This window comes from Henckelia pumila, chromosome 3, assembly GCF_033568475.1.
Source record: "Henckelia pumila isolate YLH828 chromosome 3, ASM3356847v2, whole genome shotgun sequence".
In the NCBI taxonomy this organism is placed as follows: Eukaryota; Viridiplantae; Streptophyta; class Magnoliopsida; order Lamiales; family Gesneriaceae; genus Henckelia; species Henckelia pumila.
In genome coordinates this window covers 186,913,001-186,985,089 of record NC_133122.1, presented here as the reverse complement: position 1 = coordinate 186,985,089, position 72,089 = coordinate 186,913,001, and the positions used below count along the sequence as shown (strand labels likewise).

Genomic DNA, 72,089 nt, shown 5'->3' with positions numbered 1-72,089 from the left:
AGGAAGACGAACCCTTGATTTTATTTACTTTGTGAGATTCAGATTTTCATTGTTTGATTTTTATCGAGTATCAAGAGTTGTTCTGGTTTATTTCATGCTTGTGTGTTTGATTATTAGATTGATCACCTGATAATTCTTTCGTACAATATACCGCTAAATTAGAATTCAAATCCGTAATTATTTGAATCATCTGATTTGTGAAGTAACTATGATTAATATTTTCTGCTGTTGAATTTGTTAAATCGTAGGAACAACAATTGACTAGGCTAAATATAACCGCTGGTGTTTGTGTTGTCTAGCTTCATTAGTTATACTCATTTGAATGCTACCGTGAGTTTAAATCTAGATTGTTGCTATCGGGTTAATTTATTGGTAAGGGTTAATTTAGAATGTTGTTTTCTGATTAGCTAAAATTAAGGTGAAACAGGAATTAAATTTTCAATGATGAATATTCGATGTGAATTAATTATTTTTAGGGAATCTATGATCGAGTGAATGATTTCAAGGGTGTAGTCGACCGATACCAAGTCTCATTATTTATTTAATCTTTCTTATTTTAATTCTTGAATAGTAGATTTTAAAGTTCAAAATTCCCTTTTATTTATTTTCAGTATTTTTAAGAACACAAATAAATTTCACTTTCCTCGTGGGAACGATCCCTACTCTCGCTACTACTTGTTTATTTAGTTAATCTGAGTTGGGTTAATTTGGGCGTGATACGACTAAGAGCTACCAAATTTTGGCGTCGTTTCCAGGGAAAGGCGTTTAATTTATTTGTGTTTTTTTTATTTTTATTATTCCTCCTAGTGCTACTCTGGTTTGTTCGTCCGTGCAGTTGAATCTTTGGAAGAAGAAGAATTTCCATACGACCCAGAGATAGAAAGAATTTTGCATAGGCGAAGGGGATCCTTGCGGTGTGATACTTCAAGATGTCAAATCGACAAGTATTAGCAAGTTTTATCCAACAACACGGAGAGCCATTCTACGCAGCATGGAAGAGATTCAAAGATTTGGAAACCATCTTCCGGTATCATGAGTTTTCTAACTATTCTCTCCTTACATATTTTTTTAATAGTTTGGATGCAGTGACAAGAAAATGGGTAATTGATGGAGCTTTCACAGCCGATATTTCAATAATTTGCCGAGATGATGATACCATGAGACACCTGTTGGATGATATGGCCGAGTTTGACTATTATCGGTATTCACACTCTCAATACCCGGATTTTACAGACCAACCATTTGAGCTACAAAAGGAGGAGGGAAGTTGTTCGAAGTTGATCTTACATCCGCTAGTGGATATCATGAGCAAGCTTGTGGCATCGACTGTAGAAACTTTAAAAGATCTAAAAAATTCTAGATGTCACCTTGTGGAGCACATAGAGAATATCAAGAGATCAGTCGTCCATGAATATCGAGAACATGAAAAGAAGCAAGATACTCAAGCAGTGACCAACCCGATTTGGTTTGATGATGATGACTCAGAGAACCAGGATTGGGAGTGTGAATCAAATCATGTTGAAGATTTAGAGGCGTTTGAGTCTTCCTTTCCATTAGTACTAGTTTCAAAGGATTTTGGCTTCCGAGAGCCCGCAGAGATGTTTTCTTCCTATGTTTACCAGCTATGGAGTGTTGTTGAGGTGACGAGCTTAAACTGTTTATATCTAGCCAAGCTTGAGGGCACATGGAACAAAGACCCATTTGTGGTGTCATATGACACTTATTTTGGGCGTCAGCCGCTATTTGAGGAGTGCTTCTGAGGGTCAAGCCGACGACTAAAAATCAAGTGTTGGCTGGGAGGCAACCCAGTATTCTTTCTTTTATTTATTTTTTGTCTTTCATTTAGTTCTTGTGTTTTATTTTCGTTGTTTTTAGGAACCTAGCCGCCCCATCTGCAGACCAATTATCAATATGAGTCTTCCATTATTCAGCCTTAGGCCAAAGAGGACAACAACGCCAACACTTGAACCAGGGGAGTTCTGTTTTAATTTTGCATCTCGTTATCATTTTGTTATTTGTGTTGTGTGTTGTGTTTTTAGTGCTAGAGCATTGAGGGCAATGCTTTAGATAAGCGTGGGGGGTGCATTCTGTATTTGGTATTTTGTCTTGCATTTGGTTTTGTTTCGTATTTGCATATAGTTCGTAAATTGTTTCATGTGTGTTTGTGTGCATAAGTAAAGGATGATTTCTAGCCTTTCTAGCCTATGATGAGATAGTTGAAAAATTATGAATTTTTGAAAAAATTTTACTCTTGATTGGATATGAGAAACCGGAGGTTGTTTGTTGAATATTTTAGCACGCATGTTTAACCCGTGAAGTGTAGCGATGTATTAGATATCGTGGATGTCCGTTGGACCATTGCACGACAATAGGTGTTTGTGAAACTTGATAGTGCTTGAATCTTGATGATTTTTTTTGATATGGCATACACTTTCTTGGGTGCACCTTAACTTCATCCAGGTTGTGAGCGAGATATTTGAAATCCTATTCATCTGGTTGGTGGCTAAGTATGCGGATTACATGGGGTTAATCTTTTGAAAAAAAAAGACTTTAATTCCATCCGGACTATAAGTAAGGAATTGAAATCCTAATGCCCTTGCTTATGGTTAAGTCTGCGGGTAAAATGAGATTAAATAATTTTTTAAAACGTTTTGAAATCACGATTCCATCCGGGCTTGGAATATGAATGAAATTCTATTAACTATTTCATAGCTAAGTTTGCGGACCTAATGAGATTGTAGTTCCATCCGGGCTATAGACGAGGAGATTGAAATTCGAATCCTATCTAGTTATAGCTAAGTATGCGGGTAATTATTGGGACTTTTAAAAAAAAATGTCGGGTGCAAAATCTGACGGTGCGTAATTATTCTCAAGGAAGTTGTGTTGTGTTGAAGGATTGTTGGGAGTAGAGTTCTTGATGGTGAGGCTTGCACTGAATTGTTATAGGTCGACGACCAGTCTTGAAGCTTTGTTCTTTTGAAGTTGCATGTAACTGGGATAACATGACACACACACATGTTCGCATTCAACTGCAGGTGTATCATTGACGATTGAGGGTAGCTATAAACTTGTTTTAGATGAAAGTGGTTTTTTATGAGGCTATGATATGCGTGATTTGACCTTGCTTATGTGTTTGTTCTGTTTCATTTTATTTTTGCATAACTTGCTCAAGGACGAGCAAGGATTAAGTGTGGGGGTATTTGATGGGCATGTTTGTGTTGCATATTTTATTATCATTTTATTGTTATTTGTGCGTGCATTCATTTGTTTTAATTAAGTTTTTGTTGGTTTTTCATACATCGTATCTACATTACACGCTCCCGTGTTTATTGTATAGGACGTAGCATTTTGTCGAGGAAAAGATGGAAAAGCTATTGCGCAAGAATGAATTACGGAGCAGCAATGATCAGAAAATCATATTTAATTTTATAAAGACCAAATCCAATCTGCACCATCCAAAATAAAGTTCAAGATGTTTTGAAGCAGCTGTCCAAATTTCAGCTCAATCCGAAGGCTAGATCTCGGGATATGAATTTTTCAAAATCGCTGCTCGCTGGAAAAAAAGTAGCTCGCTCGATCTGCAACATTTTACCGATCGAGCGGCCAAAAAATTATGAAAACAGCGGCTGAAAAAAATATGCTCGCTCGATCTGCAACATTTTACCGATAGAGCGAGTGGGTCTGTTCGGGAATAATTTTTATTTTTGGGAACTCTTTTATTTTAGACTCTAGACTTTTATTAGGTCTTGATTCCGATTTTTAGACATGAATCATCAGATTGGGAGGCTTAGAACGTGGAAGAACTCTCCTGGCGGCTAGGTTTTATCTCTCTTTTCTTAGATTTAATTCTTTCTTAGTTTAATACTTGGTTGAGGAAGACGAACCCTTGATTTTATTTATTTTGTGAGATTCAGATTTTCATTGTTTGATTTTTATCAAGTATCAAAAGTTGTTCTGGTTTATTTCATGCTTGTGTGTTTGATTATTAGATTGATCACCTTATAATTCTTTCGTACAATCTACCGCTAAATTAGAATTCAAATCCGTAATTATTTGAATCATCTGATTTGTGAAGCAACTATGATTAATATTTTCTGCTGTTGAATTTGTTAAATCGTAGGAACAACAATTGACTAGGCTAAATACAATGTTTGTGTTGTCTAGCTTCATTAGTTTTACTCATTTGAATGCTAGTTTAAATCTAGATTGTTGCTATCGGGTTAATTTATTGGTAAGGGTTAATTTAGAATGTTGTTTTCTGATTAGCTAAAATTAAGGTGAAACAGAAATTAAATTTCCAATGATGAATATTCGATGTGAATTAATTATTTTTAGGGAATCGATGATCGAGTGAATGATTTCAAGGGTGTATTCGACCGATACCAAGTCTCGTTATTTATTTGATCTTTCTCATTTTAATTCTTGCATAGTATATTTTAAAGTTCAAAATTCCCTTTTATTTATTTTCAGTATTTTTAAGAACACAAATAAATTTCATTTTTCTCGTGGGAACGATCCCTACTCTCGCTACTACATGTTTATTTAGTTAATCTGAGTTGGGTTAATTTTGGCGTGATACGACTAAGCGCTACCAGCTTCCTAAAAATATTTAGGAGTATGCAATAGCATAGTTAAGGCTTTAGAGCTTAATTATTTATGCATGGGTAATTGCATTGTAGTAGCAGTAGACTGAACTAATAGGCTTGGAGTCTAGACCAGCGGAGCTAAGTTTTGACCAGTAGTTCTTAGAGGTACGTAAGTACTGACCGAGATAGCCGGCATGATATATTTGCATGTATGTTGCATGAGTATGTGCTATATGTTTTATCAAGTTTTAGCATGTTTTACCGCCTTAGCATATGCATGATTTTACGTTTGACTGCATCCTGAGAGATGTGAGTCATTGATAGTCTCCATAGGGAACAGTGATCTCATGTTGGGCTCGAGTCAGGTATGACAGTTTCCAGATGGGACTTGTATCCTGTTTTGGATTCGGGTCAGGATGGACCTGGATCAGCTCTTATAAAGAATATACGAGTACCTGCGGAGTCGCTCTCTAGCCGGTACTGTATATTTCTGGCGCCATGAGCAAGTGTTTTACCTGGGATTTTAAATCATCTGTGTGCGCATATTTGTACATATATCATTGCTTATGTATTGAGCATTGTCGCTCACGCCCCTGTGTTTGGGTATTGTGGTGTACCTTGTGGCGGGGCAGATTTGAGGCTGAACGGTCCAGGCGGCTCTCAGCAGGATTGAAGATCCGGGAGTGTGAAGTTTTAGAGGGTAGGGATTTGTTTACCATGAACCTTCGATATGGTTGTATAATGGTATTTATAAACTTATGTTATCGTCGGTTGTATTATGCCGATTGGATTTGTTATATTTTAAATTATCTGCTCCTTACGCTTTAAGTATTATTGCATGCGCATTATTATAACTCTGATTAGATAGTGGATCCGGGTTGGGTCACTACAGTGGCTCTACAGATTCTTCAACCCGTATGTATTTCTCAGCTCTTTCCAAAAATTCCTCTAGGTTTTTGGGCGGCTTTCCCGCTATTGATTCCTTGAACTTCCGATGGCGCAAGTTTTGATGCATTATTCCAGCTAACAAATCGTGGTTCACGTGTAAAACCTCATGAACCGCGTGAGTAAACCGCCAAACATAGTCCCTCAAACTTTCTCCTTCTTTCTGAATGATTATGAATAGATATGCTACTATTTTTGGGTATTTCTTGTTAATTGAGAATTGTTGGATGAAGCAGTCAGTAAGTGCTCCAAATTGGCGATGGATCCAGAGGGTAGCTTATTGAACCATGTGAGTGCTCTTCCTGATAATGTTGTTCGTAATATTTTACAGTATGCAGCATCTGTGATGTCATAAAAATTCGCTTTTGTGTATACTTGTCAATATGATCTTGGGGGTCACTCGCTCCATCGAACTCAGTTAAGCCAGGGATTTTGACCTCCTTTGGTAACGCTTCAGATAGGATGTTGTCAGTGAAGGGGCTTCGACGTGTCGACAAGATTGCTGACAAATTATCTCCAGTTACATATGTGTGAGACCCATATTTTCGGGTTGGATTTGTGGTTTTGTTTTCATCAGAGATGTCGTGAACTGTGCGAGCACTTGTTTTACCGTCTTTATGGGTATTATTTTCTTGGTCCCCTCAGGATCTTTTTTATTCAATTTAGACTTAGTTTTCTTTGGGTTTTCTTTATCAAGGTCATGAGATGATGAGCCTTCACTCCGAGCCTTCTTCTTGCTGATTTTGCGCTTACGGGATTCCAAGAACTTAGCAACTGCTTCTGTTGCTGCGCGTGCAGCTGTGTTTTCCATTAATGCAATCAAGGCTTCCTAGGTGAGAGTAATGTTTGGCAGTACGTTTCCATTGTCATTATTTCCTTGAGACATTTTTGAAGTAGTATGCGCTCTCAATGACATAGAGAACAGTTTTTCACAGACGACGCCAAGCTGATGTAGCCAAAAAATGCTTGTACCCGACAATTTGCTCCCGCAAAATCCGGAGTATCAACAGTTCCTTGTATGTTCTCAGTCGAGATCTTCTATGGGTTGTTCCTACGTCACAAAACAAAGTCAAAGGAGCCGGGAGGGTTTTCGGCGAAGGCACTCCGATGCTCAAGTCAGTGATTACTCAAGGAATAATAATCGAGAGTAGAGCATTATAGTGCTAAAAAAAGTGTGTACATTAATAATGAGGTGACTTGAGCTATTTATAGATATTCGGAGAGTTTCACGGGCTTGAGCCTCTTATGGGCTTTTCTAGAATTCATGACTTGCTTAAATTAAATATAAATAATATTTAAATAATCTTGTGCCTCAAAATATTTGGAGTTGACCTTTATGGTTGGGTCCAGGCCTAGTGGAATTTTTATATATAACCCATCAAGTTGGGAGGGAGTTCTTGAATGCCTATGCTTTTCAGTTATTCAAAAATTATATTTTTGGTCCCATAATAAATATGTTTTTCATTTTTTTATTTTTTCGCCAATCAATTTATAGTCTTGCTACATTGTTTTTCATTTTTTCTCAATTTCAATACTTTTCCAATGGAGCATGAACTTGAAGTCGAAAAATGATAATATAACACTAGGAAATGATGACTTGTTCCAAAATTGCTAACGTCCCGTGACATCAATGATTAAAGAGGACTAAATTTTGGGTATAAAAAAAATTAGTACATAAGACTGTGAGTTGATTGATAAAAAAAATATAATTTATCTAAATGCATTGTTTATCTTTTAAAAAGTTGAATCAAAACGCAAAATAATATATGTGCATGTGCTGTTGAAAAATAAAACTATAGTTGGTGGTAATGGTGTAACTCAAATATTTTAAACTGCATAGCAGTGTTGGAACACGTTCTCGGATCTGTCAGATCTGATACCCATGGCAACGGAAGTTTTAAAATTTTTATTTTCAGATCTAGAACAATTCCAGATCATTGGGTACCAAATTCATACGATTAAAATTATTGCGTAAAATAAAACAAAGTTAAATTTTACCTCTCAAGCCTCGGCTTGAGGTTATGGACACAACCAGATAAATCTGCTCTTCTTGTATATCCCAGGAACCGATGCCTTGATCAACTCCTGAATTAGGTCCACGAACAGAATTCCAATTCCTCTGACAGACTGCACTAGAAAGTCTATCAGAAGTTTTACGAAGAGATTAACAGATTTGATCCGTTAAACCAGACTGTAATTTCGAAAATTGAGACTGGATTTTTCGAAAAAGGGAGAGTGAATTTTCGGCCAACCCTAGGGAAGAGCTCTCTAGGTTTTCAAAAATTATGATGTGTTTTGTATAATTTCTGTACGAAGAACTTATTTATAGCATGGGCTGCTAACAGCTTAATACCCGTTAGTCATAAGTTCAAGCTTGACAAGCAAAGCCCGTATGTTCAGAAATTAATATAAAATTCATCGTGACTCCAATTGATAAACCAATTTCACCAATGTGTACAGAAACCTTTTCTGCATACATTAAAGTGAAGATAAATTTTTTGAATCTGAATTCAGTGGTTTCCAAAAAAAATAGCATCTCCATGTCATTTTAGGAAACCTCACTCCCTCTCTATTCAACAATAAGAAGTCCTACTTCTCGTTCGCTAAATTCAACTTATTAAAATTAACTATCTCAACGGGGATTAGAAATTCATTACTTGTGTGACCCTCAATGGTTCAGGGATACTACTAGTCGTGGGCTCACAACTCCTTGTGACTCGGAATAACAATATGGTCCCTTCATTCATATATCTCGATCGAATCAACAACCATTGATATATCGAGAGTCATTTCGAGATTCGATAACTATGCAATACATCATGAAGATCAAATAGTGACATCGCATGTGCAACCAGGAAACCATGTATCCTAAAGTACATCATGTACTCTGGCCAGAGATTTGTCACACTAATATCTCCTCAAATCGCATAGGATATCCACGCTTGCACGCGTGTGGTGAATCCTTGATAACAAAACATTTACTTCTATATGTGTCGTAACTGCACCCAATCTCGACACATGATGACCCTCATGGAGCCGGTGAACGAGTCAAAGTACAGTACTAGCATATAGAGTCTCCATGATGTTTCAAGTAGTAAGGACTAATGGTGTACAACCAAAACCACGGACTCATCCACTCGACAAGTGAGAACCACTTGGAAAGTTCGAATAGGGTAGTTCGATCATCCATCCAATGAATATCCATTTGCATGCTTTTAACATTTCCATATTCCATACCAATGAAACGTGGTACTCGGCATCGCAAATTCTAGTCTCAATATCGAGCGATCCTTATCCTCATTACAGACTTCTCAATTGACTAGGAACGTGTTTTGAATATACAGTGATTATAAGATGTGTTTCATGATAGTCATCCATATCCACTATCACATCTTACATGCACTCTAGTATATTCAAGGTCTTTATCTAAACTTCGTATAGTACGTCACAACATAAAAATATGACAAAAGATAAAGTAAATTTCAATAAAGAGTGTAAATTACATTAAACAAAGATTGTTTACAATAAGAGTCATCAAAGCCCTCAGCCAAAAGTTGGCTAGCAGGGCACCCACTCTTTCAATCTCCCACTTGCCCTAAAGCCAACTAGTCATACTACGTAGTCTTCTTCTTGGGCCCAATTTTCTTGGGTGGGGCAAAACGCTTCTTACCCTTTGCATTTGGCCCCTTCTTAGCAGAAGAAGAGGAGCCCACCAAGAGAACCGGTTTATCCTTCTTAATTGTGGCCTCATAATTGACAAGCATATTGGCCATTTCTTTAAGGGTGGCTTTTAGCTTGTTGATATTGAAGTTCACCACAAAACCGTCAAACGATGCAGGAAGAGAAAGAAGCAGTAAGTCCACACACAGTTCGTGCTCCAACACCAACTCGAGGGTCACCAATTTTCAATGAGCCAAATCATGTGTACCCCATGATCACGGACCGAAGTCGCCTCTCGCATGCGGCACGTCATCAGCTCTTTGATAGTGGCGTACCTCTCAGCTCTCGATTGAGCCCCAAAAAGTTCCTTGAGGTCCATGTGTATGTCAGCAGCATTCACGGCATCCTCAAATCGCCTCTGGAGTTCATCAGACATTGAAGCCTGCATGTAGCATTTGGCCTTGATATCATGGTCCCACCATTTATCAAGTTTGGCCAACTCATCCGGAATCACATCAGTCGGTGCTTCCTTCGGAGGAGACTTTTCTAGCAGGTAGAAAATCTTCTCCAAGCACAGGACAATCTTCAACTGACGGAACCATTACATATAGTTTGCGCCAGTCAGTTAATTTTGTTCGAGAATAAAAAAGAGTGGATTACGCGAGCTCATCATAATGATATACTGAAATGGTAACAAACAATAATCAGTGATTGTTTAATTAATTTACTAAGACATAAAATAAAAATAGTTTAATTTTATGAATTACACTCCCACTATTTTAACGATTTCACCACCCTCTAGTGAAAACGAGAAAACCATTTTCTTTAGTGGGAACATGGAGCCCAATTTACAAATTATAGTCCCGAATAATATCAGCCAATTATAATTTTTAAAAGGTAGAGCCCAATTGCTGCCAGAGCAACCCCATGTTTTTACCTCATATCCAATAAGGACCCAATAATATGACGTCGTTTATTGTAACATGTCAAGTTGATCCATCAATATTAAGTTGTGATGGACGGTCGCCATGTAGATCCCCAATAATATGAGTTGATCACATGGGAGTTCCACCCAACTTACAACAATTTTCTATTCAATGCACAGCTTTTCGGCGAACGCCGCCCCCCCCCCCCCCCTAAATAATATGAGCCGAACCACGCCCGCGGGTATTATCCATCTTGCATTGATAGTTGATGGAAGGTAGGAAAATATAAAATATATTTAATTTTCCCTTTTGTTAAACTTGATATAAATTTTAAATCATATTTAAAATGAGAGATTTTAATTTTGGAAAAATGTCTCATTATTTAATTAGTTTGTATGCTTGCAGGATTTATGCAATTTAGTCTATACATGCATACAACAATAATATCAAATATTAAATAAAGGATGATCGATGCCTAGATCTAGTTGACATGTGGTTGCCAATCACGAGTCTAAGTCTAATCCTAGGTTATATGCAAGTATGCAATGCAATCCTATTACATTGAGCTTCCAATTTACATTTTTTCGGTTTTCGTCTGCTGGGCCCACCACCATCTTTAAATCTTTATCTCCCACTAAGTCTAATAAATTTACAATAAATTTCGATGACAAGTAGGTGATACATATTTTAAGGATGAGAACGGACCATAAACCAGACCCACTTTTATTACAAATGACAAATCAAATTTGGGTCATAATACAAGCTCAATAATAAAAACCCAACAGTAATAATAAAAAATCAAATGTAAACAACCTAACATACACCTAAAAATTGGTCATGGAAATCGATCATCTTTTTATCCAATCATTTAATTCAATTAAATAATAGGATAACATGCAACTCAAAATGGCAATATATGTAAACAGATAAAATCATATTTTATACATAAAATCTAATTTTATATATAAAATCATATTTTATCATCAATTGTACCAAAATAATTAATTTTTCATAAAATTTAATTTATTGGATTAAATTTATAAATTTTTCAAAAATTCAAATTTATCCAAAAATTAATTTTCTTAAAAATTCCGGGTTCAAACAATTTTGACCCAATGCCTCGTGGACTAACCTAAACAATTTTCGATCGGGCCAAAACCTGGGCCCAATAACCGTTACCCGGCTGAAATTCATAATTTCAAAAAAAAATGTAAAAAATATTTTTTGGGGCTGTCCAGGACGATCCCGGGCAGCCCCTCCCCCGGCCCTGTTGGGATGGGCCACTGCGCACGGCCCAGCAGCGCGCTGGGCTGGGCAACATTTGCCCCAGCCTAGCTGCTGGGCCGACGCATGCGGCCCAGCTGCGTCCTGGGCTAGGGCAAAGTTTGCCCTAGCCCAGCACGCTTGTCTTGGGCTGCGAGCAGGGCAACGCAGCGCTGCCCTGCCCTGGGCAGTGAGGAGTCCAAAAAATTTTTTTTTTTTTGTTTTCTGAAAACCGAGGCTTTGTACAATGGATTAAAATTTTAATCGTAATATCGGAGAACAACCTGGCTCTGATACCACTGTTGGAACACGTTCTCGGATCTGTCAGATCTGATACTCATGGCAGCGAAAGTTTTAAAATTTTTATTTTTAGATCTAGAACAATTCCAGATCATTGGGTACCAAATCCGTACGATTAAAATTATTGCGTAAAATAAAACAAAGTTAAATTTTACCTCTCAAGTCTCGGCTTGAGGTTATGGACACCAATAGATAAATCTGCTCTTCTTGTATATCCCAGGAATCGATGCCTCGATCAATTCCTGAATTAGGTCCACGAACAGAATTCCAATTCCTCTGACAGACTGCACTAGAAATTTTATCAGAAGTTTTACGAAGAGATTAACAGATTTGATCCGTTAAACCAGACCGCAATTTCGAAAATTGAGACTGGATTTTTCGAAAAAGGGATAGTGAATTTTCGGCCAACCCTAGGAAAGAGCTCTCTAGGTTTTCGAAAATTATGATGTGTTTTGTATAATTTCTGTACTGAAAAAACTTATTTATAGCATGGGCTGCTAACAGCTTAGGACCCGTTAGTCATAAGTTCAAGCCTGACAAGCAAAGCCCGTATGTTCAGAAATTAATATAAAATTCATCGTGACTCCAATTGATAAACCAATTTCACCAATGTGTACAGAAACCTTTTCTGCATATATTAAAGTCAAGATAAATTTTCTGAATCCGAATTCAGTGGTTTCCAAAAAAAAATAGCATCTCCATGTCATTTTAGGAAACCTCACTCCTTTTTTATTCAACAATAAAAAGTCCTACTTCTCGTTCGCGAAATTCAACTTATTAAATTTAACTATCTCAACGGGAATTAGAAATTCATTACTTGTGTGACCCTCAATGGTTCAGGGATACTACTAGCCGTGGGCTCACAACTCCTTGTGACTCGGAATAACAATTTTCGACTTGCCCATCGAATCATGGTAAGAGTGCCTAGCAACATCGCCCCATGATTCCCTAGGTATCACTGATAGTTCCTGCAAGAATCGATGGATTTTGGTTAGCGTACAGTACGGTCCCTTCATTCATATATCCCGATCGAATCAACAATCATTGGTATATCGAGAGTCGTTTCGAGATTCGATAACTATGCAATACATTTTGAAGATCAAATAGTGACATCGCATGTGCAACCAGGAAACCATGTATCCTAAAGCACATCATGTACTCTGGCCAGAGATTTGTCACACTAATATCTCCTCATATTGCATAGGATATCCACGCTTGCACGCGTGTGGTGAATCCTTGATAACAAAACATTTACGCCTATATGTGTCATAATTGCACCCAATCTCGACACATGATGACCCTCATGGAGCCAGTAAACGAGTCAAAGTACAGTACTAGTATATAGAGTCTCCATGATATTTCAAGTAGTAAGCACTAATGGTGTACAACCAAAACCACGGACTCATCCACTCGACAAGTGAGAACCACTTGAAAAGTTCGAATAGGGTAGTTCGATCATTCATCCAATGAATATCTATTTGCATGCTTTTAACATCTCCATGTTTCATACTAATGAAACATGGTACACGGCATCGCAAATGCTAGTCTCAATATCGAGCGATCCTTATCCTCATTATAGACGGCTCAATTGAATAGGAACGTATTTGCAATATACAGTGATTATAAGATGTGTTTCATGATAATCATCTATATCCACTATCACATCTTACATGCACTTTAGTATATTCAAGGTCTTTATCTAAACTTTTTATAGTACGTCACAACATAACAATATGACAAAAGATAAAGTAAATGTCAATAAAGAGTGTAAATTACATTAAACAAAGATTGTTTACAATAAGAGTCATCAAAGCCCTCAGCCATAAGTTGGCTAGCAGGGCACCCACTCTTTCAAGCAGGCCAAGCGCTATGGTTCGATCGCTCTACCCATCAGGCAGCAAATAATCACCCTCCTAATAATTGCATTCCTTGCAATCAATGAAAATCGAATTCATGACATTGACTCTGATACCAAATGTAGGACCGAGCGCTTATCGCTTTACCAAAAGCTATAGCTGGTGGTGATTGTCCAACTCAAATATTTTAAACCGCACAGCAGCCTAGCGTCATGGTTCGATCGTTCTATCCAGCAGAGATAATTTTTTCACCCCAACATATATCAAATCAAAAGGATAACTTGGGGGATCCGCTTACAAAAACATTGACTAGAGAACAAATGTATAGTATGTCAAGATAAATGCCCTTATAATCTACAAAACAAAGCTCTCATATTGACAACGAAATTTTGTAAATTAGAGATCACGAAATCTTGGTTCAACTGGACAACTGAATTATGACAACTCGAGTTAACACTCCGGATTTGTTTCCAACTCATTCTTATGATGAAGGGTGTTGTAGCCTACCAGAAATTTTAGTGGTTTTTTTCTCTTGGAAGAAGCGGAGTATGGTAGGGAACTTTAAAAAGAGATCACCTATGTGTGGCGTCGGGATGCCTCAATGAAACACTCATGAAGCCAATATATTTTTCATGGTCAAAACGGACAAAACCGAATGGAAATGAAAGGAATTTATTGTGTAGGTATTGTCGTTTGGTTTTATATAAACTGCATGAAGTTCAAGACATAATTTTCACATAAGGAAGACACGAAGTCAAAAGCTATATATGCAATAGCTTTTCATTTGAATTTTATTCTGCATTTATTTCATTCACTGGGCTAATGTTGAAAATTTTTAAGCTTAATGAAGAAAATTAAGCAAAGCAAACATGGGAAAAAACACAACAAAAACACCGGAGAAAAAATAGGCGCTCTAAAAGCTGTCTAGGATGTTCCCTTTTGGACGCCCCAACAACCAATTCCTAGCAGTAGAATGGGCACTGGCGTGCCGTAAAGGAGGCACCCCAATGTTAATTGAGGGGTGAGGGCACCATTTTCGCGGCCCCAGAGCTCCTACTTTGATCTAGGAAAACACACAGACATGTCCATGTAGAAAAACAACATTAAAATAGAGGATCAAAAAACTCGTTGGTTTATAACTCACTCATTATTAATTTTTATTATTCAATGTGTACAATTGTAACATTGTTGACCTTTGAGAAGCCGACGTCCATGACGGCCCGCCCACTCTAGACGGCTTTCACTCAACTTTTCTCCAATGCTACGTAGTTTTTTCTTAGGTTGTTCTTTCCGCTACGCCGGCTCTCAACGAGAACACCAATGCTAGGTTATAAACCCAAGAAGTGTCCATTCCAAAAAGGCTTCTCTATTAGATTGAGTTACCTTAAGAGTTTATAACTCACTATTTGTTAATTTTATTATTCAATGTAGAACAATTGTAAAAAAAAAATAAAAACATTCAACATTCATAATAAGTACTCTTCTTCTTACTTTACCACAGAGAATTTATATTATTTTTTGTTACAAAACTTTGTGATAATTTTGTCATTTTTACAAGTTAAAATTGTTGTATTTTGAAAAAAGATTATCAGTTTCCATCAACACCAAGAACATGTAAAAATATTGTTAGAAAAAAAATGTATCAACAGTACTAATTATCAACTTAATTGTTACTTTTTGTTGGTTATCTTCAAATCTCTCAAAACCAAAAACATGTGTGTCTGTGTGTGTTTGTGTCACGTGTATCCACGTTACGAGCACAATTTGACATGTATAGATAAGTACATGGTACCGGCCAACATTTTGAAGTGGGCAATACATACAACAGTGGCTCCATCCTTCAAATTCTTCTAATTTAATTAGAAAAAAAGAGGAAAGGTATTTAGTCAACAAAGTAACATGAAACCCATTTCGTACTAATTAAACCAAGCATGGCGTAAGAGACAGGTCATGTGGTCTGCTTAGATATAATACTCTCCACAATAATTAATCTCTTTGAAACAAACTTTTCAATTTAAACATTAAAATTTATCTGGGATTCATATCATGCATGTTTCAACATTATTTTACCTCAGAAAATTGGATCACACCCACCTATGACCGATCGTTGATATATAATAATTGACTAAATAATTAAACATAATACGTGTGAACATTTTTAAAAAAAATAAAATAAAATTCATGAGTGGTTATCGACTCATTGCTTCTTTAATCGGACCTTATACGATCATACTGTGCATGACTGGTATTTGCGCTTCAAATCATTATTAAATTAATTATGAATGAATAAAATGCGTGATAAAAACACCATTAATTGTTCATATATATATGTATTATTACTTGTCAAAATTTTATTTGTCAAAATCCCGTGACACATTCAATATATATAAAAGCTGATTATACAGTTATATATATAATTGTGGGTGGGGACTGGGGGAGCTAGTTAGGTACAGTACTAGAGGGGGCCGGGGAAAAGGAATGATTGTATTGGTGATGTTTTGTTCCCCATGGGCATGTGAATAAAATTAATGTTAGGCGCGAGTGGAAGCTGATCCTTGGCTTGTTTTCGTTTCCTCGCTCGTTGTTGGTCATCATAATGGGAGCAAGTGGGGTTCGTTTTAGTCAACCTTTGATGTAAAAGAAGATCATATTAATGTTGCTTCATCCATTCAAACTAATTAATGATTTAATCTTCTCTTAATCATTAATATTTTTATATGCCATCACAAATATATATCTAATTACAACCAAATATATATATGTGCGTGATTACAAATGGACTAGACAGGCTAATTTATATTACTCTCTAGTTAATTCCTGTCAAAAAAAATATTACTCTCTAGTTAGTAATATTCATTGTGTTTGTGATCATACAGTTAAATTAAATTTCAAGATATATATATAGAATTTGATATATATATTTATTTGAAGATTTTGTATACATGATGCTTATCAATAGATTACACTTTAAAGCTAACTTAACACAAAAATTATATTCAAATGATTGAGATATATATTAAATATGTGTTTGTGTTGATCATCATCATTCTTTCGCCTCAAATTCTATTCCACATGTACTTATTCCTTCCGTTGATTAATAATCATATATAGAGAAACCCACCCACCCATTTCCACCAATATTACATTCTCCCCATAACAAAAGTACCCTCTTATAAATTCCTCATATCTCAGACAACAAAAATAAATAAATAAGAGGATATATACTTGTTTTTTTTTTTCCAAATATATATATATATACCGTCAAACACCCTTGTTTGATTCCAAACAAAAACACAGGAAACAAATTAAAGTATCCCCTCCTCCGATCCGATCGTCTGATCTCTCCCAGGCCAAAAAGCTCCAATCTTTCCACAAAAAAAGATTAATGGGTTTTGATGATTCACACAACACGCCAGCGGCGGGGTTGGTTTTAGGGTTGGGTTTGATTTCATCGCCGGCACTAATGCAACACAAGTACTCCAACAAGTCTTCTGATCCAGCTGCTCAAATTAATTATCATGATGATCCTTCACTGAATCTGAGTCTTAATTGTGCTGAAAATTATCATGACGCTGCCAAAAGTGTACTGGTTTATGATCATCAATTGTACAGACAAGACAGCGCCGCTTCTAATTGTTTCTCCAACGTTAGTGTGAAGAGGGAGAGAGAATTAATTATTGGCAGCAGTACTGAAGAGGGACAATTAATCCAAAGGGTAATTACCGATTTTGATCAGGATGATGATGATGGATCCAATTACTCTAGGAAGAAACTCAGGCTTACTAAACTTCAGTCTGCTCTTTTGGAGGAAAGCTTCAACATCCACACCACTCTCAATCCTGTAATTAACTACTTTTATATATTATATATATATTCTCATAAAAATATATATATATATATTTAAAAGTTTTGGATTCTGCATGTGGGATTTGAATTGATAGATCTATATGTGTGTGTGTACGTATGTAGATTTTTTTGCTCATTAATTAATTTCATGATGTGCAGAAACAAAAGCATGATTTGGCGAGGGAACTGAAGCTTAGGCCACGGCAGGTTGAAGTATGGTTCCAGAATAGAAGAGCCAGGTTGGATTAATCGAAATATAATAATTCATATATCCTCGATCGGCAATTAAATTGAAAAAATAATAGATATATATTTTTGGCTTCCATGTGTGCACAGGACTAAGCTGAAACAAACAGAAGTAGACTGCGAATTCTTGAAGAAATGTTGCGAGTCTCTTACGGATGAGAACCGCCGGCTGCACAAAGAGCTACAGGAGTTGAAATTGGCGGCGCAGCCACTCTACATGCAGCTTCCGGCGACCACCCTCACCATGTGTCCGTCCTGTGAAAGGGTCGCCGCCGCCGACACCGCGGCTAAGGGCTCCTTTACGGTGGCTACGAAGCCACACTTCTATAAACACTTCAACACTCCATCGGCGGCTTGTTAGTTAATTAGCCTCCGTTTTGGGTTTTAAATAAATAAATTTTTATATATTCTATTTTTGTAGCGTGAATGTGGACCCACTCCCTCCTCCGACCCTCTTTTTTATTGGTCAAGGGCTTGTAAAAAATATATGAAAATTTTAGGTAATTTATAGTAGGAAAATGCTATGTGTACACGTTGATTTACATACTACACATGAAATTATAAAATTATCCTTCCACTTGATTTGAAAAAAATCTTTCCAAAATACATTAAAGATATTTAAGTAATTTCAAATGCAACGTGTAACCCTCCGTGTACACGTAGCATCACTCTTTATAGAAACTAATTTCGTTTTTGTTTTCCCTTTTAATTTCGACCCTTTAATTTTTTTTAAGATATATTGATATGTGAATCAATTAAAAATCATACATGTATTATTGAAGGGATTATTTTTGTTGTTTTAATTTCTCTCCATGTAAAGCCTTTTCTTCTTTGGGAAATATTCGATCATTAATTATTTGTGTAATGTTGAGTTATTTTTTTCGAGATAAATATTGTTGAGTTATTATCTATACTATTAATTAAGGGAAAGGGGTGAATAGTAGCTAATTTTTGGTGAGTTTTTTTTTAATATGTCAATAATACCCTTAATTAGTTTTTTTTTTCAAATTTTTATTTACCCTTTTTTTACAAATATTTTTATCTTATAATTTAATTACAAATATTTATAAAACAAAAATAAATTAAAAAATAAAATTATGATTGTACGAGCACGCAACGCGTGCTCCGAGATGCTAGTGAATATATAAGTTAGACGGGCAATAATTCTTGGTTATTATTTACAATTTTATAGATATAAAGAGTGGAAAAAAAGTAAATCATTCATTCAAGGGTATACATCTCAACACATATGTATAATTAATATAGTACTGACATGATAAATCATGAGTTGTTAGATTTTCTATTATGATAATACCCATAAAGTAGGTTAAACTAAACTAACCGTTAACATGATTTTTGCATGAATTTAAGGAGTTAATTAAGGATATTGGTAGATAAATGTGAAAAGTTAGCTACTACGATAAGGGTGTTAGGACTTAGGAGCAAGATAAAGTTTCTTGTAAAATATCTAACCTTATTTTATGTGTGAGACAGTCAATTTTACTTATATTTATAATAAAAAAAATATTTTTTATATTAAAAGCATCATAATTTTTCATGAGTGATTGAAATAAAATATCCATCTCATTGGAACTTTTGTATAGGAAGAAGACATCTCTCTTTTAATAGAATATATAATTATAGTAACTAGAAAAGGATACAATTTATTTACACCTATTGAATATTTTCATATTCAAAAATGTACTTTAGTTTGGCTTTATGTAATCATTTCCTGAAACATATTCATTTTTTGCCCGGAAAACTCATTTTTTTTTTCAGTGCGCTTTTTTCCTTCTATTCAATTTCTTGCCTGAAAAAAAAAAAAAAAAAAAAAGGGGGTCCTTGGTGCGCTTTGTTTCCAGCTATCCCTTTTTCTAAAATTAGATTAGACTTATTTCGTTTTAGTTATTTTGAAAAGAAACAATTATGTAATTATATGGAAAAAAAATGTTTAATCTTCCAATTAAAATCAAAGCCCATAATGGTGTGTTGGTGAAACTTACTATTTTTATTCTCTCTAAATTTCTCCATTCAACTCTTTTTTTTTCTTGTAATTTTTCAATCAACCGTCCAACAAAACAAAATTATTTAATATCATGTTTAACATAATTATAATTATAAATATTTATATTTTTATCATTTCATTCAAATTAATTTATATATGGTTAAAACACTACAATAAAAAAAATATTATATATATAAATATATGCTCAAGCAACGTATGTACATTAGAGATTATACATTATTATGATGGCTATAAACACTTTGATCATTGCCATTATTTGAGATAAAATATCGAATTCTTATTCGATATGAAATATAATTATTTTTCATGAATACAAAATAAAGAATGAAAAGGTGGTGGTGAGGCTGATGGCCTGATGAGGTGCCTTAAATGAAAGGGAACAAGTGGGGGATCAAGCTCCATGTCTTGTTTACATCTTTTTCTCAATTTCATTTTTCTAACTCAATCAATGATTATTTTGGTGGGCTGCGACTAAATTATGAGACGTCTGCCAACATTGATCAATGGAATTAACTTTGATGGCACTTTGGTTCTAATTCTGATTTATTTTTGGAACTCGATCGTATCAATGAAAATATATATCACTCCATATATTAATATATATATATATGATCGTTTCCTTCATCTTTCAATATGAGACTTTGGTTGAATATCCAACAAATTCATTAATGTTTTTTTCTTTTTATTGAGTCATAAATTAAAACGTATCCAAAATTTTATATATCATTAATATTATATTTTTTTAAACGGATTCATGAATTAATTTTGTGATATGAGTTTTTTTTTTATTTAGATCACTCATGAAAAAAATATTATTTTTTATAAAAAAAATATTAATTTTTATTATAAACACACTCTTAATATAATTATTCACTTAAGAATTATTTAGAGTAATTGGATTTTGATTTTTTTTATATGACTATTCTTTTCGTAACATATATAGATCTAATGATTATGCTAATCAGGGTATTAATTTCATAAATTTATTCAATATTTAACTTCTTCACATATCTTTCCAAACCATACATTAAAATATTTATTCTTGTTGAAAATATATTATTATTATATTAGAGTTGAATGTTGAAAATAAGAGAGTTGTAAAATTTTGAAAATGAGTGTGTGATGATGTAGATGATGATGTATTAATATTTGAACTAATCTTCAAATGAGATCTATAAGTAGGTCTCTTCATTTGTGTAGAAAAACACAATTGAATTGAGAGAGAAAAATTTGTGAAGTGTAGAGTTTGATATATTTTGAGTTTTGAAGTTTTTATTTTTTACCATAAATATTTACTTTTTCACAACACGTTATAAGCACGATCGCTCGAAGGTTTTCTACAAATTTCCAAAGATTCAAAGCACCAAAAAAAGGCAAAAATTTTCAACAAGTAAGAATATTTATTTTACTGTTTATATATTTTTACTATGTATATATATTAATATATAATTTCATGTTATTATATAAAAAGATGTCTATGACACCAACCTTATAATAACGTGAAATGATATATATTTATTATGTATATATACTAACTATATTAATATATAATTTTATGTTATTATATAAAAGGATTTCTATGACACCAACTTTATAATAATGATATATGATATATATTTTTATATATATACTAACTATATTAATATATAGTTTCATGTTATTATATAAAAGTATGTCTACGACACCGACCTTATAATAATATGATATGATATATATTTTTATTGTGTATTTATATACTAACTATATTTGTATAATTTCATGTTATTATATAAAAGTATGTCTATGACACCGGTCTTATAATAATATGATATGATATACATAATTATTTAATTATCATTATCATTATATGCATCACATGATTATCATAAATTTTTATTTAACACATAATAATAAAATTTTTACTCCCAACGGTAATAAATGGCTAGTTTTTGCTCTATAAATATGATCACTCAAACTCATTTTCAATCACACCAAAATTCATTCTTTCTCCCAAAATTATTTCTCCTCGATTTTTCGAAGAAGATGATGGCATTTCTAAGGCTATTTTTCATAACGATTATGATTATCATACTCACGAGTCTTGTACTCACGGGCGATTATCCACCGCGCTCTTTTTATCTATTTTTAAACATAGTTGTACTTGTCGTTTATCCATTATTTTGTATTGTCATATTAATGGAAATTAACTAATAAAATGCATTATTATTTTTCTAGTAGCACCATGTCAAATTTGGCAAAGTTTGAATTCGTTGCGTTCGATATTACCGGAAAAAATTATATCATGGACTCTCGATGTAGAAATGCATCTTGAATCATTGGGTCTAAATGATACCATCAAAAAAAATAATATATCAATTTCATAAGATAAAGCAAAGGCTATGATTTTCTTACGCCGACATCTTGATAAAGGATTGAAATGTGAGTATCTCACAGAAAAAGACCCAATGATTTTATGAAAAGGGTTGAAAGAAAGATTTGAGCATATAAGGGAAGTTATACTTCCGACCGCCAGTGATGAATGGAATACATTGAAATTTCAAGACATTAAAAAAGTCTGTGATTAAAATTCTGCGATGTATCGAATAGTCTCGCAATTGAAATTTTGTGGACATCATGTTGTTACTGAAATGGAAATGCTTGAAAAAAATTTCAATTTTCATTCATCAAATATAACTCTACAACTACAGTATAGAGTGCATGGATTTTCGAGATATTCTAAACTCATCGCATGTCTTATTGGGGCGAAAAAGAACAACGAATTATTAATGAGAAATCATCAATCCCAACCCACTGGATCAATGGCATTTCCAGAAGCAAATGTAATAATTAAAAATGAAAACCAAAATCAAAAGCATAGACAAGATTTTGGTCGTGAACGAGGTCGAGGACGTGGGCGTGGACGTGGATGTGGACGTGGACGTGGACGTAAAAATGATCGTCGTCGTGGTCGCGGCTGTGGATATGAAAACAATTGTGAGACCTCGGTTCTAAACAACTAATCTCAGATAAAACAACATTTAAGCATACAAGATCCAAGACTAAAAGTAATAGAGAAATTTTTTTTTCTTTTCAAAGTTGCCGCGCTCGATCACATGAACTCATGCGATCGATTGCGCCATCCAGCAAAACACACTGCCGGGAAAATTGGAGGAGCCGCGCTTGATCACATGAACTCGTGCGATCGAGCGCGCCCTCCTGCGCTTTCTTCTGTCCAAGAATAAAAGGGGATGTGCTCGATCGTGCCAACTCGTGTGATCGAGCGTACCCAGAGCCCAGAAAAACATTAGAAAACAGAACAGGTTTATCCAACTTTCAACAACAATTCAAATTAGAAATTACAACATGCAAACATCAATATTCGATAACCAAAGTTGACTTATTCAATACAACAAGATTCAACAACAATTCGAGTCTAAAAAGCTCTCAAAACATAACTAGATTGGCATGCAATTTCATTTCTAAACCGAAGTCCCACTACTAACTCTCCCTCTTGTTGCTAACCAGGTCTTCGCTGACTCGAACATGCCCTACCTGTTGCCAAGTACACATACAAAACAAGAAAACAGCCGGATAAATCCGGTGATAATACAATTCCCAGTAAAAGAGACAAAACATGCATATCAAATAATATATCGAACGCGATATATGAAATAACCAAACAAAAAATTCCAATAGAATGTCAATAACTCCAAATCAAATGCATAAAATGCATGCATGTCTTTAAAACTAGGATTATCAAGTCTGGATAATCACAAGGTAAAGGTTCTTCTTCTCTCATTTGGGATCCCGAGGACAAAATATCACCAACACACAGACTCTCCCGATCGAGGTGGACGATGCATATTTTACTCCTCTAGACTCTGGGCACCTATAGAGAGTGTTTCTCGACAATTGGTAAAAAATATGCTAATCAATGTCACTCAACTATAGTCCACAGAACATCTAACTCCTCTGGGCCTCTCTTACCCGAAAAACAAAGGTAATTGGCTCAATATGAATGCAATGCAAAATATTACTCATTCAACTGATTTCAAGTAAAAACAAATAACATGCAAGTATGTGATTTCTTCGGGACTCTCGAATATAACTCCGATTCGAGAATTCATCCCATTCCAAATAATGAAATCTCTTACCTCTTCTTGATCAACGAAGCTGAAATCCAGACAAGCTACAAGCACGAAAGGCTCAATCAAACATCATTCGATTCAAGCCAAAGAATAAAGTAACCTCGATATCAAACCCTGATCTCATAAGATTCGGTTCAGACAAAAGTGCATTCTCTGGAGATAGCTAAGAAATCTGCTCCACGACGATAAGAATCTCTCGAAGAATCTGTTATAGAACTCATAATCTTCAACTCTCCGGTACAGACATGAAAAGATTAATAAGAATTCTAAATTCATCTAATACCTCTGATAGATTAGGTTCAAAGGATCTATAACACTGAAGAAGAATTTACAATTCAAACAGTACTACAACAAAATCAAAGCGGCCATGCCTCATTCCAAATCCAGTCTTCCATGCTTCTTTCTTACTAACTCTCAGCTGATGATGTCTGATCTCAAGTCGTTGCTGAATCTAACCTCAAATCAGAGGAAATCCCGGAATCTCATTTGGAAATACCAGCAAACTCTCTAACCACTGGTTTATCAACCAATTCAGGCTAGATTCTAGGACATCAACTGCATACAAAGAGAATTCCTCCGCACAATTCTGTTGTGTCATCATCGGGTGTAGCCCAAGTCTGCGGATCCTCGTTGAGAGCAATATTCAACGTCTGTTGAATCGGAGGTTGATTCATGATTGAAGAGCCTCTAAGTCGATTCTGGTGCGGCTGCTGAAATGAGTGAACCACACGAGCTTGTCTCTCCTGTTGAACCATTGGTCTAAAAGAACTCCTCGACTGAGATCCAATGGTATAACGCTGAGGACATCTCCTAACAAAGTGTCCTGGCAGATGGCAGATATTGTAGCATCCAGAAATTCCAAGACAATGCTCACTGAGGTGTTGACCTCCACAATTATTGCAAGATACACCGGAAGATCCTGAACTATATCCGAAACCAGACTGTTTCGATCCGCTAGAGCTAGAAGAACTACTCCCATACTTCTTGAATGATCGTCCTCTCGGTTGCAAAAGACCCCTAGTGGTACTTCCTCTGTACACGGTTGATTTTTAGAACGGAATCTGCCTAAGAAATTCAGCTTTAAACAAACTCCACAAAACAACCAAACCTTGATTCTCTAATGCCTTCTTCCTAGAAATCCATCAACTTTTGGCAGTACCTTGCAGTTGGTACATAACGAACCGAATTCTACGGTCATCGTTGTATTCCAAAGTATCAAATAATTGGTCGATTTCTTCTAACCAATTTACACATTCCACCGCATTCTCTGTACTCCTCGGGGTTGGGGGTTGAAAGGTCTGGAACCTCATCAACAAGGCTTCCATCGGCGTCAGAGTAACGTCCATTCTTCAGTCGTAGAACAACCTCGTTCAATCGAATTCCGACGCGGAATGTTTCCTGTTCAAAATTCATCGAGGAACACATATCTCAAATTCGAGAGCATTAGGACACAAACATCTCAATCTCAATCTCAATCATCTCGTGTCCATAATCTCTATCCAAAAATTTTATTCTATCTCGGAAATATTCAATTGCAATTGAGAAACAATTACAGTTTATATTCCAGATAATTCGTGCTTTACAATTTAAATCACAAAATCATGCAATTCAAATAATCTTCACATAATAAAGCATGCTCGCATGGAATTTAAATAAGTCAATAAATAATTCAAACACATGCGAGAATTCATGTCATGCGGACTCGAACTACCCTGCTCACTCTAGTTCAACCAAGAACTTATTGCTCTGATATCACTTAATGTGAGACCTCGGTTTTAAACAACTAATCTCGGATAAAACAACAATTAAGCATACAAGATCCAAGACTAAAAGTAATAGAGAAATTTTTTTTTCTTTTCAAAGTTGCCGCGCTCGATCGCATGAACTCGTGCGATCGATCGCGCCATCCAGCAAAACACACTGCCGGGAAAATTGGAGGTGCCGTGCTCGATCACATGAACTTTTTATTCCTTGACTGTTGGTTGCCATCCAGCAAAACACACTGCCGGGAAAATTGGAGGACTATTTTGATAAGAAACCAAGACTAATCATGCAATAAAAATAAGAAAGAACAATAAATTAGGAAAGTAGAATCTTATAGTTTTAAAGCTCATTGAAATCTTTATTCCTTGATTGTTGGTTGCCATCCAGAAACTTTAGTAATCTCACTAAAATTATCCATATAAAGATGTTCAGAGACGAGAAAAAACCCGCTCTGATATCACTTGTTGGGGATCGATTGGACTGCTCTTAAAATATATATATCTCGCTGAGCAGTTGAAGATATGTTTCTTCAAATGTGAGCTCAGTTGTTATCAACAACTGGACTCTAATATTTCTCATGTGTCGATGTTAATTGGTCAACTATGTGCAGAAACAAGCCAACTAACAGATTGAACATATATATAAAGTGGCTCGACTGGAATGTAAATTACACAGATATGTTTATGGATGTTCGGAGACTTAACTGCTCCTACGTCATCCCTAGCTTATTCCACGAAAGAAGGATTCACTAGAAGACTTTGGTTATTACAACGTCTTGTAATACACTCACTCTAATAGTAGGACTTACACTTGCCTAGATCGAAACTCCTAGTATATAAAGCCAATTTAAGACAACATGTTCTAATACTGAAATACAAGTGAAGTAGAATTGGTTGAATGAATCTTTAGATTTAGACAGTAGAGCAACTCCTTTTGAACAGTAGGCAGTTGGTAGTTGTCTATTAGCCCTTAATGATCCTTAGAGATCTGATATATCTCAATGAGTGAGCAAGATGAACATGTAAGATGATTCTTTCAAAGTGATCGAAGAATGTTTTTTGATAGCTTGACAGCTTGTATCTTTATGTGTAGATTTTTTCTCTTATTGCATCTTCTTTTTTCATGTTTTCAATTATATATGCATATATCTTGCAACGTTCGACTTGATATGCTTTAATGCTTGTCTTCATTGCTTCTTGATCTTCAGCATGTCTTTACGAGGATTTTAAATGAAGTTTCACGTCTTTTGATAGAAATGTCTGGGTCACACAACGACTCCTATATTTGAAATGATTTTTCCATTTTCTGTAGATGTACGAGTAGTCGGGTAATTTATTTATATCAAGCAGTTGACCTTTATGCACCAGTTTTTCCGATTGACTAATTCCTTGAGCAGTCTTGATTCTGAACTGGTCATGTGAACTGGTTCTTTCAACTAGTTCTTCAATAGGTTATAAATGGTTGAAGAGACTTGGACTGCATAATTGCAAATTGCAATATCTATCTGGACGGCATGATCTTCAACTGGACTGCTTGATCTTTGACTGGACTGCTTTAATATGTCTTCGTGTTTTGTCAAACACCAAAACTTATCCTAAGACAACTTGTTATGAACCTTGGTAAAGGATCAAGTTAGGGCGATTGAGTGGTTGATCCTTCAGCACGTTGAATTGTTTGTGGTTTTTTCTCGACTTTCCCTATTTTGGATGCAGTAAGTTTAAATTCTTGTTTTCTCAAGAGGACCTCACGATCTTGTTATTCAAGAATTCAAAATATTACTCTCGTACTTTATTCCACTTATTTTCTCAATTAATTACAAATAGGAATGAGGCGGGGCTTGTAGTCTAATTGATCTCACCTGTCCGTCAATTGACGAATATTAGAATTTGAGTCCTCCCTTCCCCTTTGTAATTAAAAAAAATACAAATAGGAAACTATTTCAATAAGGAATCAAAGACTAATCATGCAACAAAGATAAGAAAGAACAATAAATTAGAAAACTAACCGAAAGATAGCGGCTGCAGGTTTCCAAACTATTAAAATCAATAAATTAGGGAACTATAATCCTATTGTAGTAACCCAAAATATGTTTTTGGTGATTAAGCGAGTAAACATGTAATTAGAATAAGTAAAGCATGGTTAAGGAGCATTAATATGATAAAATCAAGTGGAAATAATGACTCCGGAATGTCTGGAATTTTCTGTAGGACAAAAGTGGTTCGGGTGGTTCTGAAGCACCGAAATTGGACCCAAGGGAGTTCTGAAGATCCGATGGTGGGATCGGAGGCACCGAAGGTTCTAAAGCAAGGGATGAGATTGGAACATCCGAACTCAAGATCGGACCTTCCGAAAAGTTAGGCCATGCGCACTATCTATGTATCAGGAGTGTAGAGACATGTGAGAATTCATGCAGATCGGAGCTTCTAAAGTGGGAGTTCGGACTTCCGAAGAGGATCAGAACTTCCGAAGTGCAAATCAGAGCTTTTGATTAGAGGCATTTCGAAACGTGACAAGCATGCGAGTTCGGAGCATCCGAACTAGGGTTCAGAATGTCCTAACTCTGTCTATAAATACGTCGAGATTTTCTCATAATTTAGTGTGTGTTTAAGGTGTTGACCTAATTCAGTTTATCTATCTTAGTGTTTTAGTCATATTCTCGAGAGTCGGGAAATAGCGAGGTGTTGTAGGGCTTGTAACGGAGCTGTGCTTGGATCAGGGCCTTCGACATCAGCGAACTGATGACGGACGCAGGAATAGTTCGAGATCTCTAGTAGTATTAGGGAGTATCTATTAACTTAGTAAGGCTTTTAGAACAGTATTAGTGATATAGTATTGTTTGGACGCAGTGATGTACGGTAGATGCATGTACAACTTGGCCAGTTGTTGATGTACGAAAGTACTATCCGAGATATCCTTGTTGAGTATGCATATTCTATGTGTTGCATATTTATTTGACATGTTTTATACGCATATATTATGTCATGATTATTATGCTGCATGCATCATCATAGCCTATACCTTTGATATAGCCTGTAGTGGGGACGCTCAACCCCTTTCTCTTTAGTGGATTGTTGGACCTGCTAGCACGGGATCATGTCTCCTATATCCACATATTATCTCTGGTATGTGAGCCACCTCCTGATGCAACGACCCAGAGTACTACATACCACGACGCCTTCCTGACCGAGTAGAGTTTGACCGTGATAGGTTTTCGATATCTTGAACATTTGCATTCATGCATTCATAGCACGTGTATACTCATTTTTTCGTATTGATAGTTGTTATCTCTCAAGTCCTCGGTTGTATTTCTTAGACACCTCATTCGACGAGGCAGTTGCAGGTTACCTAGGAGTTGGACCTGTGTATATTGGTTTATTTGAGTTTTTAGTTATTTTTTTCAGTTGTATTCTGTCGGGCTAGCATTTAGTTTACTTTCTGTGTTCCCTCTGATTATGAGTTTCAGTTTAATTTTAATTGCATGCTTAAATTTATGATTAGTAGATGATCCAGAACGGGTCACCACAACTATTATTTTAAAGTTGATTGAAATCTTTATTCCCTAACTATTGGTGGTTGTGCTCATTGTTGTCCCTCACTGAAGCTGATTAATATTTAATATCCTCCTTGTTGGGCTGTGCTGGTTTGCACTGTTATTTTCTTAATTCGGACCATTACACAGTTATTGCATTATCATCACCATTCGATCATTCTTAAAATTAAAGATTTTATAAATTTGGGATACTATTGTATTTATTTGTGTGATTACTGGTCATTTTGACAGCAGATTGATTGAAATTTAAAAGATCGAATTAAATAAGTTAATTCTTAAACAGATCGATGCTTCCATAAGATCCAAGCAATATCAAGTTTTCAAGAAAAATAAATCTCTTCAAAACAAATTTACTATCGACTTTGCTAAACAATCATAACAATGTAAGCGTAACTAACCAAATTGAAATGTGGAGAAAATTTCTCCTATAAAGTAGCAGAACTCGATATTTTCACATTGACATAATATCGATCTTACTTTTTAAAAAAATTACAAAAAAATCATAACAATGTAACTAATCCTGAATTCCTACGATTCTACCATTCCTAGAGATGAGATTATCACTTCCGGCCCATTTCAGCAACTAACACGACCTGAATATTTACATTTGAAGGGGTGTCAAATTGTAACAAAACAAGAATGGATGTGAACTAATCTGTGTCTAAAAATAAAGATTCTTCGCACTAATAGCGCTTTTCATGAAAATTGGAAGAAACATGCTGTGGCCGATGAAGCATAGGTGAAACATTTTTTTGAGTGGGAGTTCGAAGCTTAGGAAAAACCAGAGGGGAGTTGACTGTCATAGCAACTTGATTCGTTTGAAGATGCCCAAATGCAGCCTGCATTGTACCACCGGAGTGCGTGATCACACTTCTGCAACGGTTCCATGCACTGCTTGTTTCAACATGATGATTCATGTTAACTTCCTGCTTTTTAGCACAGTTTAGAAAGGTCATGAGGCTACTGTGGAGAAATAAGTTCAAGAATATTAAACATCATCTGTTTCATTTGTGCAATATTTTTGTTATGCTTGTGTTTTACCTGTTGCTGCTGCTGCTGCCGCCGCCTAAAGTTGACCTCAAAAGATGAAGTCGGCACTCCACGCTCATCATATGGAGAGACATAGCTCCTCATGTGCTGAAATGAATTGTGCAAGCCATCAGAATGTTGATCAAAGGCACCAAAACCTAAAATTGGCTGGTTGCTGTGCCATGGCTGATAGGCTGATGGGGAGAAACCGTGTGAAATGTAACAAAATGAACTAGACTGGTCCTCTCGCCGTAAATCAGGGGGAAGCTTCTGATTGTCCCTAGAAAATGATCTTGAGCTAAGCTCACTTGTTTGAGGATAACAAGAAGTTAATGCACCACATTGGCTGTGGGATGGAGAGCAATGCAACGGAGAGTAATTGTTGCGTTGCAAATCTAGTGGCGTAGTCATGTTGGACAACCCGAGCGGTTTCATCTTTGTCCCTTCTTCAACAATTATTCCTTGCTTTGCTCCAAGCTCTACTATTTGCTTCTCATCAAGACCTATGCTCATAAGCAAATTCCATAGATGTCTCTGGGCTTCTCTTTGGCTGGAGATAATTTGGTCTCTCATTGCCATTTCAAACTGAAGTTCTGTGTTAGCAATTCCCTGCATATTTGCAATACTAGACATTGACGTGCTGATAAGTGATAAATATGACCAAAGGAAAAAAAGGAACCATAACTCAATGTGTGATATTCATAATGATTAAAATTTCATAAAGCTTCGAGGGACCATCTTTTTCAGGTAGACGAGTAACTTTTGAGAGGGGTGGAGATAAGTAGAGTTCAAGTTGAACTTGAAAAATTATTCTAGCTCAAGTACAGATGTAGCTGATATCTAAATGGTTATTATTTTTACATTTTATTTAAGATTATGATTTAATATTAACTATTACATGTCCAATAAAAAAATTGTTTCATATTCTAACACATCATATATTTTAACAAAACCTACTTCACATATATAAAGCTTTCTCAATAATTGCTATTTTTATTAACATTTTCATGTATCACAGAAAATAATTGATCTATATATAATAGTCAGTTAGTTTTCTAATACTAGCTATGGAACTCGGCCCAGTTGTCCAGCTCTGCTCAACTTGCATGAAGGGAGGACACCAAAATCTGGCCTTCATCAAATCACAAATCTCATAAAAAATCAAATGACCAGAAGTATATAAATATTTGTTTACCAGAAGTCGGTATTGACTGAGAATTCCCAAATAAGTTTTGTTGCCATTGTTTTTAATGGCTTCATCTATCATATCTTGTAGTTGACACCGGCGTTTCTCATTCACTTCAACTTCCTGCATGATACAGAACAGGTGAAAAGTTATAAGCAAGTATGACAAAATATGGAAGACAATCAACACCAAGGGGTACAACCTTCTGATAAATGACACCAAGCTCGTCATTGTCTCGAATATTGTCAAGAATCACCTGACGCCTCGATTGCAATGCCTGCACAACTGCCCCTTCATTTTCAATAGCCTGCAATAATAAAACATAGTCCAATAATATTTCCAATCAAACATCAATTCAGCACTCAATAAAGATAAATTACACAAACTGGATAAAATAGGTCCTTAGAGGGCCAAAGGCGCAGAGAAACAAGCAAACAAACATCCAAATTTTCACAATGGTTCGTAGCTCAAATCATTCTTATATTCAGCGAAAAATCTGGATGGAAAAGCCTCCGTCTGACCTGCTGCTTTGCAATAGCATCATCAAGATGTTGGAGTTCCTTCCGATTACGAAGGTTTGTTTCATCAAGTTCGATTAGAGCCTTCTGCAAATTTATCCTGTCCTGGACGTTTTCACTAGTTTCTTGGCTCAGTGCATTCAGCCAAGATATTTCATCATCTATATCTCTTTCAGTAGGCTTGGCATTAAGTTGAGTCTCTTTTTCAGCCAACTCCTTTCTCAAACGGCTGACCTCCCCCTGCAGAGTAAAATGATCTCTCATGGTGTAGCAGGACTTCAGACCCAAAAGCCGTAGAACATTTAAAAAGATTAATTACCTGAAGGTTGTCAATCATCTTTTGGTAGTCTGATACATGAGCATTGATTGTGCCTATATTTTTCTGACAAATATATCATCACTTTATCAATGATAATAGCCTAAACGAACTTTATGAAATCGAATTGAATATAAACAAAAGTACGTTACAAGTATATCACACTTCAAGAAACTAAATTGAAAAGAGATAAAAATATAGCAGACATCATACAAGTACAAAATATAGACATCAAATCATCAAAGTAAACCCTTAAGAAAAGGGGTAATTGGTAAGAACGTGAAACCAGATTAATTGAAACATGTAAGAGATTCCATGTAGCCAACCTCCAGATATGTATGTATAGAAAAAGGCATTGTTAAATGAAGACAACATTTGACAAAATTGCGCTATAAGATCACCAGTTCTTTTATCTTCATACTCTCACCTGTATATGTGTTTTTATTTCCTTTGCACGATCAGCATACTTCAATGTATTGACAGTATGGTGATACTGGTTGTCAGCAGGAGAGATAGTGGCAATCATTATTGTTTGAGAATTACCACTCAGACCATCTTTAAGAATTCGTGTCAACTTACTGAGAAAAAAAAACAGATTTGTCAAGTTATCAGCAGTCAAAGCATACATCATTGATGGGAAACATGATGCACTTGCACCAAATAATAGATGGATAAAAATGGAGGAACGGAAGGGGGTGGGGGCAAGAGAGAGAGACCTATTGCGGTATGGAACATAAGCTAGGCCCTTCTTCTGTTGTTTTCCCAAAGCATTAATGCAATTTGCCAAAGCAAGAAGCGACCGATTTATATTGGCACCATCTCTCAGTTTTTGTCCCCCGCTGTTTGTCTCAGATGCTCGTTCACTGCATTATGAATTTTCATATTGGTGCCCCATACCTTTAAAAGAAGCATACTGAAACTGTTTGAAACAAATACCAAACAGAAACACAAACCTGCCAGCAAGATCCACCAGTGCAAGTTTTCCTCTGATAACCTGAGTGGGATATCTCTTTTGCTGTTTTCTTGTCACATTTATTTCCAAAACTGCATGGGAACTGTCAAGAAATATTTATAAGTACATCATACCAAGCTAAAAGACAAGTCAACTCGAGAACATCAATTGCGTTAGTGGTTATGCTCGCTTCAAGTCATTTCATGTGCTTTGTGCGAGGCGATCTCTGGGTATACATTATTTTCCCTTCTAGTTCACATTCCGTGGTTTTAAAATTATATTGGATAATCCGCTGTGCAGCTAATTTACTTAATCAACCCCTCAGCTTCCTTTAAGCACCTTTATTCAACAGCTCGATTCTCTATTTGACAAGCAATTCTGTACTAATTACTGCTAAGATTGAAATATCAAACAGATGTAAGTTTGGTAGCACCAAATGTGATGGAAAATGTCTTCAGGTGCTATTCGCTTTCGAAGGATGTCACAGTCCATAAATCTGAGGCAGGATAGTACCAAGGGCAAGAAAACTATTAGAACCAGTACAAAAAAGTTGGAAACACGCACCGAGAAGAAGTGTCATTGACCTCTGTGCTTTCAGTTTTACGTCTACTATTCCCCAAATTCAAAAGTTCAAGAATCTTAACAGCTGAGTTCACCTGTGACATTCAGCAACAACAATAAGGACCAACGATGCGTATCATAGATCATCTCCACAAATTTTATGGCTGCCTAATAAGAATGAAAACATTAGCCATGTCTCAGATTAATTTCCATCAACCTTATTCATGCATATGAAGTTCTATAAATATTTCCAATGAACCGACTTTAAGACTCGGTAATTTCTACAGAAACAGGATAAATGACCTTAATACTTCTAAGGCCAGCAACAATTATTCCTTGTTCGGGATCCTCCCTCAGTTCCAAGTGACCTGATGATTTTTCAAGCAAATCATAGATGACCTGTGGGAAAGAAAAGTCGAATATGAAAGACTAGCAGTTATCAAAACCTTAATTTCTCTGAGTTAACAAGCGAATAGATCTACCTCATTGTACACTTCAAGGTATGAACAAGTAACTTCAAAATCGTCAGAGGTTTTGTCTTTCTCGATCAGATCAAAAATGGTACTGAGACTGAGAACCATAAGTCCAGGATCATCTTGAGTTCCAACCATGGTATATGTTTTGCCACTGGATAAGTTAAAAAAGAATAGCTTAAAGGATGCAATGGGATTAATTTCCTTTATAACGTATGACAAAATTCAAGCAACCATTTTTCTAAGCCTAAATTTCAGATGAATTTTTTTAAGTGTGCTGTCTTTGAGGTATAATCATTTACATCTGCTTCTCAGCGACTTAACAGACTATAGGTTGACACACACATCAAGAGAGATATAAGTTAACAAGCAAAATATATGCGTATTTGCAGTACTACCAATCACTCCATAGCCAATTAGCCATCAGGCCCATCAGTCAGGCAGCAAGAGTCAAAAGTAAATGCCACTTACTTTTACTTAGCTTGGAAGGTATAAATAAACTTTTTTCAGCACAGATGTAATAGCAACATTCAGCCAAAAAAAAATTGAAACAAACAATGTTTTACGTTATTTCATAGAACCAAAGACAAATAGAATCATGAAAAAAAAAAAGAAAAAGAGAAAGAAAACAAAAGAGAATCACAATTAGATGGCCATGCTGCAACTGAATTATTAGTAATTTATATACCTGCCGGTAGAACCATAAGCAAATACAGTTGCATTGAGACCCTGGACAACCCCGAAAATAGTGGAACGTATACTTCTCTGGTAGACATCCTGAAGAAGGCAGGAAAACATTGGCTGTCAGCATCTGCAAAAAGTCTTGCAAATTATCAACAAGATACTTGTCAAACTAATTTTAACATAAGAAAGCATGCATGATGAAACAGTTCTGATTTCACATTTCAAACATGAATTATTCTGATGGGTATTACGCCTCGAGCTTCATCCTTCAACTCTAAGTTCCCATCCAAATCAAAGAAGTTCCTGACCGCATATCTTAAAGGGGTAAAATAGAAAAGGAAGAGATTAAAAAATCCACTAAAGAAGAAAAAAAATACTCAAGTATATCCTTTGCAAAGAACATCAGCCCTATTTATGCATAGAGTCATAGTCATCACTAAACCAGATGATATCGAATAACTCTTCAGATATTCCAAATCCTCAGACGATACGAAGTAACACTTCAGATAACCTAAATCATCCTATTTAACGCAGAGGTTAAAACTATAACTTAAAACATTTTTGCAATAAGAGAAGTGCACAACGATTACCAAGTTGGTGGTGTTGGGACCAAAGGCATAATCAAAAGCATATCTCCGCTCCTTGGTTCGATTCTGTATCCTATCTAAGTAGTCCTTTGAAAGGTCTGGATCCAAAACAGTAACTTCCTGCAATTTTTCATTACTCCCATCAAATTTTGTTCGTCTCACCATGAATTCGAAATTTAACAAACCTTATCATTTTGAACTCTGACAATATCACGACCACGTTTTCTCTCGGTTAATGGCCTACATTTTACAGCCACCTACAATCAAAACGAAAACTAGAATACATAAACTTGAAAAACAAATAATAATAAGCAAGACCGCAACATTAGAAACGTAAATAGCACAATGCATGCTCAACAGGAGTTTGAAGGAAAAGGCTGCACTCACTGTAAGAGTTGTGGTTTTTTTGGTTGCTGGAGCTCTAATGCTCGCCATTCTTGGTCAGCATTCGTATCAAAATTTCTCCAAAATACTTGAGTTTCTTTTAAACTTCGAAGAGCTTCATCAATCAAACAACAAAAATATTTTCCCAAAAAAATCGGTAACCAGAAAAGGAAAGTCTAACCATCTGACAAAACCAGTCCTTTTACCATAAAATCAGAAACTATATAGTATATTCGAATTAATCACCATATATCTCGGAAAAAGTTTATATATATCATTGAATCTCAGAGATCGAAACAAAAAAATTCATAAACCCTAGATTTCCAATAAACCAGATTTCCAAGCAAAGCTGCAGCATTTCATCGATTAAAGCAATGGGACTCAAAATCCATAACAACAATTCACAAAATCACATTTGCTCCTGCAAGCTCAATAGCATCGACACAACATCGTTTTCGCAGCCTCGATTAAACAAACAAAAAAAAAAAGCCAGCTGAATCAGCTGGATTCTCGGGAGACGGAGAAAACAAAAAAAAAACCCAAAAAAAAATAAAATCTGGGAAAGAGGGACGAAAACACGGGTAAATAATTAATGAAAAAACCAATGAAGAAAGAATCAGATATCAACGCAAATGAAATGGGACACTGCAGAACACAATCAGAGTTTGAAGAAATCAAAATTGTCTAATCTTTCAGACAATTGTAACGCTTTGCACTAAATAGTATACCTACAAAATAATATTTTATTTATTTTATGAATAATAAAAAAATTTAATCGATGAAATAAATAAATAAATAAATTACATACATTCGTATTTGACGCGGGTAATCGAGAACTCAACAGAGTTCATTTCATCTTTTCTTAAATGCGGAGGGAACGGCTGGGCGATCGTGACCGTTGATTCCCATACTTTAATGAATTTGAAAATGATAAGCTTTTCAAAGATTCGGTTGCATCATTGCAAGGGAAAACTTGTGTCCCCACCCCCCCGGATAACGACCTTTATGGTAAATTTTAGTCATACAGTAATAATTTATAATCACTAAAAAAAATCAATTATGTTTTTCCAATCACATTCGGTATGATTTCTATTTAATTTAATTAAAATTCAGAAGATAGTTATATGGTAATTTTGATTTTTCAAAAATAATTGTTTATCTAACACTACTCACTTTTCAACTTTTCATTTTTGTTTTCAAATACTACACTTTTATGAATTTTCTCCATTTTTTCACAATATATATATAAATTTAATCACATTTTTTTTTTACAAACACTTAGTTTCCATATTTAATCTCATGTCTCCATATTATATGCGTTTTTGTCACTTGAAAATTTGTCCTTATTCAAAGAAGTGTATAGCGGTGTAATCACAAGTGGGATACCAATATATGTCGATTTGATCCGCAGTTACTATCATTGGACTGCACACTCTAAATCTGTGAGGTTGTCATCTATGATAGTGGAGATCCATACATTAATTAATAATAATAATATATATATATATATATATATATATATATATATATATATATTAAATGGGTGCATCTTGTCCCTAATATGTTTGACTATGTATTACTTATACTTCCCAGTCCCAACTATTTAACTTAACTGGCAAAATCTTACGTGCACTTTTACATTATTATTTAAAATTCCCACCACTTACGACCAACCAATATTGTTATGCAATAAATAAACAAATCGATACATATTAAATCCTACACGAAATTCGAAATTTCGAAAATTTAAAATTTGTAACAATTAATTAGTCGTCAATGAAACCAAAGGGAGTTAGGTAGTGTTTGGTGGGTAATAAAGTGGATTACGATAGCACAAGAACGACGTTCATATCACCAAAAGGTGACCAAACAAAATCAAATGCCAAACAGTAACATGCATGGATGTAAGTTGTATAAAATTTCGAAAATATTATATTAAAAATATTTGTAGTATTTCTGTTGTAGTGTCTGCAATTATTGTTTCAATAATCTGCAATTTTTTTTAAAAAAAAAAAACAATTATGCAGCTACATTTAAAATATCTGTGATTTATATATATAATGAGAAGTTTTTAATTTTTGTATAAATCATTTAGAAAACATATTAAATTAATACATGATCTGTGTTTGCGGAAAATGAGTATTTTGATGAATTATTATTAATAATAACTTGTTTAGAAGGATCCTTCCAAAAAAAAACACACTTTTTTAGGAGTATACGATATTATAGTAATTTAAAACAAACATTATACTATGATATCAAAATAATTAGAATTTGAGGTAGATTGTTTTAACACAAGAAGTATAATTAAAATAAAAAATAAAAAATAAACCAGAAAACGAATATTTAATCCATTTGGTGAAAAACTGACAATCACTATATACATCATATATCATATGTATATATATTTGAAATGAACTATAAAAATAAGGATTAGGTTATATGAACAACGGGTACCATTTTGGCATCAGAAGATCGATCACCCAAAAGTACAATTGTTCACAACAAATTCATCTTTAAATCTTCATCCACTTCTAAAGTACATCTTTACCACACTTTTCCTAAACCTTTCTCGACGCAAGAAATTTTACGTATAAATACTAAACCATACACACCTGCGATTAAACAAAGTTTCAAATCAAATTCCCAAAATTTCATTTTTAGCATGCACATATGAAAAAACTACTTTCAATCATTTGAGTCGTAATTAATTGACAGCACTATCAAACCCACAGGTAACTAAATCGCAAGTCCAAGAGCTTTGGGTTTTGTTTATTGCACCCACATTTAACATTTCCACTAAATCGGTAGAAAAGGCAAATTTATTGTGCAAGGGCCACAGGTCGGGCATAAAAATAGACAGCAACAAGAGCTCTGTAAATTTTAGCAACTAAAACTGATAAATTACACTTTCACCACTCAAGAATGGGAGCCACCAAAACTAAGAAACCAACACCATCCGCATGTGACCTCAAGCTGGCATAAAATCCCAAACCCGGCAACCGAGAGAACATGTTTTAAACAATCCTCCTTCACTACATAAATTGAGAGGTCTTACATTTGCTTTATCAGATTGACATTGGCCTAATCCATGAATGCAAATATTCAACCATTAGTGGCCCAGCTTGCGTTTTTTCACCAAAAGCTTCCTTTTTTCCTCCTCTTCTAACTTGCGGAGCTCTTCTTCATCCTCTCTTTTTGCGATTTTTTCACTGCACAAGTAGTTAAACATGCCAACAGAGTTCAAACTGGGATACTCATTTATGAAAAAAGATCAAGTTCTATAAATATGGAAAAGTGTTATATAAAGGATTGTGCAATTTATATGCATTGGCAGCTAGCATGTAAACATAGTGGATGCATCTTGACATGCAAAAAAAAGGTAGCTAAATGTTACCGAAAAATGCTCTCATTTGTTGTCAATGTGCAAGTACCCTTCGATCATAAATGTAGCAATACAAAAAACAGGCATGGAACACTCGAGAAAAATAAAACTTGTCTCGCATAAAGTTCCCCATAATATATCATCCTTGCATAGCATTCGCAAATGACAAGTAAGAGTTGCTACTACTAAGACATGCCAGTGACAAAAAAAAAAAAAACTTCCGGAGTACATATTGACAAAAATATAGAATTGAATCAAAGAGAGCGAGCCACAACATTCAATCTTGCATAACGAGATGCCTGAGTGGGGAAGGACACAACCAAATGCATAAAATGATGGATTGATTTCATAAACATAAATAGAAGTAAACAATGCAATACTATCATCTTAAAATGAAAGAAAGAAGTTAAACAAAAACCATAACACCACACGAACACAATATTAAGTTCACTTTATCTCACTCACCTGCGTCTCTCCTCCCTTAAAATATCATCAAAATTCGCTTCCATGTCACTATCATCGTCTGCATCTCGATACTTGTTGGGATTATACCTACACAAGGTATCAAATCGATGAGTACTACAAAAGTTGGAAAACTGCGGCGTAAAAATAGTCACAAAATAAAGACAATGGAGAAAGTGCAAATAGTAATATAATCATAATTACCCAAACATTTTTCTGATCATATTTATAGCTTTATCGTCATCAGAATCATCAGCATATGGTTGCCTCCCAATTTTTGCCTTTGGGCGAACATCTGCCGACGTACTTCGAGCTGAGACTTCTGTAGACTGCTGCTTCACCTGCCAAAATCACAACTCAAATATCACCCAAGGAAGATGAGATGTGCAAGCAACTTACTGGTAACAAAACATTTTATAGATGTTCATACATGATGTCTAGAGGGCGGCAACGTCTGTTTGGGTATGATTTTTGGCTTGCTCATTTCTTGATACTCCTTTCTCTGTACTGATTGATTTTTCATAAGAGAAGGTTGCGAGCTTGAAGAAATAGGTTTCCGCACACCAGATTGAAAGTGTGACGACATTGGTTTACGCACAACGGATTGTACAGATGGTGAAGGATTTGATTTTTCCCGACCAACCACTGGATTTTTTGCAAGAGATTGAGTGACCTTGGTCCCTAAGGAGGGTCCACTACTCCTAGAAGGGACAGATTTCGGCCCCAAAGGCCGACCTGGACCACTTCCACCATTGCCACCAAGTTGTTTACTAGATCCTACTGGTAACCTGCTCGTGCGATCTATCTTCTCTGGCCCAGCTTTAGTTTGGCTGCCTGAATGCAGTTGCTTCCTATGTTCATGACCATTGGAGACTTCTCTTCCTCGATCATTGACCACCCGCTTAGTATTTGACAGTAGCCGAGTGGATTGAGCCTCTTCAAAACCAGCAGAAAACCAGAATAAGTCCACCAACAAAAAAGTGTTCGCAATAGGTATTTGTGTCAATGAACCAAAGGGAATCATGGAAGAGGAACGCACCAGACTTGGGGGCAGGCACATTTCTAGATGGATGACTTTTCACGGGCGCTGGAACCTCAGCATCTTCAGATAATAGAAAGGAGTAGTCCCTTGTGTTCTTTAGCATTTCTACTTTTCTTTTCAACTGCATCCATTATCAGCAGATAAGGGTAAAAAACAAATACAATAACCAGAGAGGGTTTGACAGGTCACAGAGAATTATTACCCCACTTGTGACTTTTGTTTGAAGGCTTGCTTGATGCTTTGATCTAACATTGGTTGTAACAGAGCTCTTATTATTCTGCAGAGAAATTCTGAATGTCAAAAACAACAGAACTAATGAAATCATTCATTTATGCTAGTATGCAACCAAAAATTCATTCTGATGTACAAGTGCTACATGCTGCCACACGAGAGGTCGATCACTAAGAGGACCATAGCATGCAGCATGTCACATACCACTACAATAATGGTCAAGTCATCCTCTTCTTGGAAACCTTTAAGACTCAACCATAGGAACAATGATGTGAAATAAAAAACTTTCGACAACCAAAAAACTAGATAACCAACAGCTTGCCTTAGTATATGTGACCTCTCTATCTTTGATTTGTCCCACATTATTACTACATTACTACAAGCAGCAATCTTGACTCTTGAAACACTTTGCAAATTAGTTTATATCAATTATATGACAAAAAGTTGATAAACCAAGCCACCAAGACGACGCAAACAGCAGGGATATATTGAGAAGAATGATAATATTTCATAAAAATGAGTTATACATACATCATACTTGGGTTTGGTAATTCTTGCAGCCAATTTTGGATTCTCCAATAAGGACTTGCTTTCTTGAATCACTCTCTGAGCAATAACTGGCTGTGAGGGCCCAAAGAAGGAACCATAACTGCAAAAAATACCAGTCAATTTTGTCATCCAACTAAAATGCTTTGAAACGATCTACTAATTGACATTAATCAGCAGTGTCACATTCACCAAATTGATCCGAATAATGAGTTAGGACCAAAATGGTAAGCGTGCTAAACAATATAGCATATGACTTAACAGAATCTTATAAAAAATCAATTATCTGATAAGTTAATCAGTTTTCAGTTATTATTGTTGGAACTTAATGTAAAATTCATGAGGAACAAACTCAAAATATTAGAGCAAGAAAAAATGCCAGGAATATCGCAGGTTAATGAGGACATCTCAATGGACAAATGCATATGCCCCAAATCTCATATCCAAATATATGTGATAGAGAACCCATTACCTTCCTCTGACCATCACTTCCCCTGGACTTGTACCCAGAACGATAAATCATGTATAAGGCATTATCAAATTAAAATAAATACGCATTACAAGAACTTACTTGTCCTTACGATACGTATTAGCTTTGTCTCGAGAACCAGCACTCGCAGTCCCAAGTTCCTTCTTCATCTGCTTTCTAATCGATTCTTTTAATCGATTCCTCAGTTCAAGATATTCCAACTCATCCTGGGTAGGCTGGAAAGTTTCTTCCTCCTCGTATCCGCCTTCATCCTCCTCTTCCTCTTCTGGCTCTGTACCATCATTTTCGTACTCGTCCAAGTCTTCATACTCCTGCACCGACAAAATTAGTTAAACGGAGGCACCAATCAACAATCCCATAAAATTTAATTTTAATAAAAAAAAAACGAACATGAAACTGGTAGGTGCTTACATCTCTTTCATATCCACGCATCGCAATTTGAATACCAAGTCAACCGTAAAATGTAGACGCTAGCTTTCTCAGGGCCTCGAAATCCCAAACCTAATCAGAAGTAGGAAAAAACTAAATTCAGACCCAGATAAATTTAATATTCTCAATAACATATGTTTCAAAGAGTCACATGCGAATGCTTTCGAAAGACCGGCAATCCACCAAGAACAGCATCCAATTTAAAAAAAAATGACATGCTAGCATAAACTCATTTGGAGTGCTAATTTCTTCTTCCTCTATTCTTGTATTTCGCATGGTCTCCTAGTTGTTCAAGAATTCAAACTTCTCACAAAATAATCAACACTCGGAAAATAAAAATAAGCCAACAGGAAAACTATCGATTCATGGGAGAACGGATCATATCAATGACAATAATCAGTTAAGAAAATGAAAATCAACTAAAATTTTCCAACGAGGGACAAAACGAAAAGAATCTCTCATCCGATCAAACCTTTTAACCTTCACTCACCAGACGACAAGAGAAAAATAAGAAATCGCTGAAATATGTTCAGTAAATGTCTGATCAGCCAATAAAATGAAGAATGACTCCCGATCAACTATGTTAAATTCAGTTTCTTCGCTCGTTAATTACAAAATCGTTTCAAAAAACGTAAGAAAAACCCAAATGAAATCTCATATATATTAGTTTCCCAATTGAAATCTGATTAATAATAGGTTTTGGACAAAATTGATGCGAGTATCGCGTAACACGTAAAAATCAACGGAAATTCTACAGTTTGCAATGGAAAACACATCACTAACGTAATACACCGATAAAATCATAGAAAAAAGTAAATCTTTGAATGAATTTATGCCAAATACCTTGAAATCGACGAAAACAATCGAAATTCAATCGCCAAAACCAACAGCGAGCAAAAAAGAAAACGGATCTCAGAGGCCGATTCTATTGTGAATGAAACGGTGATTAGAGAATAGAATTTGGAATCGACATCCTTGGGACTCCTTCGCGAGGCTGGAGATAGATAACGCGCTTAGGGCAACCGAAAGAGCCAGAACAACGGGGGCATCTGCTATCGTGCGCTGGTGGGTGCAATGTAATAAAGAATATCATCTTTAAGTGAATTCCTTTTTTTACCCCTCGAGTGATGTTTTGAATATGTATTTTAAAAATATTTTTATAATGTCAATAAGTAAGAAGAATTTAAATTATTATACAGGCAAATGATAAATAAATCTCTATCATCAAAGTTATATTTGTCCTCAGTTCCCATGTTAGCAAATATTTGTTCTTACTTCCTGACAAAGTTTTGGCATTTGTTTCAACTTCTTATTTGAGTACAAAATACGAAAATGCCCTCACTTTCTTTTGAAACCCAATAATACCCCTCACTCTTTAAAAATAAAATAAAAATTACTTATAAGAAAGACAACGTACAGTTTCTTTCCCTCATTCTTGTTGAAATTCTCCACAAATTTATCCATCAATCGTAAACGACTAATCCACCGATCGCAATATTGCAGATCTGCTTCGAATCGAATTGAAGAAAGTTGCTAATCGTTGTGAATTGTTTCTGGACCATGAAAATCTTTTTGAAGAACATTATTTCAAAGATTTTAAGGTAATATTTTAGGTTTTTAAAAATTTGCAGCCAAGAAATTGCATTATAGTGTTTGATGTAGTGTAATTATTTTTATATATCATTTTTAATTGAACGATTTTTGAGATTTGTTATGGTTTTAGTGATTCTATTAAATTTTTATGTCATCGTGTGAATTGTAGAGATTTTTTTATCAATCTGTGGTTTTTCCGTATATGGGTGGGAATGAATCTCATTTATTGGAATTTCGAGATAGAGTAACTGAAATTCCTTGTTATTCTCGAATATAACGATTTAATTTCGAATCATAATGATTTTAGTGCTGCATTATGACCTAGATATTGATAATTTTTTATCATTAAAATAAAAATGGGCTGCTTGAATTTTTTATTGTGCACTGTTTTTTGTATGTCATGTGTTATACGAATGAATGTATGATTTTCAATTTAGATCTTATTGTATTGAATGTAGTTTTTTTTAATAGTTTGATAATGAAATCTAGAAGTGATTCTTGTGATTTTTTTTTTGGTTATTACAAGTAAAAAAAACAGATTTTTGTGATTTAAATCTTCATTGGATGTAGCTTGATGGATATTTTTGTGAGTCTAAGAACAATGTGACGAATTTGTTTGGACTCCCCAATTGAGGTGAAATTATGAAATTACCCTGACATAATATGAAAACTCACTAATACTCATTGACCAATAAATATTTATTTAATAGCTCTTCTACTCTCTTTTGAATCCAACGTTTTCCCAATTTTTCTTCTACTTGAATCCTTCATTGACGGCTAAATCAACGACGATCAATATATTTGTGTCGATGTTTTGTGTGACAACTGAGGCGAAAAGAGTTTAAAGCTAAGAATCGTTAGATTTTGAAAATCTTTTCGAAGAACCAACATCGAAACAACAAGTTTAAGGGAGATTTTTTTCTGAAAATTTAAGAAATTTTTAGATGCAATTCCATCTGGATGATTGAGTTTTTTTTTTTCTTTTTCTAATTGAGTGATTCTTTGAGTGTTTTGTATGTTGTGTTGTGGTTATGTTGAAGTTCCGTACATAGCGTGAATTATACAAATTTGATGGACAACTTTTAGATTTTACATATATAAGTAGGTCCGTGGTTCATCTCAACCAATTGTGTATTGATTATCTAAAATTTGTAATTATTCTCGATTATATTGATTTCATTGTCAATTTTCATCGTTTAGTACTGGATTATAAATATTATGTGGATATTCCTTATAATATCCAAATCAGCTACCTAAAAGTTTGATCTTGTTATTATTTTTGTTGTTGTGGAATGTGTTATGAATAAAGCCCCGATCTTTATTTTTTACTTTTATTGTATTGAATGTTATGTTTTTTATTGATTGGGTTGAGAATGGAATTTATAAATGGTCGTATGTGAAGACGGATATGAAACCGATAAAAAGTTTGAAGGTTTTTTTTCAAAATATGTTTTCATCTTGGAAATCGATTAAATATCATTTTTCCACAAATATTTGAAGGTTTCTGCGTTTTGGTGTTGATTTTTGTTTTTGTTTTTTTTTTTTTTGTAATTCTCGATTGTGTCATTTTGTCCCAAATTTGTAGTGTTCTAGTGTTGATTGTGGTCACTCTCTTGTTTAAATTATTTATTTGTTTCCTTTGATTAAATGTTCAAAATTGTTGAATGATTATGCAGAAGTTCGTAAATTTTGTTTTAAATGCTTGACTTTGATTTCGTTATCGAAAATTGCGAGTGTTTTATTATTTAGTTTGATAAAAAAAACATACTCATTTATTTATTTGGTTGTCACAGTGGATTTTTTACTCTAAATCCTTCAATTGTATTTTAAGGTTCATAAATTATTTTTTAGTTATTTATTTTCATGTGTTTATCTCTATTTTTATGTTTTTGTTCTTGAATTTGTTATATGATTTCTGTTTATATTGTTGGCTGCTTCATTGGAATAATTATTCATTTGAAATGATTAAGTGATTATGGTAAATCCAATTTTTCTTAAACTTTATTTTGGTTCTTCAATTTTTTTGAATCTGTTTGTTAATGTATTTTGTGATTTCATTGGAGTAGCCCGCTGTTGTGAAAAATCCTCGCAAGCGTACGAGTGTCAAGTTTTAATATAGTGAATAATTCAGATATCGATCCCACAGGGAGTAAAATAAAAATAATCAGTGCTTGTAATTAAAATAGTCCAAACTTTATCTAGAAAATCAAACTTTGAGAATTTTGCAGAAAATAAAATAATCAGATGATTTAAAAGCACACACACAGCTTTCAAATGAATATCAATCAGAGAAAAATGATCTATAGGTATAGATTTCACCTGGTTTCAACAACAGTCAATCCTAATTAATTTAGTTTCATGAATTCCAATCAATTAATAGCCAAGAACACTTAAGTTTATTATTTCCCTCTCCCGAGAAACAAATAATTTTTATCAACTACAATTCAATTACAATATCCCTATTAAGAATTTATCGCAGTGATCTATCACAAAACAATTTTCTTTTTAAAGGCTCTGTTAAAATTATACACTCTCCCGAGCTGTATAAATAATTAACAGTGTATTTTATAATGGTCCTATTCAAAATCCCCTCTCCCGAGCAATGATTTCAAATAAATATAACAAATCAATTATTGATAAGATAATTGAAAAGACAATCAATTCTAGAAAAAATAATTAATCTAGAAGAAACTCAATTCAATAAAATCAAAAATTCATGAAAGTGTCTACACCAGGTTCCATCCGACCTCTAGACTCTAAAAATTTAGTTCATAATAAAATTCTGAATAAAAAAATCATAAATCCAAACATATATTCAGAATTAAAATAAAAAGGTAAGATAAGAATCAAATCCGTCGTCGACGCCGTGTCCGGTCTATCGATCTCCGTCTTCGTTCTTCAATTAAGCTCCAGAAATCTTCCAAAGTTCACGATCAAACTCTCTCTCTGATATGTGTGTGATTGTGGCGGCTCTCCTCTCTAATGGAATTAAATTCCCTTTTATATCGTATGAAAAAGCCCATCCAAAAAGCCCATAGAATTAATTGCTCGAAATAATAAAATTTTCAAATCACGATCAAAGCGGGCGCGCAAGAAACGGCGTGGGCGCGCCTTAGGTTCGACATTCCAATTCTCAAGTCTTCAAGTCTTCAGAGACATTGCGCGTTAGCTCTTTATTTAGTGTCAAAGAGAAGCGCTAACAAGAGGCCCAATTAAGAAAGCCCATCTCTGTTCTCTCTTTTCTTCTCTATTTTCTTTTCCTTTAATTTTCTCTTCTTTTTCCAAATAAATTCAATAATTCTTCTTTTCTCCACAAAATTTCATAATTCACTGTAAACACAAATACAACAAAATACCCACATAAATCTGCTCGAAACAAACAATTAATAATTAAAATTATATATAAATTAAGTGTATAAAATACACTTATCAAATACCCCCAAACTTAGACTTTTGCTAGTCCCGAGCAAAACTATTCAAAACAATAAATTCTAAAAACTCATTCTATCAAACCCATACGAATAGTCAAGAAATATTATGGAGCAATGATATCAGCAATGATTTCAAAGAATTTTCAAATCCAATCATATCACACCTACTAACACTTGAAAGTTTTAGCCAATAACAAAATAACCGCATAAACTCACAATCTCCGCAACTCACGTTCAAAAAACCCTTGTCCAAATTCAATTCAAACATTCATAGATCATGAGGACTTTTCAAGGTAGCATAGGATCAAATTATAGGAATATAAAATCAAAAACACTCACAATTAGGTAAATGCAAAGAATAAGCGTGTATGCGTGTTTCTATCAAAATTCATAATCATTAAAAGTATCAATCAACAGTCCATAGGCTAAATTCTCGCAACTCTTCTCCACTAGTATATTGGGCAACTGAGACTCGGTCAATAGGACTTAATTAGCTTATAGTGTAAGGTCTGGCTTATGGCTACAAACAAATGATAAGAATTCAAATTAAGGAGTAAATCATATTTATGCTCAACTCTAATTTCAACTCCTTTTATTCACAAATTTACATTTTTTCTATTCACTTCAATTATTTTTTCAACTTTTCATGCTTCTTTCACAACTTTTTTCTTTCTTTCACAACTTTTTCAACAATATTTTTCAACTCTTTTTTTTTTCTACTACCTCTTTTCATCATTTTCAATTCATCCACCATACCATTCCATTTTTCACAAATAAAACTAGGAGCATAAAATATTTTAGCATTCAAATTACTCCCTTAAAGGTAGAAAATAATGTATAAGCTATTCAGGTAGTTAATGTAGGACCTTGAAAAAAATGACGAATGGGGGTTTAATCACACGTTTACACGCATGTCATTCGATTTTCAATAAAGCTCAAACAAGGTACTAGGGATTCATGCATTACTGGGTAGCTTGAAAGGCTCAAATGAATTCAGAAAAATTGCCTAAATCATCCCTAATCACAGTTTTGCCCGTATTTCGCCTCGAAGAGTGTTTGAACTAGTTCTAGACAAGTCTCAATCCATAATTAAATCATACAAATATCAATCAGTGCAGAAAAAAAATAATCATCAGCAGTTAACAATGATTTTCAACAAATTCAGATTTTCTCGTACCTCACTGTACTAATAAACGTGTAGCTCAAGCGGGCAACTAAAGATAAATTTTCAATTAAAATCAGGCCCAAAAAATCCAAACAATGCCTCAATCATATCTATGTCTGTATGTCTCAAAACTCAGATTCAAGTATTAATCACAGAGTATATAGAAAATTATTCATTCACTTGGTTCCATTTTTCAAAAATATTTTTCAAATAGGTAGACAATCATGGATTTCAGTTATAGCACAAAATTTTTTCATCAGCCATGCATCCATTTATTTCTTGACTTCTTTTCAAAACTCAACTCAACTCACTTAAACAATAAATAAACTCAACAAAAAATTTTATCTATGAAACACACAGTAAAACTCAACTAAACAACTATCAACCAACACTGATTCACCCCCCAAACTTAATATAATCATTGTTCCTAATGATTAAAAATCAATAAAAATGAATACGGGACACGGGACGCGTACCTTTGACACCGAGCATCAGTACTCGGTGTAATCATCATGATCTCCATGAAAATTAATTCTCATTAGCTCCATAAAAGGAACTCACTTCAGCACATTAGCATGCGACCATGGTGCTCTTCAGAAGCTCAATTGATCAAGGCACGGCTCGGGTTGGATGCCCTTTGGCAGCGTGATTGCTCGTGGAAATGCTGATAAGTTGCGCTGCTGATTTACGCTGCATTGCATGGAGTGGTGCACTGCTGTGTAGCTAGGATATTGTGCGTTGTAAGAAGCTTGTTTGCTCTTGGAGGAGATCAAGTGTCCTGCACATTTTCGCATGGTTAAGCACAGATGGAAGCTGCATGGCGCGATAGCGCATAGAAAGCTGCGCAGATGGGAAATGGTTGGCGCTTGGAGTTGTGCTATCGCGCTAGATAAGGCGCTATTGGCTGTTGGATTGCGCAAGGAATGGAGCGGAGGTGTTGCGCGTTTGCTCTTGTGTAAGCGCAGATAAGGATCTCGTTTGCGCTGTGGAAGAATGGTTGGAAAATGAATTGGAGCTGCTGGTGAGGTGTTGTATGTGCAAGGAAGTGGTGAAGCTGGTGTTGTGCGCATGGAAGAAGGCTCGATTGCACACCTGGTTCTGTGCAGACGAGAAGTGTTTTGCGCAGGTTACAGCTGAAGATTGCGCGTTAGTGCAAGGTTGTGCGCGGTTGGGAAACTTGTTAGTGCATGGTGTTGATGCGCGATAGCGCTTGAATGAGATTGCTTCATATGAGCGATAGCGCTTAAGTCTGCGTCCTTGGATTGCGCGATAGCGCAAGGTGTAGGGCTGTTCGTGTATCAGTGAAGCGAAGAGGATGCGCGGGCGCTCAAGAGGAGAGGCGCGGGCGCGCCTATTGCTCGCAAATTTCTTCAGGTATAGCGCGGGCGCTCAGATAAATGGGGCGGGCGCGCCGCTTGCTCGAATTTAAGATTTTTGGAGCCTGAAAAAAAAATTGAAAATTAAGAAAAATTAAGGTCAAAAATTTAAAATAAAAAATACTTAAATAATTAAATAAAAAAAATTAAATAAACTGAAAATAAAAGAAAATGTTTGGGTTGCCTCCCAAGTAGCGCTTGGTTTAAAGTTCTCAGCCCGACTTTCACCGTTGTTAGATCTTCCCTTTCTCTTTTATTCGCCAAGCATCAATCAAAATTGGCGCTTTGAGATCGTCGCATAAACTGCAATTAAAATTAGAAGAAATTAATTAGTAACTTAAAATAAAATAAATAAAAACTCTAAATTAAAATCTAGACTAATTGGTAACAAGACTAAAAAATAATCAAAATTTACTCCCGGCAACGGTGCCAAAAATTTGTCTGTGAAAATTTCTCGCAAGCGTATGAGTGTCAAGTTTTAATATAGTGAATAATTCAGATATCGATCCCACAGGGAGTAAAATGAAAATAATCAGTGCTTGTAATTAAAATAGTCCAAACTTTATCTAGAAAATCAAACTTTGAGAATTTTGCAGGAAATAAAATAATCAGATGATTTAAAAGCACGCACACAGCTTTCAAATGAATATCAATCAGAGAAAAATGGTCTAGAGGTATAGATTTCACCTAGTTTCAACAACAGTCAATCCTAATTAATTTAGTTTCATGAATTCCAATCAATTAATAGCCAAAAACACTTAAGTTTATTATTTTCCTCTCTCGAGCAACAAATAATTTTTATCAACTACAATTCAATTTCAATATCCCTATTAAGAATTTATCGCAGTGATCTATCACAAAACAATGTTCTTTTTAAAGGCTCTGTTAAAATTATACACTCTCCCGAGCTGTATAAATAATTAACAGTGTATTTTCTAATGGTCCTATTCAAAATCCCCTCTCCCGAGCAATGATTTCAAATAAATATAACAAATTAATTATTGATCAGATAATTGAAAAGACAATCAATTCTAAAAAAAACAATTAATCTAGAAGAAACTCAATTCAATAAAATCAAAAATTCATGAAAGTGTCTACACCAGGTTCCATCCGACCTCTAGACTCTAAAAATTAAGTTCATAATAAAATTCTGTTCCATCCGACCTCTAGACTATAAAAATTTAGTTCATAATAAAATTTCGAATAAAACAAATCATAAATCCAAACATATATTCAGAATTAAAATAAAAAGATAAGATAAGAATCAAATCCGTCGTCGACGCCGTGTCCGGTCTATCGATCTCCGTCTTCGTTCTTCAATTAAGCTCCAGAAATCTTCCAAAGTTCACGATCAAACTCTCTCTCTGATATGTGTGTGATTGTGGCGGCTCTTCTCTTTGATGGAATTAAATTCCCTTTTATATCGTGTGAAAAAGCCCATCCAAAAAGCCCATAGAATTAATTGCCCGAAATAATAAAACTTCCAAATCACGATCAAAGCGGGCGCGCCTTAGGTTTGACATTCCAATTCTCAAGTCTTCAAGTCTTCAGAGACATTGCACGTTAGCTCTTTCTTTAGCGCCAAAGAGAAGCGCTAACAAGAGGCCCAATTAAGAAAGCCCGTCTGTGTTCTCTCTTTTCTTTTCTTCTCTATTTTCTTTTCCTTTAATTTTCTCTTTTTTTTCCAAATAAATTCAATAATTCTTCTTTTCTCCACAAAATTTTATAATTCACTGTAAACACAAATACAACAAAATATCCACATAAATCTGATCGAAACAAACAATTAACAATTAAAATCATATATAAATTAAGTGTATAAAATACACTTATCACCCACAAAAGAAATGAGGACAAATAAAAATACACTAATCGAACTTGTGTTGCTGCGAGTATGTTATATGAAGAAATGACTATATTATCTGTTGAACATGGATCGCTGGAAATTAATTTTGAGTTATTTTTATTATATGGTTATGTTTTTGAGGTTGATGTAACTATGACAATAATTAATTAGTAGGAAGACATGTTGTAAACTCAAGGTGATTCAATCTGTTATATAAGCTTCAGTAAAATCAATTTTTATGTGTGTTCTGTATTTCTAGTTCAAAAATTAAAGATAACAGTACATAATTTATATAATTTGGCATAGTTATTCGTCTTTCTAGGTTGATAAATTGTTTTACTAAGATTGAATATGTCAACCAAATAAAAAAATTTTATGATCGAATATATATATATATATATATATATATATATATATATTATGATGAAATATATAAATATATATTCGAGTAAACTTACTAAGAAGAACATGTCAACCAACAAAAATAAATTAGGTTCGAATTCTTCTGAATTTGGAATAAATCAAAATTAATTTGGAACAATCTCGGAATCATCATCCAATTACTTGAGTGTTGGTCATCTTAAGTCATGTGTAATATTTTTGAAAATATATAAGAGAATACATCTTTTTCATTATTCAATGAGATCATGTGTAACAATATTATTCATCGCTCAATATTTACAATTACATGATTAGATGTAAGTGGGCCATTAGAATCACACTCTCTAGTTAAAGTGACTTTGGATCAAAATGTCATGTATTAGCTAGGAACAATCTCAGAATTATGCAGAATATTATTTTTGATTTGCGGAACAAGAAGACATGTCCATGTTAACATACACCAATATCCTATAATACACTGCATGACACAAGTGAGGATGAGTTTTCAATCCCTAGAGATTGGTAAAACCATCACTCAAGTATTTGTCTAGTAATGTGTCTTGCCCCACTCTTGTCTAAGTTGTAGGATGAAGACATTGATCATGACCCAATGAGAGCACCATTTGGGGATGTCCATTGCCACCCAATGTAAACAATAGGGGTATATTTTCAAAAATTCAAACTCTTAACTTGTTTAATATGATGTTTTCTCATCTATGAGGACTATCATTTACTCTAATTCCACTCATATTTGAGAACACGTGAGTGCGAGATCGAGCACAACTAGTACGCATAGATGGAATAAATATTATTGAATCGTTAACAATGTGTTCCGATTTTAGGACAAACATTGTGGGTCATGAGGATCATACTCTCCTAGTTAAAGTGGCTTTGGATCAAAATATCATGTATTAGGAACAATCTGAGACTTATGCAGAATAATATTTTTGATTTGCGGAACAAGAAGACATGTCCATGTTAACATGCATCAATATCCTATAATACACTGCATGACACAAGTGGATAGGAGTTTTCAATCCCTAAAGATTCGTAGAACCATCACCCAAGTGTTTGTCTAGTAATGTGTCTTGCCCCACTCTTGTTTAAGGTGTTTGAGGAAGACATTGATCATGACCGAATGAGAGCACCATTTGTTGATGTCCATTGCCACCCAATGTATACAATAGGGGTATATTTTCAAAAATTCAAACTCTTAACTTGTTAAATATGATGTTTTCTCATCTATGAGGACTATCATTACTCTAATTCCACTCATCTTTCAGAACACATGAGTGCGAGATCGAGCACAACTAGTACGCATAGATGAGATAAATATTATTGAATCGAGAACAATGTGTTCTGATTGTAGGACAAACATTGTGGGTCATGAGGATCATACTCTTCTAGCTAAAGTGACTTTGGATCAAAATGTCATGTATTAGGAACAATCTCAGACTTATGCAGAATAATATTTTTGATTTGCGGAACAAGAAGACATGTTCATGTTAACATGCATCAATATCCTATAATACACTGCATGACACAAGTGGATAGGAGTTTTCAATCCCTAGAGATTGGTAGAACCATCACCCAAGTGTTTGTCTAGTAATGTGTCTTGCCCCACTCTTATCTAAGGTGTATGAGGAAGACATTGATCATGACCCAATGAGAGCACCATTTGTGGATGTCCATTGCCACCCAATGCATACAATAGGGGTATATTTTCCAAAATTCAAACTCTTAACTTGTTTAATATAATGTTTTCTCATCTTTGAGGACTATCATTTACTCTAATTCCACTCATCTTTTCAGAACATGTGAGTGCGAGATCGAGCACAACTAGTACGCATAGATGAGATAAATATTATTGAATCAAGAACAATGTGTTCCGATTGTAGGACAAACATTATGGGTCATGAGAATCATACTCTCCTAGTTAAAGTGGATTTGGATCAAAATGTCATGTATTAGGAACAATCTCAGATTTATGCAGAATAATATTTTTGATTTGAGGAACAAGAAGACATGTCCATGTTAACATACACCAATATCATATAATACACTGCATGACACAAGTGGAGCAGAGTTTTCAATCCCTAAAGATTGGTAGAACCATCACCCAAGTGTTTGTCTAGTAATGTGTCTTGCCCCACTCTTGTCTAAGGTGTAGGAGGAAGACATTGATCATGACCCAATGAGAGCACCATTTTTGGATGTCCATTGTCACCCAATGTATACAATAGGGTTATATTTTTCAAAATACAAATTCTTAACTTGTTTAATATGATGTTTTCTCATCTTTGAGGACTATCATTTACTCTAATTTCACTCATCTTTCAGAACATATGAGTGCGAGATCGAGCACAACTAGTAAGCAGAGATGAGATAAATATTATTGAATCAAGAAAAATGTTTTCCGATTGTAGGACAAACATTGTAGGTTATGAGGATCACACTCTCCTAGTAGACATTGACCAATTAAAGAGTACAAATGTGTCTCAATTGAGCACATAACATTCTACCTCTTTGGATAAATTTTGGGCCACTATGATCGACGTTCCCAAGAGATATTAAATTAGTTTCAATTGCCTTGATTCGGGATAATTTCAAATATATTTGAAACAATCTCGGATATTTGCGGGATAAGCAGACAAACAGTTTGGAATGTGAGATATTCATTCTTTGCAAATGCACAAACTTTGTCAAATATATGAGACGCATACATTGTCTTTGATTTGGGATAATTTCAAATATATTTGGAATAATCTCAGACTTTTTTGGAATAAACAAATAGACATTGAGAATAAAATATTCAATTTTTAGGCAATATGACGCACTTTTATGACTCGTTCATTTGAGGCATTATGAAACTCACTTTTTTGGTAATGTATTATTCAAATTCCCGAATTTAATTGAGTATATTGAATATGTTGATTTTTTTATGTTGTAACGTGTAAAGTTCTAGGATATAAAGACAGAGATCAGTCGCACAAGTTTTAATATGTAGTACTCATGGTACGTACATAAAATACAAAATGACTATCTGATTTATGATCATAAAATTATATTTTACCCTCACAATAAAACAAAAAGTAACATCATTATGACCTGCCCTGCTCACTACATAAAAAATGTGTCTTAATCATAAATCAAACATTGATTGCGCCTCAAATCATAAATCAAACATTGAAATTTAAATAAAAACTAAATTAAACAAAGAACATATTTCATAAATTAACACTGAAAGTACTCATCATTCAAGTGTCTATCATCATCTTTAAACACAAAAATAAGTTCCGACCAAACAACTTTTAAATAAATTATGACTTACGAACCAACTTCACACGATACGACAACACAAGAGAACCCAATACATAAGAGTAGACTACAATCAGAACTCAAATTAATATAAAACAATAGTGTGTTCCAGAGAATCATCAAATCAAGCGTAAACCAACAATGCTTTCACTGGAACAAGCATATCTCCTCGAAGGTCCGTGCTCGAGCCAACTTCCATAACCGCTTTCTCCTATGTAAGTGTAAAGATGGAGCATACGTTGCTTTCTTGATTATGGAAGCCTAATATTTTTTGTTATGTAGACGGTAACTTCTCAACACCTAAATAAAAACAAAATAATTTACATTGAGCTTAAAAAGATAAAATCGTGTATGAAAATTTTAATAAAAGTAGAGAATAATAAATAATTTAGTATTATTAGCTTCACAAAATTATCTACTAAATGTTGCAAACAATAAGCATGATGATTCCCCATAAATATTCGTTCAGCTGCCTTGATAATCTCAAGATGTCTATCCGAGAAAAAATGAACTCGTCGAATAGAGTGCATTGATATGAAAGTAGAATAGTACTTCTCAAACTGTAGTGGAGATACATATCGAAAAATCATGGTTTCTAATGAAATTTCAGCACATTGTTCTCAGGATCACAAAAATATTTATCAAGCTACATCCAATGAAGATTGAAATCACAAAAATCTGTATTTTTACTTGTAGCAACCAAAAAAGGAGATATTACAAGAATCGCTTCTAGATTTCATTATCAAACTATTAAAAAAACTACATTCAATATAATAAGATCTAAATTGAAAATCATATATTCATTCGTATAACACATGCCATACAAAAAAACAGTACACAATAACAAATTCAAGTAGCCCATTTTTATTTTAATGATAAAAAAATCATCAATATCTAAGTCATAATGCAGCACTAAAACATTACGGTTTGGAATTATATCATTATAATCGAGAACAACAATAAATTTCAGTTACTCTATCTCAAAATTCCAATAAATGAGATTCATTCTCACCCACAGACGGGAAAACCAAATATTGAAAAAAAAACTCTGTACAATTCACACGATAACACAAAAATTTAATACAATCACTAAAACCATAACAAATCTCAAAGAATCGTTCAATTAAAAAGAATATATAAAAATAATTACACTACATCAAACACAGTAATGCAATTTCTTGGCTGCAAAGTTTTAAAAACCTAAAATATTACCTTAAAATCTTTGAAATAATGGTTTTTCAAAAATATTTTCATGGTCCAGAAACAATTCACAACGATTAGCAATTTTCTTCAATCTGATTCGAAGCAGATCTGCAATATTGCGATAGGTGGATTAGTCGTTTACGATTGATGGATAAATTTGTGGAGAATTTCAACAAGAATAAGGGAAATAAACTATACGTTGTCTTTCTTATAAGTAATTTTTATTTTATTTTTAAAGAGTGAGGGGTATTATTGGGTTTCAAAAGAAAGTGAGGGTATTTTCGTATTTTGTGCTCAAATAGAGAGTTGAAACAAATGCCAGAACTTTGTCAGGGAGTGGGAACAAATATTTGCTGACATGGGGACTGAGGGCAAAGATAAGTTGGCTCATGGGGATTTATTGATCATTTCTCCTTATTATATTTGGTTAAGATTTTTTGGGCAAACTTGCAATAACTCCTCAATCTCAAGTTTCCTTTGTTTTTTACTTCCTATCTACCAAAATCTTTGTTTGAACTCCCTGTTTCCGAAAAATGCCATTTTATTAATTTTAATAAGTATTTTCTCTTGAATCATCAAATGTGGAATCTGATTCCAAATCTGATTCACTTGATTCATCAAGATAATAAATATTTTCATCATCGGATGAAAATTCAATTGTTTCTACTGGATAAAATCCAATAGTATATAATTCTTTAAGAAGTTTAACTTTGTTTTTCTTTTCGTTCCGTTTTGGACATTTATTTGCATAATATCTTTCTTCATTACACAACCAATATGTGCAATTCTTTCCTTTACCCTTTGGGCAAGGTGGTTTTTTGTTATCAAAATTTTTATAGAATTTTCCTCTATAAGGTTTTCTGGAAAAAAAAATTTTGAATTTCTTTTTCTTATAAGTGATGAATTTTCTATTAAACGGTTTATAAGGTTTATTAGTTTTGATTTTTTGCGTCATTTGTGTGGTATGTTTGTTTTACAACCTTACTCATTTACTGTAAATTTCATTTTATCACAACAAAATTTATTGTTTTGTTTATAGGATTTGGAGACTCTCTTATGTAGTGTTACTTCATGACATTTCTTTGTTATTATATCCTTGATAAATTTAATAGCTCCTCCCAATGTTTTTGCGTAAGAGCTAGTTAAGAATTCATCTTTAGTTTATTGGTATATTAGGTATTTTATTAAAAATACTCAATTTATAATGTTCCTTTTTATCAGCGTCTATTTACTGATAATAGTTTGTTTCATAATCACAGATAAATTATTCTAGATAACATAAATTGCATAATTTGATATTATCCAGGATAAAAATTTCTCTATTTTGTTCTATGTTTTTTGCTACTAAATTAGCATCATTATTAGAAACTCCTAAAATTTTTTTGTATAGGGCATCAACTATTAAATAGTTTAAAATATCGATGTCATGTCATTCCTTGTGGAAGATTGGGTATTACTAGGTTTTCAGCCCAAGTTCTTACTGCTCCTACCAATGTCATTTTTATCATTCCATGAGTTAATACTCGTACGTTCTCACTTTTATCTAATAATGGTGTTAATTGGATTTGTACTGATAGTTCATTTGCCCAATGATCTATCCTTGATTTTCTTTCTTTATTAGTAGAACACCCAAAATCTAGAATGTTTTGCTTTATAAATCCTAATGTTTTTTATTCTCTAAGAATATCTTTAACATTTTTATATGTTCCAGAATATTGTTCTAATTATTGTATTCGAATCTTTCATTTTTGGTTTCACTACCACTACCCCCTACATTTATTCGTAGAGTTAGTTGTGGTCTAAAATCATCTTCTGATTATGTTTCTTAGATATACATATCTCTATATTGTTCTGATTCTTGATGTGAATGATACAGTTCTTCTGTATTTATTCATATTTGTTCATAATTAGATTGATCTGTTTCACTAAACATCTCCATACTTAGTTTTTCCATAAATGAGAGGATTTCTATACCTGAATCAATTTTGAATGGTGGTTATTCTTCCAATTTCCCTTTTCCTTTATCCTTTGGAAGAACTTCCTTAAGATAGCTTAATATTTCTTTACTATGTTTTTCTGTTCTATTATTAATCTAGTCGTAGCTAAATCGATATATTCTTTGAAATTTTTCTCTAATTCTTGTATTGTTAGATTAATCTTGTTAATTTTGTTTCCTAATTCTTCTAGTTCGTTTTCTAATTTTATTATGGATGCCATTATAATGAAGTTGATTCATTAACAATAGTTTGTTTGATTTTAAGAATATTTTGGTTCATAGTTCCAATTTTTTCGAGTATATCTTCATCATTTTTAGCAAATGATAATGATCTTCTTGGTAATGAATGTTTTGTTATTTGGATATCATCTGAACTCCATCTTTTATGGAAATTTATTTCTTCAATGAATGATTTTCGAGGGTGTTTAATTCTTGTAATATTATCAAATATTCTTTCAACAGAAATGGTTGGTTTCGTTGAAGTTATTTCTGTTTGAGAATTATTACTCATTGTTAAACCAACAACATAATTTATATTGATTGGATGATTTCCTGTACATAAGATTATTTATATAAAAGTAATAATTTAGTGTTAAAACATCATTTATGTTTTTATCAAAAAGAGATATATTGTATTGTGGATAAATACAAAATTTCATCCTTTTGTAACATAAATTTCCCATAATTTTTCCAAGGATGGAATCCTCAAAATCACGTATTCTTTTGTCACGAACTGTGATTTCAATTGGTGTATCTATTCCTTCTCGGTAGTGAGCTGATACAAGTATTTCAATTCCTTCGATATGAACATATTTCAGTTTAGATCGTTCTTTTTCACTGGCTTTTTCCATGATGATATCAACATCTTGAGTTTTTAATAACTTCAGAGTGTTAGACCTATGTTCATTATTTATTTTACATGATCGTTCTTTCGTACGAATCGAGTAATAAATTAAATTCTTTCTGGGATTAATAAGATTTGAAATCTTACTTAATATTCCAGGTTGATTTATTAAATTTGCTTTTGAATTAGAAAATCTTGTTTTTTGTATCTCAGCAAACTTATTTTGATTGAATATAATATTCAAATTATATTCCTGATTTTCTTCACTTTTTTCGATCTGAAGATTTTGTGGGTTTATTAAATCTTTTTGTTCAGTCATTTGTTATTTTAACAAATATATGAGATTTTTATTATCATTAAATCTTTTAATAGATCTTCAATTGCTTCGATTTGATCTATTAAGTGTTGATAATCTTCAAAATTATCAACTGTTGACTTTAATGATTTTATATGTAGTAATAATTCTTTATTAATATCTATTTTGTAATTTATATTTTGAGAATATAAATTAAAGATATATGCTTTATATCTTTTCTTTAAATTCTATTTTGTATGAATTATTATCTTTTGTACTTTATAATTTATGAGAAGATTCCTAAATGAAAGTATTGTTTAATTCATTTTGTAATTGAAATTTCTATCTTCGTCTTCTATAATTCAATCTAGGTTAAATTTGGTTTTAAACCGGGCTTTGATACTAGGTTGCGGATTATACTTCATACTTCTTTTTATTCATTATTTTCATCTGGTAAAGATTACATTTATATACTTCTATTTATTCATTATTTTCATTATTTTCATCTAGTAAAACTCCATTATATATTTCTTGTATACTATGTTCGGTTGCGGATTACATTTTTATACTTTTTTTTATTCATTATTTTCATTATTTTCATCTAGTAAAACTCCATTATATATTTCTTGTATACTATATTCACCAAATCGAACAATTATATAGTTTTCCAAAATGAATAATCGTTGGTTTATTGTATTCATTTCATTATAGATCTGAATGTATACTTGATGAGTGCATTTCGTATGCAATATTTTGTTCTCTGTTTAAGTTTATTTTGCATGCATTTGCGATGTGTTTTAGTGTATTTTGTGTCATTTCGTGCATTGTCTACAAGTTATTTCACTTGGTTTATTTCAAGGAAATAGAAGGGAACTTAGCATTTTACGTGAAGAGATGTTGGTCCTATGTGCTTGAATGAATGACAAGATGTTGCACGGTGAAGAACATGAAGATTATAGATGTGCGTGGAGAGAGCAGTAGTCGTGAGGAAAGAAGGAAGAAATCGTGCGCTGTTGTGGACGGAAGAGGCGCGATTGCGCTGAGGAGGTGCATGAATCTTGCGCTTTTGGCTGCTTGATGATGCGCAATCGCGCAATGGTAGGATGGGAACAGTGCTAGGAGAATATCAAACGCGCATTAGGAGGGGAAATCGCGCATGAGAAAGCTGTGCATTATGTTTCTCGAGGCAGAAAAGCACTCGCTCAAGCGCAAGTTACTCTCGCTCGAGCGAGCGAGACGGGAAAAATATTTTTCGGAACATAAAGTGTCTCGCTCGAGCGAGAGTTAAGCTCGCTCGAGAAAGCGACGCGATCAGAATTTTTATTTTTAGAAATTCTTGTTTGGGAAGGATATCATCTTTTGAGGATTTTTGGGCTTATAAATACGAACTTACTCATCAGAATAAGGGTTCCGAACGCATCAGAGATAGATAGAGGAGTTGAACATCATATTTTTTTTTCTACTCTTCTTCTTTGATTTTTTTTTTATTTTCATGATCAAAAACATTGTTTGAGTCATGATTTTGGTTCGTGAGTAGTTTTTCTCTTTTGATCAAGGCCACGTGATTGGGCCAGACAATTTATGTTGAAAACTTGGATGTTTATTTGAGAATTTTCAGACTTGGTTTTATTTTATTGATTATCGAATTTATATTTGTCTTTTGAATAATTTGACCAGTTATTTGTTTGCATGTTAATCGATTCCAAGTCGACAGAGGAGGTTTCGATTTCGATCACTTTGATAATCAACTATTGTAAAACCGACTAGAAATAGAATTTGGTTTCATTATGCGGTTTGGGTGTAAACTGAATTTTTACCGTTCGTCATGCATTCAAATTTGATTAGAATTACGAAAGATTAATCCGTAAATATTTGAATAGGTTTGATTGTTCTAGAAATAGTCCTTTAAACATATTAGGAGAATTCCCGTGAATTAAGATTAATTCTGAATCTTGAATCAACTACTTGTTACATAATTTGTCTGGTACCTACGTGAGTCCTTGATCGAGTTTTTTTTCCATTGAATTTAATACAAAAATCTCTGCTGCTTATTGAGTTGAAGTTTATTTTCAATTTACGTTTTATAATTTAAAATCTGAGTTTTCATCACTCTTATTAATTAGTCTAGATTAAGTAGAAATAATCATATTCTGGTACTCATAAGTATACAGTCCATGTGGGTTTGACATATGGACCTTTGTCCACTTTATTATTATTTGGCTGGTACGCTTGCGAGTAGAATTTATTCACACTGATTTGAGCGGTCAAGTTTTTGGCGCCGTTGCCGGAGACTCTTTGATATCATAATTTTTATTTCACTTGAGATTAGACTTTATTTATTTTATTAAATTCTGAAATTTTCTTCTTTTCTTTGTGATTTTCAGGTACTCATCTGCTAGTGCATGCGCCGATCTTGACTGTTCAAAAGTCTTCTACTACTCAACTTGGAGATATAACGCACGCTTAGCAGGATTCGGAGAGCTAGGAGAGATATTAATCTGGAACTCGATTCAGAGTCAGAAGAAGAGATGGCGGACGATCGTATTGTATGGGATCTGATCAGGCCGCCAGTTGAAGGTTATGAATCTAGCATAGTTCTCCCCGCTGTTGAGGCGAACAATTTTGAGCTGAAACTCTCTACTATTCAGCTGATCCAACCGCAAGCAAGATTTGGGGTTATATCTGTGGAAGACCCCTACGCTCATCTGGAGTGTTTTTTGTCGACCTGCGACACATTCAAGGTTAATGGGGTAACATCTGATGCAGTGCGACTGCGGTTATTCCCATTTTCTCTACAGGGAGATGCACTTGAGTGGCTAGATGATCTGCCTACCGGTTCTATCACTACCTGGACTGAGCTTGTTCAAACTTTTTTAAACAAGTATTTTCCTCCTACGAAGATGGAAAAATTATTTTCTGAAATTTTTTCTTACAGGCAAAAGGAGGGAGAGTCCTTACATGCAACATGAACCAGATTTAAGCAGATTTTGAGGATGTGTCCTCAACATAATCTCACTCAGATCCAGCAGACGCAGACATTCTATAATGGAGCCGATCCATCAGTTCTATGTTGGATGCTGCTGCTAATGGATGCTTATTCAGGAAGACGCCGACAGAAGCTTGGGAGATTATAGGTAATATGACAAAGAGTAACATTGGGTGGCCGGATGTGAAGAAGGAGAATAAGGCTGGAATTCTAGAGGTCGATGCTTTAATGGCCCTGAATGCTAAGATTGACTCTCTGACACACCTAGTTGCACTTATTAGGGGTGAGCAAAATATCGGTCAAACCGAGAAAACCGACCGAACCGAAAAAAATCAGAAATTCGGTTCGGTCAATTCGGTTGGTCGGTTTTGTTTTTTAAAAGTATCGGTTTAATCGGTTCGGTCAAACCGAGAAAACCAACGTATTAAGACCTAAGTCTAGTTCACGGCTCACTTTAGTCGTTCTTTGTGTCTTGATGTTTTCTTCCCGATTGCGACGAGCCCTAAATACTAATTCCTCATAGTAGATTCATCTTCATCTTCGCTTCAAATCCCTTAATTAAGCGACAAGATTTTCATGGAAATCTTTGGTTGAAAGAAAGCACACAATATTGGTAAGATTTATCGTCTTATTTTCTTAGCTTATGAAATCTCCTGGAAATTTTGCTACAGATCTTTTCTGTCCTCTTTGAGCCATTTAACATTATGTCACATTACTTGTTCTATAATATTTCATCGTGGATTTATATTTTCTCCAGCCTTTTTTTTTCATATGGCGTCGATGACACAAATGCTTTGAGCCAATGATGATTATTGGATCTGTGTGGGGGTAATACCTACGGTAACATCTCATCAACCGATTTGAATGATACTTGAATTTTGTTTGGCATTTATTGAGGTTGTAAACTAAGATTTGTAAAGGAGGTGGTTGTTTTGCCTTTTGGTTACTTTCTCAATCAAGCTTCTGCGAGAATTAGGGAAAGATATAAAAGAAAGTAACAAAAAAGATTATTTTGAAATTTTTTTAAAAATATTTTATTTTAGTTGTGTACATGTATACAAGGATTTGAAATATTTTATTTTGGTTCATAAAATAATTCCAAACTACTAGTCAATGATCTGAAAATTACCAAGCAAACAAAGTGGATTTATAGTTCCACTAGAATATATAATGTATCATGTTAGCTTTATCTCAATTATCCACGTTTATCTAAAATATATAATCTATTTTTATATTTGAACCAATAATTTCTTTTGGAATTCTAAGATGCATGTGTGATGATATTTTAACTGTAAATTCTGCCTCAAAGTACATGTATGTGTTTTCATGAAGTTAAGTATTTTACTTGTAGGTATCAATGGAAGAAAATATTTCAAATATGGACGCTGATGGAAGTTGTTATGTACCACAACATTCAACAGAAACAAAGACATGTGCAGATTCAAAAGCAAAGGCTACCAAACGAAAACCTGTGCAATCAAGAAGTTAGGTATGGAATCATTTCAAAAAATTTACTACTGAAGATAATGAAAAGAAAGCCAGATGCAAGTATTGTGAAAAGGAGTTTTTTGCTGATCCATACAAGAATGGTACTGCAAGCTTGAAATCTAATATCAGTCATGTAGAAAACACCCTCATGTTGTTGAAATGAATCAAGCACAACTATCTTTACAATCAGGTGCAAAAGAAGGTGAAGTTTGTTTGAGTTCTTGGAAATTTGACCAGGCTGCATGTAGAAAGGCTTTGGCTAAAATGATTATAATGGATGAATTGCATTTAAAATTTGTAGAAGGAGATGGGTTTAAATTATTTATGGCCATTACATGTCCTAAGTTTAGAATTCCTTCAAGATGGACTGTTGCACGTGATTGTGTTGAGTTATACAGAATTGAAAGAGAAAATTTGAAAAGTTTGTTGGATACTTTGTCACAGAGAGTTTGTTTGACTACTGATTCATGGACCTCAATTCAAAACATCAACTATATGTGTCTAACAACTCACTTTATTGATAACAATTGGAAGTTACAGAAATGAATTATCATTTTTTGTCCAATTACCAGTCATAAAGGAGAGGCAATTAGTTTAGCAATTGAAAATTGCTTGAGGGGTTGGGGAATTGATAGAGTTTTTACTATTACAGTTGATAATGCAAGTTCAAATGATGTAGCTATCAATAATTTCAGAAAAAAAGATGGCTAATTGGGATTCTACTATTTTGAAGGGAGAATACATTCATATGAGATGTGTATCTCATATAATCAATTTGATTGTGGTTGACGGATTACAAGAGATAAATGAATCTGTGTTGAGGGTTAGGAATGCAGTTAAATATGTTCGACAATCTCCCTCCAGAATAAGCAAGTTCAAGGAATGTGCAGAGATTGAAAAAAATTGAAAGTAAGAATTCCATGTGCTTGGATGTATCTAATAGATGGAATTCAACTTTTTTTATGTTGAATGTAGCTCAAAAATTTGAAAGGAGTTTTGATAGACTTGATGAACAAGATCCATGCTTTAAGTTAGATCTTCAACATAAGTTTTTGGTTGATGTTGTCAATGATGATGGAGGTTTAATACTTGGGTCAGATGGTAAACCTAAAAAAGAGATGAAAACTTTTGATGGAATGCCAACAAGTGCAGATTGGAATAATGTTAGGATTTTTGCATCTTTATTGCAAGTTTTTTTATGATCTAGCATTAAAAGTTTTAGGTTCTTTGTATGTCACTTCTAATACTTTTGCACATGAGATTATTTCCATTCATACTATATTGAAGGAGCGGCAAGAAAGTGATGATTTTGATGTATATTCAATGGGGATGAGAATGAGGAAGAAATTTGACAAGTATTGGGGAGAACCGGAGAAGATGAATCACTTGCTTTATATTGCGGTGGTGCTTGATCCAAGACATAAATTGGATTTTGTTGAATTTATGTTGGACGAGTTGTATGGAAATGAAAAAGGTGAAAGAGTAGCAAATATGGTAAAGGATATGTTGTTTGCTTTGTTCAAAAATTACAAGGAGAAAATGGAGCCCAAAGGTGGTATCTCGAAAGAGTCATCTACTCAAGAATCAAGTGAATTGGAGCCAAAAATTGTGAGTCAAATGGATTTGAGAAGACAATCAATCCTTGCAAAATACAAGAGGCAAAAATCTCAAATTCATGGTGATGGCAGCATGTCAGAACTAGACAAGTATCTTAATGAAATGGTTGAGGAATATTGTGAAAATTTTGACATTTTGGCATGGTGGAAGCAAAACCATCATAGATTTCCTATACTCGCTCAAATTGCTCGTTATGTGTTAGCCATTCCAATATCAACTGTTGCTTCGGAATATGCTTTTAGTACCGGTGGTCGAGTGCTTGATTGTTTTAGGAGTTCATTGACTCCTAAGGTGGTAGAAAGCCTTATTTGTATTGAAAATTGGCTTCGTTTACGCCCAAACCCAATCAATGTTGAAGAAATTTTGGAAGATGTGGAAAAAATTGATATCGGTTAGTTCTTTATTTTAAAACAATAAATTATTAGATTTTTCTTAAATTTAAAGTACTGATTTTTTTGAATTGTGTCTTTATTTTCCCCAGAATTCTTGAAAATTACATTGGAATCGCTCTCATCGACTACAGCAGGGGATTGATAAATTGCATCAATTATCAATGGTATGTTGTAATATTTATTTGCTGGATTTCTAGAATTGCAAAGGTTATAGCTTCTTCTTTAGGAATGTAAAACTGTACAAGCTAGTGGATGCCATCATGTTTAACACAGAAATTTTTGAATGCATGATTTGTCTTTCTGTTGTATTTAATAAATTGCCCAACACTGATTTTGGAGCAAAACAACCTCTCCACCAATCTAGTTTTAGTATGTGAGGTGTTTAACTATATATTTCATAATATTTAGTTAATTATTAAATGATATACAAGCAATTTTCTTTAAAATATTGGGAAAGATATTGCAGAAAGCCGCAAACTCTTCATGTTTTTCTCTGTTTTTCTAGACTAATTTGATAATCTTAGACACAACCTATCTTATTTATGTAAAAATAGGAAATTTGTCTTCAGTTGTATGTTAATTGGATCAATTATCAATTATCGGACATGCCAGTGTATTTATTTGTTGATATTATTTTTTAGGTGACAAATGAAGAGTTTGGTCATCAATCAAAAGGCAGAATCATGCCAAAAATCCCAAACAATCTTGAAGATGTGGCTATTGGACCACTTGTTAATGATTTCTTATGAAACTAAGTTCAGAATATTTGGGCATGTATTATCATCTTTTGGTTGGTTTTAAACTTGAATGTAACTAAAGTTTAGTTTGTATTTGAATAATGTATTATTATATTTCAGTTGACATTTACGTGATGGGTTTAATAGTTTTTTTTAACAAAAACCTCGGTTATTTCGGCTTCAAACCGAAATAATCGATTTTTTCGGTTCGGTTAAGTCGGTTTTGTTAGAAAAAATCGGTCGGTTCGGTTAATAATGTAACTTGATCGGTCGGTTCGGTTATCTACATTTCGGTTTGGTCGGTTCCGTTTTAACCGACTGCACACCCCTAGCACTTATGAAAGTAGCACCAAAGACTCAAGTACAAGGTAATCTGCCAGAGGAACAACAGTAATTTGAAGTTGAAGCGGCTAATTTTGCAGAAAACCAAGGACGGTAGCCGTTCAACTCCTACAATAACAACTATAATCAGAACTGGCAGAGTCAACCTAAGCAAGAGGTACAGAAGCCGAGATTTGAGAAGATAATGATGAAGTACGTGGTTGGTACTGAGGCTCGGCTACAGAATCAAGAAGCTATGCTGCAGAAGTTGGAGACTCAGATGGCTCAGATAGCAACCCAACTGTCTACTCGTCCTACTGGAGCTTTGCCTAGTAACACTGAAACAAATCCCAGAGGCGTGAATGCTATCATGGTCGTGATTCGAGCACAATCTGAAAAAACTGAGCAACAGGGGGACGAAGAGATGATTATGGAGGGGCCGAAAAGTTCAGAAGCAAAGGAGGATGTGCAGGCTGAAAATTCCTCCATGGCAGGTAGGAAAGGTAAGACTTTAAAATTTGAGGTTAATGACGATGTTGATATTTCTACTTTACCCTTCCCCCTTAGAGCTAAGAAGTTATTGTTTGATTTTCAATTTAAAAAGTTTCTTGAAATTTTCAAGAAACTACATATTAACATACCTTTTGCAGACGCGTTATCTCAAATGCCGAACTATGCCAGATTTTTGAAGGATTTACTGAGGAATAAAAAGAAGCTGAATGATCTGGCGCAAGCAACAATGAATGAGGAATGTTCGGCAGTACTGCAGAATAGGCTCCCACAAAAATCTCAAGATCCAGGAAATTTTTCTATACCTTGCCAAATTGGAAATTTATCATTTTATAATGTTTTGTGTGATTTGGGATCAAGTATAAATTTAATGCCTCATGCACTTGCTAAGAAATTGGGTATATGCGACATTGAACCAGCCAATATTTCTCTTAAATTTTTTGATGGATCCATTAAATACCCAAGGGGGGTCGTTGAGAATGTCCTAGTCAAGATAGATAAGTTTATTTATCCTGTTGATTTTGTTATTCTTGACATGGATGATGATTGTGAGGTGCCTCTGATTTTAGGGCGTCTATTTTTAGCCATGAGTAGAGCGTTAGTGGATGTTGAAAAGGGAGAGTTAGTGTTGCGAATGAATGATGATCAAGTGGTTTTTAATATGTTGCAGTTGGTTAGAAATAACCCAATTGTGAAATCTTTCTTTGCGAATTGATGTTGTTGATATTTGTGTGGGTAAACTGTTGCAGGGGAGCGGCAACCACGATGAAGTTTCGCAGCCTCAGAATGGATACTCGCCTGCTGCAAAACGAAGTGAAGAATGTAGTTGCAGGACTGATCTGAGTTTTTCCAAAATGGTGGATAAACCACCTTGAATGTCGCCACTCAAGAGAGGAATATAATCGGGCTATATACTATAAATTTAGCGTTGACTGGGAGGCAACCCAGTGTTCTTTACCTTGATTTTTAGTTTCTTTTTGCGTAGTTTTATTTTTATTTGATTTTTGTTCTTTCCCATGCTAGTTTGCCGTGAATGCCGATTCACCCAGTCTGCTACTGTCACCTCAAAAAATGTCATTGCTAGAGTGTGAAAAGGAAGAGAACGATGGAGATGCCAGCGAATTAACCAGGGGAGTTTCAATTTTCAATTTCATTCTGTTTTTGTTGTTCGTCTTGCATTTATTTTTTGTTTGTGCATACTGTTTGTGTTTCTAGAGCATTGAGGGCAATGCTTTGGATAAGTATGAGGGTGTTATTTAGTTTTGTGTCGTTAATCATTGTGTTTTGCATTCATATGATTTAGTTCTTTGCATATAGTTTGTGATCATGCATATCATTATGTTTTGTGTTTGTGTTCTGTGTATAAGTAGAATTATTATTGTTAGCCGATGATGATAGAGTTGATAAAAAATTGTTTTTGAGAAAATGTTGCTTTTGATTGAACATGAGAAGCTGTTGGTTGAATCGTGAATCATTTTAAGCACACATGTTAGACTGGTGTAGTGTAGCGACATAATTGATGAAGTTCGTGTTTGCTTGACCATTGCACGACAATATGTGTTTGTTGATCATGATAGTGTCTTTGGATTCCTGGTGATTGTCTCACATTGCATGTATGATCTTGGGCGTACCTATAAATAATTTTTTAAAAATTTTGGTTGAATTTTAAAATAAAAATTCTATTCGGGCTTGGAAAATGATTGAAATTATAATTAAATTTTCCATAGCTAAGTTTGCGGTTTAAATGAGATTGTTGCTTCATCCGGGCTATAGACGAGAGGATTGAAATTCTAATCTTATCATAGTTATAGCTAAGTCTGCGGGTAATTATTGGGGCTTAAGAAAACCGGGTGCAAAATCCGGAGGTGCGTAATTAATCTCAAGGAAGTGCATGTTTTTGTTTGGGATTGTTGGGATGAAGGAGTGCTGGATTGTGACACTTGCATTGACTTGTCATAGGTCGCTAAGCATTCTTAGAATAGATTCTTTTGAAGTTGCATGAAACTGGAATGACATGGCACACACATACGTTTATGTTAAACTGACGGTGTATTGTGGACAATCAGAAGTATTTGTGGTTTTTAGTTGTTGAAGTAGGAACTTATCGGAGGCTATTTTGTTCATGATTCATTTTTACTTATGCTTGTGTTTGCATTTTTATTTTTTTTTGCATTTCTTACTCGAGGGCGAGAAAGGTTTAAGTATGAGGGTGTTGATGAGTGCATTTCGTATGCAATATTTTGTTCTCTGTTTAAGTTTATTTTGCATGCATTTGTGATGTGTTTTAGTGTATTTTGTGTCATTTCGTGAATTGTGTCTACAAGTTATTTCCCTTGGTTTATTTCCAGGAAATAGAAGGGAACTTAGCATTTTACGTTAAGATATGATGCTCCTATGTGCTTGAATGAATGACAAGATGTTGCACGGTGAAGAACATGAAAATTATAGTTGTGCGTTGAAGAATAAGAAAGGAGAGAGCAGCAGCCGTGAGGAAAGAAGGAAGAAATCGTGCGCTGCTGTGGATGGAAGAGGCGCGATTACGCTGAGGAGGTGCATGAATCTTGCGCTGTTGGCTTCTTGACGATGCGCAATCGCGCAATGGTAGGATGGGAACAGTGCTAGGAGAAGATCAAACACGAATTAGGAGGGGCAATCGCTTATGAGGAAGCTGTGCATTATGTTTCTCGAGGCAGAAAAGCACTCGCTCGAGCGCAAGTTAGGTTTGCTCGAGCAAGCGAGACGGGAAAAATATTTTTCGGAACAGAAAATGTCTCGCTCGCTCGAGCGAGCGACGCGATCAGAATTTTATTTTTAGAAATTCTTGCTCGGGAAGGATATCATCTTTTGAGGATTTTTGGGCTTATAAATACGAACTTACTCATCAGAATGAGGGTTCCGAACGCATCAGAGATAGGCAGAGGCGGCTGAACATCATATTTTTATTCTACTCTTCTTCTTTGATTTTTATTTTTTATTTTCATGATCAAAAACATTGTTTGAATCATGATTTTGGTTCGTGAGTAGTTTTTCTCTTTCGATCAAGGCCACGTGATTGGGCCAGACAATTTATGTAGAAAACTTGGATGTTTATTTGAGAATTTTCAGACTTGATTTTATTTTATTGATTATCGAATTTATATTTGTCTTGTGAATGATTTGGCCAGTTATTTGCTTGCATGTTAATCGATTCCAAGTCGGCAGAGGATGTTTCGATTTCGATCACTTTGATAATCAACATATTGTAAAACCGACTAGAAATAGAATTCGGTTTCATTATGCGGTTTGGGTGTAAACTGAATTTTCACCGTTCGTCATGCATTCAAATTTGATTAGAATTACGAAAGATTAATCCGTCAATATTTGAATAGGTTTGATTATTCTAGAAATAGTCCTTTGAACAAATTAGGAGAATTCCCGTGAATTAAGATTAATTCCGAGTCTTGAATCAACTACTTGTTACATAATTTTTCTGGTATCTACGTGAGTCCTTGATCGAGTTTTTTTCCATTGAATTTAATCCAAAAATCTCTGCTGCTTATTGAGTTGAAGTTTATTTTCAATTTAAGTTTTATAATTTAAAATCTGAATTTTCATCACTCTTATTAATTAGTCTAGATTAAGTAGAAATAATCATATTCTGGTACTGATAAGTATACAGTCCCTGTGGGTTCGACATCTGAACATTTGTCCACTTTACTATTACTTGACCTGGTACGCTTGCCAGTAGAATTTATTCACACCGATTTAAACGATCAATACTAGATCTTTATTTTTTAAGGTTTTAATTTTATTTTTCAAATCTCGAAATTTTTTATTTAAAATGCGTATTTATTGCTTGAGAGTTATTCCAGGCATGATAAATTTTCAAATAAATTTTAATTTAAGGGCAGCAGGAGGTTTAGGAAGGTTACCTTGATTGATTAATTCTTGGTTTTGAGGAGAGACCAAATCTTTGCTTTCCCTTATCGATCACTTGATCAGATGGTACTTACCATGCGAATCTCCAGGTTTACTCTCACCATGAATTTTCAATGGTTGACTTCCAACCTTTTCCTCCTTACGCCCTGCTTGTTTAGTTATTTGCCATAAGACTAAATTTTGTTTCTGATTTTTATGTTTCTTAGTTTCTGATAGTTTTCATACGTCTTGTATGAACTAGATTGTAAGAAACATAAGAAGAGAGAGAAAGAGAGACTCAAACTTCACCTGTAATTTCCACA

At 34.4% G+C, this 72,089-nt stretch overlaps 3 protein-coding genes across 3 annotated transcripts; 1 reads left to right on the top strand and 2 right to left on the bottom strand.

Annotated features, from left to right (window-relative positions):
- Positions 1 to 16,697: 16,697 nt before the first annotated feature.
- Positions 16,698 to 18,033, top strand: LOC140891657 (homeobox-leucine zipper protein HAT22-like). Its single transcript, XM_073300256.1, has 3 exons — positions 16,698 to 17,377; positions 17,542 to 17,621; positions 17,719 to 18,033. Exons 1-3 carry the CDS (start codon positions 16,922 to 16,924, stop codon positions 17,987 to 17,989), a joined length of 807 nt encoding a protein of 268 aa, XP_073156357.1. The 5' UTR covers positions 16,698 to 16,921; the 3' UTR covers positions 17,990 to 18,033.
- An 11,424-nt stretch (positions 18,034 to 29,457) lies between these two features.
- LOC140887492 (kinesin-like protein KIN-8B) lies at positions 29,458 to 36,578 on the bottom strand. Its single transcript, XM_073294751.1, has 16 exons — positions 35,789 to 36,578; positions 35,587 to 35,658; positions 35,405 to 35,521; positions 34,819 to 34,907; positions 34,140 to 34,284; positions 33,961 to 34,056; positions 33,661 to 33,752; positions 33,098 to 33,199; positions 32,861 to 33,007; positions 32,572 to 32,722; positions 32,148 to 32,210; positions 31,832 to 32,068; positions 31,513 to 31,617; positions 31,320 to 31,433; positions 30,137 to 30,733; positions 29,458 to 30,021 (listed from the first exon to the last, which is right to left on the bottom strand). Exons 1-16 carry the CDS (start codon positions 35,834 to 35,836, stop codon positions 29,779 to 29,781), a joined length of 2,418 nt encoding a protein of 805 aa, XP_073150852.1. The 5' UTR covers positions 35,837 to 36,578; the 3' UTR covers positions 29,458 to 29,778.
- A 1,891-nt stretch (positions 36,579 to 38,469) lies between these two features.
- On the bottom strand, positions 38,470 to 43,422 carry LOC140890387 (uncharacterized). Its single transcript, XM_073298147.1, has 10 exons — positions 43,214 to 43,422; positions 42,353 to 42,442; positions 42,023 to 42,252; positions 41,437 to 41,554; positions 40,877 to 40,951; positions 40,672 to 40,795; positions 40,063 to 40,568; positions 39,837 to 39,973; positions 39,636 to 39,722; positions 38,470 to 38,997 (listed from the first exon to the last, which is right to left on the bottom strand). The coding sequence occupies exons 2-10, from the start codon at positions 42,371 to 42,373 to the stop codon at positions 38,898 to 38,900; spliced, it is 1,398 nt and encodes a 465-aa protein (XP_073154248.1). The 5' UTR covers positions 42,374 to 42,442; positions 43,214 to 43,422; the 3' UTR covers positions 38,470 to 38,897.
- Between the last annotated feature and the right edge of the window lie 28,667 nt (positions 43,423 to 72,089).

Bases quoted from the DNA above. Each gene is read 5' to 3' on its own strand.
- LOC140891657 (XM_073300256.1), top strand. From the start codon at position 16,922: ATGGGTTTTGATGATTCACACAACACGCCAGCGGCGGGGTTGGTTTTA. The intron at 17,378-17,541 runs GTAATTAACTAC...CATGATGTGCAG, and splicing joins TCCACACCACTCTCAATCCT to AAACAAAAGCATGATTTGGC. The intron at 17,622-17,718 runs GTTGGATTAATC...ATGTGTGCACAG, and splicing joins TTCCAGAATAGAAGAGCCAG to GACTAAGCTGAAACAAACAG.
- LOC140887492 (XM_073294751.1), bottom strand. From the start codon at position 35,836: ATGGCGAGCATTAGAGCTCCAGCAACCAAAAAAACCACAACTCTTACA. The intron at 34,057-34,139 runs GTAGATCTATTC...TCTTTCCCACAG, and splicing joins ACCTTGAAGTGTACAATGAG to GTCATCTATGATTTGCTTGA. The intron at 31,434-31,512 runs GTTGTACCCCTT...TGTATCATGCAG, and splicing joins TTGGTGTCATTTATCAGAAG to GAAGTTGAAGTGAATGAGAA.
- LOC140890387 (XM_073298147.1), bottom strand. From the start codon at position 42,373: ATGCGTGGATATGAAAGAGAT. The intron at 42,253-42,352 runs GTAAGCACCTAC...TTGTCGGTGCAG, and splicing joins TGCGTGGATATGAAAGAGAT to GAGTATGAAGACTTGGACGA. The intron at 41,555-42,022 runs GTAAGTTCTTGT...TATTTTTTGCAG, and splicing joins AATACGTATCGTAAGGACAA to TTATGGTTCCTTCTTTGGGC.